The following is a 60,948-nucleotide window of genomic DNA, read 5'->3' as shown; positions in this document are numbered from 1 at the left end:
AAAATAATTACTATTGTCTTCAGTTTGCAAATTATTTAAATAAATGGCAAACAAAAATGTAGAGTAGGGGCGATATAAACTAGGGTACAAAAGTTCATTGGTAATCCCGCACCTGCAAGTGGTGTAAAGCAGAGGTATGGTTCTAGAGGACTGGCTTCCTAAACACCAGGACCCACAAGTAGGAAGCAGCTTCACGGGTGTTATCTCAGGAGTGGGGAGGTCAGGGTTCACCTGTCAGGAAAATCTTTTGTGGATTCTACTCTCGTGTAACACTAGCAAGGTTCCACATCAGTGCATACTTTAAAATATTTACTAATTGGGCCCAGTCCAATGGCTCAGTGGCTAAATCCTCACCTTGCACATGCCAGGATCCCTAATGTATGTGGTTCGTGTCCCAGTTGTTCCACTTTCCACCCAGCTCCTTGATTGTGGTTTGGAATGGCAGTAGAAGATGCCTCAAAGCCTTGGGACCCTGCTACCATGTGGGAGACCTGGAGGAAGCTCTTGGCTCCCGACTTTGGATCAGCAAAGCTCTGGCTATTTTGGTCACTTGGGGAGTGAACCAGAGGATGGAAGATTTTTTTCTCTCTCTCCTTCTCTTTATAACTCTGCCTTTCCAATAAAAATAAACAAAACTTTTAAAGATATTTACCAGTTATTTGGAAGATCAGTAATTGTATTAAATCAGATGGTATTTGTTGTCATTGCTGTTTTTGTTTACAAGTAAACTTCAATTCCAATGTGTGTCCCAGGCACATTTTCTTTTTTGATTTCGAATTTCCATTGGTGCCTTTTTCATCTGTTTTCCTATTTGACTGTGAGCAGGTGTGAAGTCAGAGTGCGCATTTGTTTGCATCACCACTGAATTCCTAAGGCCTTTATCACAAAGTCAAATACTTGTTTAGTGAGCAATGATATACTTTGCCCTTGTGAAAACCAAGTTTGCAGTTCTGAGCAAGTATATTTTAAATAATGCCAAGCCAATTGAAACATGTGAACAAGAACTATGCTATATTTTAAGTAAGTATGGGCTAATTAGAGCTTATTACATCAAATAATAACTGTAGCCAGCCCATTTTTGTTTGTAATAATAAAACTGTTTATATCGGATGAACTGAATGTGGATGTGTGAATGTGTTTGTGCTGTCTCTTGGGATCTCTTACAAATTAAGACAGTAAGGATAGCAAATATGACAACAGGTTTCCACCTAGTGGACATTTTATAAAATGTCTACACACCCAGATTCCTGACTCAAGTTCTAATACTCAGCTTCATAGCACATAGTGCTCAAAGGACCATTATGCATAGGACCTTTATAAACCCATCCTTTTTGCAGGTTAAGAATCCAAGCCATAGGATGATTTAGTCACTCACTCCAAGTCCCTCGGCCCCCAAATGGAGAAGCTAAGGCTTGAATGCAGCCTGCCAGCCTCCAGTCAAAAAAGAACCTTCGCTCGGCTGGCTGTCTGTAGACCATCAGCACTAGACCTCACTTTATCCAAGGCAGTATTCTGTGCAAGAGTGATTTCAGCTCCTTTATTGAATTGTGTGATGCTTGAAAGTCACCCTAGACTTCCAGGAAGGCACTGAGGACCCAGTGCTGTGTCCAGTGGTGGAAGCTCATGCGCTAATGAAAAGTTTAGTCTATTCATTGGCCCCTGATCCCCTCCAGCACCCTCACCACGGCCTCCAAACTTCTACCAGCTGAGGAAAGGGCACTCTGGTGGGACTATCACAACGACAGGCCTGTAGCACTTAGTCAATGAATGTTTATTGGATGACTAAAATAGATTGAGGGTTGTAACAACCCAAAAGCTGAGATATTCAGCTTGACAATATGTTGATCTCCCTAATTGCATTTGTATTTAGCACTTGTGATCTTCACCAGTAATGTATGTCACCAAAAAAAATTCAAAATTTGGACTTTATTAACTGGATCTATTCTAAGCAGGAATAATCACACTGAAAATGCAAATGCTTGTGTCAATAAAATGGAGATGTCATTTAAAAGACAAATGAAAAGCAATACACATTTTTAATCATCATCCTTCTAGAAAGTATGCTTGGAGACTTTGGAAAGATTAGTTTTTCCCCAAAAGCTATAAACTTGGTTCTAGCACTACTTAACATTACTTAATAATGTCCACCAGACTAGTCAACCTTTCCATATCCGAAATGTCATGCTTGGCCTTTCTATAAGCTCAACACGATTTCCTGTCTCAGCCAAGGGCAGCTCCATCCTTCCAACTCTCAGGCCTGAAGTCTTGTAGTCAACTTTGACTGCTTTTCCTTCTGTTCCATTTCCTACCTGTTGGCAAACCCTCTACCAAATACCAAGAATGTGTCCCCTGTGAGAGCACCATGGCCCAGCTGCCAAGTGTCACCTGGATTCCTACAGTAGCCTCCTCACGGGTCCCCACAGGGCTGATGCTCTGCACACAGCACGCAGCTAGTCGGAGTCTGGCTTCCCTCTTGCTAAGCCCCAAAAAAGCTACCAACCTCTAAGCCCAAGGAAAGCCTTACAATGGTCCTCAAGAGGTCAGAAGGTTTTGCCCCAGGTACCCTTCTGGCTTTTCAACTCTTCTTCCAAGTAACCAACAGAGAGAATGGATAATCTCAAAAAGATACACTCTCATGATGCCACAGCTCTGGTGTGTCAGACATAGTAGACTACGGCATTACAACCAGTGCCCCCTGTGTCAGTTTCCAGAACCATTACACCCCATACCACACCAGCTCAATAGCGACCCTTAATTATAGTTAGTTCTTTGGCTCACATGTTTGCAGGGCTCAGTTGCATAGGCTATGCACAAGAATCTCAGATAACTTTACTCACACATTTGGGGTCTTATGTTTACATTGGCCTTGGCTGGGATGATAGCACCATTCAGTTGTATTTCTGTGTCTGCTCACCTCTACAGAGCTCATGCCCACAGCAGAACATCAAGAATAGAACATGAAGAAAAGCGCCAGGCCTCTTGTTATCTGCACTCAGAGTTGGAACACTGTCATTTCCGATGTGTTTTATTGGCTGGAGCAAGTCAGAGGCCAGCCCAAATTCAAGGTGACAAGGAGATAGAATTTGTAGCTTCACTAGAACCACAAATCACACTGCAAAGCCTTTGATTCCAGAACAGATGAATGAGGGGCATGAACATGGCCTACCACACTTCCTGGCCCATAATTTGGCCAAAGCCTAACCAAAAGTTCTACTCAAGCTCTAAGTTCAAGGCCCCCAAGTCATCCTGTCCCAAATGTATACACAAATCAGGTACACCTACCCCTATCTACAAGTTCAAATTTATATTGATTCTACAAAAATAATTTGGAAAGGGCAATATTATGAAGAGAATAATTGGGCAGATGTTTGTCCTAAAAGCTAAGGCATCTTTAAAAATACCCACAGCCTAGATAGGACTTCCTGGGTGTAAATCCAGGCTCCACTCCTAATTTCAGCTTCTTGCTAGGGCAGAACCTGGAGAGACAGCAATGGTGACTCAAAGAATTGACTCCTCCACCTCCGCGGAAGACCTGAATTAAATTTCTAGTTTCTGGCTTGGACCTTAAACGAATCATGATGCCTGGGGCACCTTGGTGGCAGGGATAACAATGAAAAATGACAGATGTTAGCTCTCTCTTTGTCTCTCTGCCTCTCAAAGACAAATACAGACATAAACATATATATGTGTATATATATGTATATATGTAAATATATATGTATATACCAACCCTTAACTTAGGATTACGTAGTAGATGAATCTAGTTACCACAGGGTAGAGAACTCATGCCTTAGTTGGACTAGCGCACATGAATCCACAGTAAACAGGACAAGATAGAGTAGCTGTGGAGCTCAATCCAATGGTGTAGGCAAGGAGCTCTGGGAAGGAAAAGTATAACAATTAAGAAGACACAGTTCCTGCCCTGAAAATTAGCCACTACCCCAATGGATTTTGGAGTTGCATTGTTAATAAATCACATTTAAGCCCAAACCAAAACTACCCCTTCTTGATTCCCCTCTATGCCTCAGAAACCACTGAATTCTTCGAGCACTCAAAATCTGTACCACATAATTGAACACCTAATTGTATATTTTCTAGTAATGCTTGATGTTTTTTTCAGGATGGTTAGTCTTCTACTCCTACCAGATTGCAAAGCCACTAAGGCCTGGGAACATATGTGCCTACATAGAATTGAATGAGACCTTCGAGATCCTTCTGCATAATTTTTTCATTTCTACAGCTGGGGGAACTGAAGACCAACAAATTGTGACTTGTCCAAGCACACACAGCCATCTTGGGTTTAAGAAGTCTTTAGAGCTCTGTGTGCCTTCATCTTTCCCTGATTGCTTTGCAAAGGAGAGAGGACACAGCTTTTTCCAAGGATGTTGTGAAAGGAAGTCATTTGGAATGGTAGAAGCTGCGTCTGTAGTTTTTCTACGAGTTGTCTTGAGAATGTAGATCAGCCATTACTTCAATCAGAGACATGAATACAAATGGCAGGACTTGGAACACTGATTAATTTTCTCTCTCCCTCTGCAGGAACCAATGCCTCATAAGCTCTGGCCCTGAATGAGAACAAAGCAGTTAGGATCTGACCTGGGTTTGACAAAACAGGGAGAAAAATGTAAGCATTAGAAGAGGCTGAGTCTGTTCCTGGAGGGCACTGCACTTTGATTCCTCCTTAGAAATCCAAATACATCTGTTCTTTTTTCTAATTATTCAGCTGTCTCGTGTCTATTTTCATTTTTATATTTAGCAGGTTATAGTATTGAAGCATAATTCTTACTGAACTTGGCATACATCTGTTCTTGAACTGGAGTAAACGTGGACCTTCAGAGCCGTCATCCCTGATAACAGAAGTGAGAAGTAAGACCAGCAAGGTCACTGTGCTTTTGCCCTTTTCTCCACTATTGCCAACAAATAGCCCATTGAAAAAAATTTTTTTTAGATTTAAGAAATACTATAGTTTAACATAAGTAGCTGGGTTGGGAGGGAAGAAAATAGTATCTATGCTGAACCCATTCTTGACACTGTTTCTCTGCATGAAGCTGAGCAAGCCATTCAGTAAGCTTCCCATCCCAAGGGTTACAAAAAGAGTCTGTGATGCTATTTTCTTCAGTATCATAACAGCTATATGGAGGTGTAACATACAACAAACTGTAAATACTTACAGTACACAATTGGATTGGCAAAATTTTAATTCATGAATACAGCTTGACTCACTAGTTTCCCTGCTCCTCTTGGAAATCTTTCCTAACATTTCTGCCCCAAAGGTCTCCAGACAACCAGGAGTCGGCTTCCTGTCACTGGATTGAGCTCCACTCTCTGAATTTTTTACAAAAGGAATCACACAGTATGTGTTCTTACTGTTTGGGTTCTTTCACTCAATCTAATCATTCTAAAATCTGTTTCACGCTCATCGTGAAATTCAATCCTTTTCGTTATGAAATATTATTTCATTATATAGGTACTTCATGGTTTATCTTTTCACCTGTGGACAGATATTTGGGCTGCTTTCAAAATTTGCTTATGACTATTGTCAGCTAAATCTGCTACAAATATGAATGCGTTTCAGCAGGTTTTTGCACTGAAAAAAAGTTATATCTGAATTCCATTTTGCCTGAACACTTTGAAGTCACCTTAAATTCAGCTGTAGTTCATGTTGAAGTCTCTTTAAAGCTTACCAGTTGGAAGCACAGTCCACATCAACCATGAGAGAGGTGTGAATTCAATTGCTTGAGCCATCACTACTGCCTGCCCATTTCTGCATCAGCTGGAAGTCAAAGCTGGAGCCACAATTGCGTGAGTAACTCAATATTTTCTTATGGGCTGTGGGAACCTTAATCAAAACTTTAATGGTTAAGCTAAATGTCTGTCCCAAAATGCAAAGTCTTTGTGCAGATATTTAATTTTGCATGAGTAAATGCCTATGAGTGGAAATGACTAGGTCAGATGGAGATCGAATGTTTTACCTTTTAAAGAAGTGTTAAATTGTATTTACAGATTGTTCATACCATTTTACATTCCCAGCTGCAGTTTAGTTCCAGTTCCTCCTCATTTGTGCCAATACTTGGTATGTGGAAGGATTCTCACTGCACTGATTTTATTAGGTGTGTAGTAGTATCTTATTATAGCTCTAACTTGCACTTATCCAATGACTTACAAGGTTGAACCTCTTCTTTGTGAACTTACTTGTGTATCTTTGGTGAATTATTTATTTTTAGCCCATTCTGAGTTGTTTATTATCTTTGCATTTAAGGTTTCAAAGTTCTTTTAATATTCTAGATTCTTGATAATTTGATAAAATTCTTTATCAAAAATGTGACATGCAAACATTTTCTCACACACTGCAGCTTGAGTTTAATTCTCTTAGCTCTGTCTTTACGAGAATAAAAATTTTTAAGTTTGATGATGAAATTCAATTATCACTTTATTCTTTTATGGATCATGACGTGGACCACAGTCTTCAAAATTTTTGTCTGCCCTGAGATGAAAAAGATTTTATCCATGATTTTTTCTAGTTTTACAATAGTTTTTATGTTTTAAATTTAGTTTTATGAAACAGCGAGAGCTAATTTTTGTGTTTGAAGTAGGTATGCATCAGAGGGGTTTTTTTCACACGGACATTGATAATTGCTCCATCAAGATTTCCTAAAAAGACTTTAGAAATAAATTGCTTCTGTGCTTGTGTTGAGAATTAGTCATGCGTCTACAGGTGTAGATCTATTGCTGCATTTTCTATTTCGGCAAGATTTTAGACGAGTTTGTCTATTTTTATCCCAATATCACTGGTTTGGGTTATTGATGTTTTATAATAAGTCCTGAATCAGATGGTTTCAGTCTTCTAAATCTGTTTTTATTTTTCAAAAATTGTCTTGGGCATTCTCGGTCCTATGCATTTCCATATGGATTCTAAAATCAGCTTGCCAGTTCTTACTAAAATTTCTGCTAGAATTTTGATTGGAATTACAAGAATCTATAATTAAAATTGAAACAGATTTATACCTTAACATTAATAAGTCTTCTAACCAATGAGGAGAATACATTTTTAACTTATTCAAGGCTTTCTGAATTTCCCAAAATAATATTATAACAATTCTATTATCTTTTCAATGTCCTATTGTTCATTGTCAGTATACCAAGGTATAATCAATTTTTATATTGATTTTGTGTTCTGCTACTTTACTAAAATCACTCAGTAGAGCTATATTCTTTGTATTAGTAAAGTTATACAACTTTATAAATGATCATATTGGCAAAAAATAAGCACTTTATTTGGAATCTGTGTGGCTTTCAGCTGCTTTTTCTTATTGCACCATGCTTACTGGAACCTCCAGTAAAAGGTGAAAAACAAATGCAATAGGGAGTACCCTTGCCTTGCTCTTCATCTAGCTTTTCATCAATGGTAGCATTTCTGTAGAAGTTCCTTTTCAACTTGGTTAATTTGCTACTCTCCAATGTTCTTAGAATCATGAAGGGTACCTGGTGGGAACAGAAACCATCCCTGACCCAAGAGGAATTCCCCTGTCAGCCCTAAGCAATACTCTATGAAAAAGTCATTGTTCTTCCCTGAGTTGAAGAAGTTCTCTGTTATGACAGGGAATGTTGTTTGCAAACTTTTTCTGCATCTCTAGATTCTATCTTGGGGTTTTCCTTGTTTAATAGGGTAATCGATTAGAACAGATCGATTGATTTTTAAACATTTTTTTTCAATAAATAACTGGGAATCCCTGTAGGAAAATACTCTGAATCCTCCTTCAACTTCAACAGGCAACAGTGGGGCAAGTGATGCTTGATGACTGACCGCAGAAGTTACGTGAAGGTGAATTTTATTTCACTTAATAATTTATTCATAAGAAAACTTGACCTCTTCCCCTTAGTGGGGAGAGGGAGGGAATCCAATACATAAAGAGCAGCCTGAGGACTGGAGCTACCAGTTTTTCTGGATAAATGTATCATCTGTTGTTCGGTTTGGAACCTGTGTGGTGTGAGTGACCTGAGGAAAGGCACTTCCTCTTGAAGCTGCAGAGTATTAAAAAAAAAATGCCAGCCACAGGGATTATTCACACCACTCCTTCCACCCTAACCACACTGGCGTTCCCACGTGCCCTGCAGAGCAGACCCTGAGGAGGGAGGTAATTCCTGATTTCTGTCCTTGGAATTCAGAAAGAATCCCTATGCTCGGGGCTCAATACTGTTAAAATAGCTTGTCAAGTCCTTGACATTAGTGTAATAAGTTTTACAGTTTTTAAATTCTGTTTTTCTTGGTATCTACCCTTTACGTCTACTACTCTTTCTCTGGGGGAAAGTATAGCAAGTTCCAAATGATGTAACAGGCACGAGGATTTTTAGAGCTTCACCCATTTGTAAGTGGGAGACAGTCCGAATGTTGTATTTGTACATCATGCCAGGGTAGGCATTTGGCACAGCAGGTAAGTCAACACTTGTGATACCTACATCCCATCCTGAAGAACCTAAGTTTCAGTCTCGGCTCTACTTCCATTTCCAGTTTTCTGCTATGCCACACTCGAGGAGGTAATAGCTCAAACACTTGGGTCCCAGCCCAAGTAGGAGACTCAGATTTGGGAAGTGAAATAATAGATGCAATAGTGTTCACGCTCCGTATCCATTTCTGTCTCCCCTCTTTCCCCCATACCTATCTTTCAAAGTAAATTAAATACTGTAAATAATGTGTATTAAATTATAGATGTATGTGCTTACACAATTTAAATACGTAATGCTAACACATATATGAATATACCCTAAATGTATTCAAAAATTCAGCAAAACAACTAAAATGGCAAAGAAAGAAACGACTTATTATGCAGCAAAATAAAAGTTGTGGAAAAAAAAAAGAAAAATGCAGACTGCTACTGAACTCTCTGAGACAGCTAAAGTTGAAATTGATTCTGGCAAGGCCATTACGGGGGTAATTGTCCAAGAGAATGTTTTCTTACACAGGAAATTAGAGACAGGGAAAACATTATTAAAATTAAAAATTTGTAGATTTTTGAGTCTGCCAGAATGTGTAACAGCTATTGTATCTCCTTATGGGATTAGAAAGTAAATTAAATTTTAGTGATTCAGGATTTAAGTTGACTTTCAAATTGAAGAACCTTCGAGGAAAGAGAGAAGCCAGAAACACCCAAGATGTTGTTTGCTACACTGAACATGCACACCCGCTCCCCAGAAAAATCACGTTGTAAGAAGTTACAAAAAAAGGTAAAGTGAAGGGTTTTATTGCTTATATTAAATGAAAGATCAAAATGTTTTGATTGATGCTTTTTAAAAATCTGGCCATGGTTCTGCACCAAAATTTACCATATGTACATGATTCCAGAAGTTTGATATGACAAGACACAAAAAGGATCTGCCACTAAATCTTATGATGAAACTCTGTGGAAAAATGGAAAATTGAGTCAGTAATTCAGGAATACGTACTTGGGAGTGTGTGTGCATGTGTAGTGTATATTATGCTGGTGTGCACATTTTGGAAGTAGAGGGTACAAAAGATTAAAGAATTAACTTGAAATGTTTTAAGATATTAGTTATGGAAATTATAAGCTAATTTTACCACATAATCAACTTATTTTTTCCTTTGGTGGTGTGGTGGGAGGGAGAGGGGTTCTTTCTGTAGTCCCTTAGATTTTTATCTCAAAATGCAGCTTTTCTTAAAGCCAGTCTTTACTTCTCTGCATTGATTTAAAGGAATAATGATCATACTCTGTCATGTGGAGAGACATTTTTGGACAAGACATGATATACATTCATTAACAGTTCATTTATTTACCATCATAAGTTTTGCATAAGTGAATTTTCCAGACAAGCAAATTAAACCCATGAAGTTTTAATTTTAATCATTTTAATGGAAAGGGCTCAACTTTCCTCATTTCTTAAAAGAATTCATTCATGCAAGATTCCAAGTGAGGAGCAGATAAGTGTGAGAAGCAAATCCTGGTGCCTAGCAGGCAGGAATTAGAATATAATGTGCCATATAAATCATGCATAATAGAATGATACTTGTGCATGACACTCAAGATATTGAAAATGGTTACTCTATGACATTGCTGGTAAGTGAAGGATATAAAGTCATGTGCTGTTATCTCAATAATAATCTAGATGGTGTGTATATACCAGAAAATGTATAGGATGTCAAATCAGTGGACTGGATCTCTTTGGATAAGGAGTTGAAGATGATGTTTCTTTTTTCCTTATCCCTTTCCTTATTCTTCATATTTTTAATAACTATCTTTCATAGCAAGGCAGTTTTTCCAAAGGTTTTTTGTTTCCTAGTTATGTCACAGATACTCCATTTATTCCTTATGTAATAGGGCCTGTTATATATTAAGCAATGAATCAATGTTTCATGAATAGTATAGGTCAGAGAATATTCATTTAGCATGAAGGACGTTCTCTCATGGATCCTGAGGGAGTTGCCGTAAACAATCTGTTTTTGACCCATTTTTGAGTAAGAGAAAACTTTTTCTGCAGACTGAGACATTTCTCAACATACACTCATTTATCGCAGGGGTGAGCAGTCCAGGAAAAGACTTATGGTGGGTATCTGCTTCCTCCTCTCCTGCCTTCCAGAAGACAAAGGAAAGTCATCCATTGACAGTTCTCAACCAGAGAACACCCTTGAACATGTGCTAAGCTGGCCCAACATCTCCACACAAGCTAGAAGTTATCCAATTTGTTACCTGCTCTCATCCTGTGGATAAAAAACTAAGCAATTCCTTTACTGCATCCACAGTAATGGTCTTCCCCTCAATTTTCTGTAGATGACCACAAGATGGCAAGAGGCAGCTGAATTTCAGCCTAGCAGTTAAGATGCCCCCATCCCGCATTAGAACACGTGTAAGAGATGCCCAGCTCTGGGTCCTGACTCCAGCTTCCCGTAAAAGCAGACCCTGGGAAGTGGAAGAGATTGCTCAAGTAGTCAATGCCCCACTATCCCACAGCAGACCCGGATAATGCTCCTGCTTCCCGACTCCGGCTCCAGCCTAGCACTGTCTGCTGTGCATGTCTGGGTTCTCTCTCTCTCTCTCTCTCTCTCTCTCTCTCTCTCTCTTTCTCTCTCTCTTTCTCTCTCTCTCCTTGTACAAATAAACATTCATTTTAGAAAAAGAAGATTGCAAGGGATTTACCTTGATTGAAATAATTCACAGTGTGGAGGTGTTTCTGAGGTAGTAGCAGCAGCCTTTTAAGATCACCAAGGACTGAATGATTAACACCAGCAGTGCTGTCAAGTCCTCAGCTAAAGCTGGTTAGAACAAACAAAAAAGGCCACTCAGACTACAGTACTACTGGGCTTACAGCTCTCTGACTTGGATTCGTGTATTCCAGAGTCCAGAGGCAGAACTGGACTGCGGTTTCTTGGGGTGGGTTCTAAGAAGGGCACAAGAATGGTTTTGTGTGTGTATGTGTGTGTGTGACTCAATAGTCACAATAAGATTTGATCATTTATGTATTTATTTATTTGTCCATTCATTTATTAACAGCAAGCAAGACACAGAGAGATTTCTCATTCTCTCGTTCATTCCTAAAACACTGTTGACAGGTAAGTAGGGTCAGGCTGAAGACAGAAGCTACAAACTCAATCCAAGCCTCCCATGTGAGTGACACGGACCCAGCTATTTGAGCATCATATGCTGCTTCCTGGGTGCACATGAAGCAGGAAGTTATCATCAAGACTTATCCAAGGTTCAAGCCCAGGCACTCTGATACGGGACACCAGCATCCTAAGAAGTGTCTTAACCACCATGCCAATAGCCACCCAGGGAGCTTCTTTTAACTTGTGTTCTTGAGCAAATCAAATTTTCTGAGCCTGAGATCAAAGAATCTACCTGCTAATGCCCTTGAGACATTCAGTGAGATAATTCATGGACCATGCATGACACAATTCCTAGATCTAGTGTTTAAGAAGCATTGTTATTAGCTTTTCTTCATGATTAACAATGAACATGACTGCATGGACATATTTATAAACTTCAAATATGCCAAAATTTCATAGGGCAACAGCTAGTCTATCCTGGCAGACAGAGAAGAGTGCAGAACAGGAGCTGGCAAACCATGGCCTGCTCCCACTTTGTGCTGTTGGAACGCAGCAGTGCATTCATTTACCAATTTTCTAAAGCTTCCTTTGTGTTAGAAGAAAGGAATTGAGTAGTTGCATCAGACTGCATGGCAAGCAAAACCTAACCTATTGATTATGTAGCTCTCCACTAACACATGTCACCATCCTCTTGTCCAGACCATAAAGACAATGCAAGGAACCAGCAAAGAATATATGGAAATTAAAATAAATGCAATGCTCAGAGCAATGCTGAAGAAAGAAGAAACTGAGAAATTTTACTGCCCTGACGCATTTATTAGCAATAAAGGAGTACCAACCCTTGAGCAAATGATTGTAAAAACAGAACAACATCAAGGAATAAATACTGGTAGACTTACTTGAGATGAAGCAAAGGAATCCAGTGAAGGGAAAGGGAAAAAGATAAGAAAGAGGAAGTAGACATTAAGTTTCATATTATCAAATAAGGAAAACCAGAAATTCCATGTTCATTCTCTAAAAGCCTATGTTCCAGCACAGTAATAAAATACTTCCAGAAGCTCATAAGTGATGTTATGTACAATTATTTTAAAATGCATATGTATGTGCACAAAAAAAATGTTGACATTAGCTATAAGGTGACTAACAGAGAAATTCGAATGTAGAGAAGTTAATAAAGTCTAGCTTTCTAATTAGCCAAAAATAGACAACAACCTCCTGGGAAATATAAAAGACACACAAAAAAGACCACTCTGCCCAGAGACAATGCGTTGATGATGTTCTGTGCATAATTTTGAGGAATATCATGGACATTAACACTTTCCCCAAACAAACACTTTTCCCCACACACACACACACACACACACACATACATATAAAAACCAGAGCTGCTATGCTGAGGAAGAAATCACTGTTTTCCCAGGATACAATTGTCAAAGCTGTGAAGTCATTTCATTCACAGAGGTGTTGATCAGCTTTGTAGGAAAAGCACCAAATTCTAACATCTTAATAAGCATACAGCACATCATTCTTTCTGTTTGTTTATCACACACACAGTTGAGTTCTTCTGCACGGATGACAGAGACCCAACTAGCAGAGCCATCACTTCCTGTCCCACTGCCCACCTTCCCCCCACCACACACACACTAGACAATAGCTAGAAGCAATAAATGGGGGACAGAGTTGAGAACAGAACCCAGATACTTTAATAAAGGATGCAAGTGTGTTAACTGTCACCATCATCTGGAGGCTGAATGTCTGAGCCCACATGATTTTGCTCAGCCCAAATGTTTAGGTCTAAAAACCATATCAGTCAAAGCAATATGAACTCTTCATTCTCAAATGTAAAACAATGTCATTCACACTTCAGCTGATGATCATAATAGTCGATTGGTGTGTGGACCTGAACGTCTAATGGTTATCCGGCCAATCATGTGGCTGCTACTTCAAGTGGGTGCTCGAGTAGATGCATCCACAGAACTTAAACTTCCCACAGAATAACCAGCTTTTCCCTGCAGTTGAACCCGTTTTTTTTTTTTTAAATCTTTGTTTAAAACAAAGGACAAAGTAATGCAAGCAACAACTAAGCTAGTGTTTTGTGTATATATATATATATATATATATATATATATATATATATATACATACATACATGTATATATACATACATATATATATATATGTGTGTATTTTTAAAAAGACATATTATTAGCTACTATCTCCAGGGAAGACAATTCTTGCCATGTACTATGCTCCAATTTTGGAACAAATGGATACCTGCTGAGACATTCAGCTCCTTGCATTTATCCTGCATTGACACTGGCGTGTGCAGCTTCTTCATTGATGATGCTTTCATGGTTCCATCATCATTACAATGCACTTGGGAGAGAGGCTGGGGAACATGGTACGGGAGCTCTGCTCTGCCGCGCATATGGTTGAATACATCAAATGCAGTGAGGGATGCAAGACTGAAATTAACTCAGTGTAGACTAAATCACCATCTCCTTTGGACTCAGAGCTAAGGGTTCCTGAAACATTTTGTTGCTGCTTCTCAATTGGAGATGGGGGGGACGGATTATACTAATTTTTCTAATGACTGTTGAACTCTGACTACGTTAACAGTTTGCATAAGCGTTACGCTTTAAATCCATACTTCGTGATGGGGTGAGAAGAAGTCCGGAAGAATGAAATTTTTTCAAAATTTTAAGACTTTGTTTTCTTTGGATGATGATGTCTTCTCTATTTTTAAAAGTTTTTCCAAGAAGTATTTGTGTGGAGAAGTATATATAATAAAGTGCATTACATTTGGTTAATTCCTTCTAGCGTATTAAAAAAGAGAAAGAGAAAATTAACTTATTTCCTGCTATGACAGATGGATGTCTGGGAACTACATTTTTTAAATGATTTTAATAAATGAGAGTAGGCAAAATAATAACATTTTTCTGGCATTTAAGCCTAATATAAATGAGTAAAAAAGGCACAGTCCTACCTTAATGAAATATTTCTGCCAAAAAATCACTCATTTTTATTTGTCATGTGGATAAATAAATGCTATTTTCCCCCACTCTCACCATTAATTCTACTTCTGTTTCCTTCCTGTCATGTTACCTTTCTCTCTTTCCTTCTCCTCATCTCTATCTTTATTGTTCAGAACAGACAACAAGGACAATTGCTCAAATACATGAGGTAAAAATGTTTGCCGTTTGAGGTAATATGCTTACCACTTCTTGTGTTTCTCGTTTTGCTCCCTGCCCGTGAATTGCACATGTGAATTGTTCTGTTTCAGTCATGAAAATGAAGCAGGCATTACTCTAATTCTAGAAATAGGTAGCAACTAGGAAATATTTTCAATTAATGGTAATTTTTGATATGTCTACATTACAAGTCAACAATTAAGAACACATTTCTGAGCATTTATACTCTAAAATGTGTATTTTAGTTCATCATAAGAGCTATAAGTACAAAAATTGCTGTGTCTAAAACAATTTGTACTTTTGCATTTGCAATTTTCTTGGTCTGGTATAAACAAACGCACATTTTATAGAGCACATTTAAATGCATTATTTCCACACTTGAAAAATGTTCTCTTTTTAAAAAGAGCATTAAAAGAAGTGTTAATGTAGCCATCTTACTAATTTCACAAGGGCAAAGGGTGAATCAATTGAAAATTGGGAATTCAAACAAAATATCCTGTATGTGTTAACAAGAAATGTGATCTTGTACTTCCGTGCAACTGTGAATCAATCAGGTGCAGCATACTAGAACAGATATTATCAGACAAATGATCATGAACAGTATTACAATATTAGTCCTGTGTCAGAGAAATCCATGGGCCACATCCAGCTTCAGCATTCATTTATGGGATTTTGAAGCATTTCTTTCTGATGCTAAAGTTTCCTCTTCTGCTCAAAATGAAGAACAGTACCCATCTTACAGAATTTCTGCAAATGCGACCTTGTGCATGAACCATTGATGTGATCAAAGACCTAGAGTAAAAGCTCAGCCAAGGGCATCTGCTACAGCTTTTCATGATTGCTCTTCTCCTCCAGTTTGTAACCCATGGCCCCTGGAACATGTTCCAGTCAGTTGATCTACAACTGCAGTTACCTTGACTTTCCTGAAATATCTCCAGGCCAGTAACACAGCATGATACAACCTCCACACTGCACAGTGCTGTGACGGTCAGACTCCCGAAAGGAGTTATTGATGTAAAAATAAACGTAGCATTACCTGTATAACCAACCCATTTTATGTAATGTAAAAGTTTTAGCACATAGCAAGTTCCTGATTTCTGCCTCTCTGTTTCTTATCTTGCTTACAAATTTCCAAATTAATCTTTTTCAATGCAGATATTTAGTTAATTGTGTGACAGTTCAGTCTTAAAATGTGATAACACAATCTTCCAAGCACCAAATATTTGTAAAATATCATTAATTTCATATTTTCAAAATGAACTTCCTAAAAAGAGAGGGACTCATTATAGTTGCATGGATTTAGCACTAGTCCAGCTGGGTGCCTTTCTTCCTGCACTCTTTATTTTTTCTCCTGGATGCATCAACTGATCCCATTTCTAGTGGAGTGAGCAGAGAGAGCCAGAAGCCACGACACACAGAAACCAAGCCTCAACTAGACCCTCAGTACCTGTGCTCCAGCAGCACGGGCCCGTGGCTCTCTGACTCACTGATGGGGACGTAAGTGGTGCTGCTATACCAGGGTTGCTGCTTCAATTACATGCCCTGTGCTCCTTCCCATACAAGGATAATGGCTCATTCCTATCAGCAAAATGAGAATGGCTATATGTCTGGAGCGTCCTCTCGGGAGTGGTTTTCTACACTGTATCACCCAGACATAGGACCCACCTACCTGAACCTACAAGCAGCACCTTTTCCCTCATTCCTAAGACAGCTGCTGCATACTTGTTGACTGCACTGTCCTTCATCCCTTCTATTCACTCTGCGCTCTGGAAGTCAAATTTCCCTCACTGGCTGTATGTTTTTTGTCACCTGGATTGTATGTCAATCTGATCAACATGCCAGGAACATTGCAGTCAATGGACAACCACAGGACTTACGGCTTTCACTTTAAAGATGTCAAATTGTATGGATTTTTTATCCTCCTCCATTAATTTGGTTCTGAATCTGTAAATGCCATCTGGGATTCTTTAAAAGTTTTTGCAATCAGTGTTTGCGGTTTAAAAATATTCAACTTGCTCACTGTTGGCTATTGAGAAAATTGATGCCTTGTTCCTTTTATTGCCACACGCACTGCCTGAGAGTCATGTCTGTGTTCACCAATGCAGAGAGATTGGTATTTGTAACAGTTGAGAGAACTGGAAAAGTAGCTTTGAACCAGACCCAAGAACAACAGGAAAGGGATAATATTAAGATTACTAGAAAGGAGAGATCCTGAAATGTTTATCCTCCTTCAATACAAGTCATATATACACACACTGTACATGTGTATCTGGCAGGACTTGCAAGTGAGCCATCTCCACCTTCCCTAAGAAAAGGAGCTGGGGCCTCAGCAGGGGTAAATGAGCTTCCTGTGGATTTAAGAAGCTGTTTCCTGATCCAAACTGGGGTGCTTGAACAGTTCCGATAATGAAATAAAATGAAATTTCGACTGTTATCGAGATACTGCTCAGTCGACCCAGGCAGGCATCTCCACTGGCGCTCAAACAGAAAAATGAAGGAACCGCAGATGCTTCATATCTTGAAAGTCTTCCTCTCATGTTATTTTGAGCATTTCACTCTCTGACTTGGTTCTTGACAAGATTATCAATGTCTGAGAAGCAGAAAGAGTGCCTGAACTCCTTCCTACCTTTTCTCAAAGTCATGGCGGTGGCAGCAACCAATATCCTGGCTGTCCTTCTAGCTTGTGGTTGGGTGAGGATACGGCAAACACACGGAGGCAGGCACCTGCAACTACATACAAAACACGTGCTCTTCCTGCTCCAGACTGTATCAGGAATTTCCTGGCTAGAAATATTTGTTCAATAAGTTACTTCTCACTAGGGTATTGAAGATTTCTCTGCACACCCCTCCTAAAACTGTTCTGAGCCTCAACTGTTGACATATGCCTTGTTAGAGTTATAAGCCAACATGGACTATCCCAAAATCCACCAAGTTCAGTAAAAATTATGCTTCAACACTATAAATGACTAAATACAAAAATGAAAATAGACACGAGACAGCTGAATAGTACCCTATAGCCATTTTAAGGTGTATAGCAGCCAGTTGTGTACAAACTCAAATTGAAAAGTCAATGAAGTAACCACAGGATGTGGTTAAGAACTTGCATTTTCTAACATATTGGTCACTCAATACCTTGTCATTTAACTCCGTAAGGTTGTAAACAGTTGTTGATGTTATGTTGTGGCTTTTAATTGGGATGATATTCTGCCAGCTCTGCCTTCAGACCAGAGATGGTCTGCCCAAGAAACTGTTGAACTTATCTGGACAATAAGATGCTGGACGATATGCAAAGTATATCCTTGCAATGAAGGAATGAGGATTGGATTTGAACAGTAATACTGCAACTAGATGGAGAAATCCACAATGGGGGAGGGTATAGGGAGGGGTTGGGAATCCCAGAGCCTGTGAAACTCTATTAAATGTAAATGTTAAAATCAAGTGTAATAAAATAAAATTTAAAAAAGATTTTAAAAAAAGAAAGATTTGTTTAACTGACACATTCACGTTTGTAGGGCTTCGCAAGGTCCTGGGATGAAATACACAAGAAATCCACATTGCTTTAAGTACAATAGTCATAATACCAGCTCTCAAGCTGAGGAAAGATACCTGACAGTCTTTGCCAATTGTTAAGAGAATCTTCCATTCTCTCATCCTCCTCCCTACACTCAGATCTACTCATTCACAAAGGATGACATGCAATTGGCCAATAAATACCAAAAAGCCATTGAATCTCCAGGACCCACAGAAAAATTCTTTGTAAATTAAAGTAGCATCCATTTTTATATATTTGAAATATCAAAAATCATTTAGTACTTGTAAGTTTATAAATGATAAATATTCACTAGCAACTCAAATGAAAGTGTATAAACTAGTTGTTTGCTTGTTTTTGAGTCAATTTGTTCATCTGCCTAAGTTGCCTTGTACGTAGGCAAGTATTACACTACCGGGAGAAAAGCAGCCAACAGCTGGCAGGGATTCTGGGCCTGGTTAGTGCCAAATCTCTGTTAAATATTTTAGTGTGCCAGCACAGTGGCTATTCTTTTTTTTTAACATAAGAGGGAAATTCTGCAATCTGCATGCACTGCTACTTGGTGGAAGGTGAGGGACATCAAGCCAGGACACGCCACCCAAAACCCTAGGCAAGGCACATACTAACAAACAGCATGGGGGCTGCAAATTACCCTAGGAAGGGGACCTGGGGATGTTTTGGAGTGGGGTCAGCTGAGTGCATGTTTGGCAGGTGAGGTATGCCATCTTGGGACTTCCACAGACCAAGCCACTACACTTACATGTAGGTGAGGGAGCTGGGACAGGATAATTTAGAAAAGGGAAATTGAAAGGCATGTCTGAGTCAGGCCAGGGCACCCATATAGGAGACCTGGGGTGCAGCTAAGTAGCATGGCTCACCACACACAAGTTCATGTTAAAGCTGGGACTAGGAGCATAACTGGCTGGGCCAGGCCACAGTACCCACCTGTGGCATGTCAGCTAGGTTCTGAAAAAGAAAGAAAAGGCAGGAAGGGAAAGAAAGTGAAGCTAAGACTTCATGGATGTTCAATAATTGTCTGTACTGCAAAACTGGAAAAGATTGAATGAACAAGTCAAATCCCAGTGTAGTGTCACCAGTGATTCAGAACATTCCCTAACCTCTCTGTGCTTCTCTGTCTTTGCAGGGTCTCTGTCTCTCCAGCAAGCTTCTTGAGTTCTTTACACAGTAATGGCTTATCAGACACAAGGCAGAGGCTGATGGAACTTTTAGGATGTCAGTTCAAACTGGGGGACTATCATTTCAGCCACCGCCTACTGAGCAAAGCGGGTTGTAAGGCCAGTCCTGACTCAAAGGGAGGGTGAATATTGTACTTTTTGGCTGGGTAGCAGGACTGCACACACAGATGGTCAGGAAGGATCGCGGGTGGCTTTCCCTGCAGGTAATACATCAAAGATCTCATGCTGGTTGCCTGGAGGAGAAGCATCTCACTGAGCCACCCTGCTGGACATCAACAGTTCACAGGACAGAAACTATGCTCAGGGGACCTTCAAAGACACATAGATGCTGTATCTGGAAGCGGCTGTGTTTTTTGTTCTCAGGCGTGTGTGAAAACTTTAATAAAAGCTTCATCACTGCACTGTCTTTGACAGTGGTGCTTCCAGGCCCACACAGTGGAGGTTAAGGGGAGAGATAAAAAGAAAACAGTCTGCACACTCCTATAGCTGACATGCTTGCCGGTGAGCAGGGACACGTGGGGATAATGGAGATTGCAGCAATGGCTGGAGCAGCATAAGAAAATGAATTATTCTATTTTGCAAGACAGATTTCACCATCCTCTGGTAAAAGACTGGCTTCCCTGCTATCAAGTACACTGGGGTCTGAATTATTATGACTAAAGTGCTAGAAATAAAATTATCCTCGTGGATTATCCAATTATAGCCTGTACTTGACATGCATGTAAAAGCCCTTGTCAGTGCCTGGCTCAGATTAGACACACACAAAAAAATGGGAGAAGTTATGAGTGGGTGTGGACATTAGATTTAAGCATTAGTTTATCTAAGTCTATACTCTTAACTCTTCGTGTTTTACTGTGTTTCGTGGTTATAACTTCAGGTGGCTTTTTGGAATCCGCAGAGAGATGATCCACCATTTCATATACTTCGAGTTCACTCACTGTGCTCATGAAACTCTTTACAAGGATGTCTAAAGATGAAACGCAGGCTCTCTGGGGGGCAAGATTAGAGAGGGAGAGACACAGAAACACATTCCAGGTCAGGAATACAGTGAATTTAAACATCCATGGCTTGAAGTGAGAAAGTCTTTGTCTCATAGGTTGTCTACAAATTATTTTCTGTAGTCAGGCACTAAATTCAGCCAACTGCAACTGGCCTCACTTGTCATAAATTACACTCATCAAATAATTCCCTGCTCTCTCACTCATGGACTCGGAATCTTACACTGAAAGGCAGTGTTCATAAGGCCAGGCCCTCACCTGACTCAGAACAGACTTCTTCTAGTCTGCAGCTGTGGAATTCAAGCAGGAGGGAGGAGAACTAGTCACAAACCCGCGAGGAAGGCCATAGGAATGCAGCTCCTACAGCTCCTCTGGTCCTACATTGGGGACATGCAATTCCCAAGATAACTCATTTCTCAGCGTATTTCTGCTCACAAATCCACCCATCCAGTCTTCCCCACCATCACTCCCAGAGTCTTTCTTGCACTCTTAGAAATCCAAATCAAGGGCCCGGCATGGTAGCCTAGCGGCTAAAGTCCTCACTGCGCACGTGCCAGGATCCCATATAGGCACCAGTTCTAATCCCAGCTGCCTTGCCTCCCATCCAGCTCCCTGCTTGTGACCTGGGAAAGCAATTGAGGACTGTCAGAGGCCTTGGGACCCTGCACCTTTATAGGAGACCCAAAAGAGGTTCCAGGCTCCTGGCTTCAGATCAGCGCAGATCCAGCCATTGCAGCTGCTTGGGGAGTGAATCAATGGATGGAAGAGTTTTTTCTCTGTGTCTCCTCCTCTCTGTATATCTGACTTTACAATAAAAATACATTAACTTAAAAAATCCAAATCAAGTTCACTCACCCCCAAATTAAAGGGATACAAAATACATACACTTAAAAGAAAATATCATTGACATGCCTACATTTTTTAAAATTTATGTACTTGTTTATTTGTAAGACACAGTGCAGGCATTTACAACAAGGAGAAAGTGCAGGTGTATACAGGAGAAAAAGAGATCTTCCATCTGCTGGTCCACTTTCCCAGATGCCTGCAACAGCAAACTTCTCATTGCACCTGTTCCTGGTCTCCCTTGTGAATTCCAGGGCTCCAACAAAATATTTGACCTGCTAGCTCTGAGGATACACATTAGCACGTAGCTGGGTTAGAAGTGAAGCCAGGACTGTATGCCCAGCACAGTGGTATGGGATGTGGCTTGTCCCAAGTGGTGATTAAATTTGCTGTGCCACAAAGCTCACCCAATATGTTTCTTTTCAAATGATACTTTTTTAAAAGATCTATTTTTTAAATATTTATTTATTTTTATTGCAAGGTCAGATATACAGAAAGGAGGAGAGAAAGAGAGGAAGATCTTCCGTCCAAAGATTCGCTCCCCAAGTGACCACAATTGCTGGAGCTGAGCCTAGCTGAAGCCAGTGGACAGGAGTTTCTTTCGGGTCTCCAACACGGGTGCAGGATCCCAAGGCTCTGGGCCATCCTTGACTGCTTTCCCAGGCCACAAACAGGGAGCTGGATGGGAAGCAGGGGCGTTGGCACCTAGATTAGAACTGGCACCCATATGGGATCCCAGTGCAGAGAACTTTAGCCACTAGGCCTCCGCGCCGGACCCAATTTATTTTTATTACAAAGTCAGATATACAGAGAGGAGGAGAGACAGAGAGGAAGACCTTCAATCCAATGATTTACTCCCCAAGCAGCTGCAACAGCCAGAGCTGAGTTGATCCGAAGCCAGGAGCCTCTTTTGGGTCTTCTATATAGCTGCAGGGTCCCAAAGCTTTGGGCCATTCTCAGCTGCTTTCCAAGGCCACAAGCAGGGAGATGGATGGGAAACAGGGTCGCCAGGATTAGAACGAGAGTCCATGTGGGATCCCGGCATGAGCTTCTTCTGCTATCAGATTTTCAAATCAATGAAAGAGAAAAATATGTTGCCATCTAAAAATACTCCAGGTGGTGTTCACTATGGTCATAAGTACCTTTCCCTATTCTTTATTATTCCAATCTTCCAACAGATATTTACTGATCTTCTGTTATCCATGACAGAGTCTTCAGGTACTGGGAAATGGAGATTAACTTGCTAACATCTCTGATATTTAGCTCCTAGAAACTCAAGGTGTGCAAATACGTCTTCTAGATGAGCCTCCTCTGTGCAAGACACACATCCTCATGAAATTTGATTCACAACTAGAGTTGATAAGCCATATTATCATATTTTAAAGGTAGGAAACGACAGTTTGTATTTAGATTTTTGTACTTGGTAGTCAGCCTAGTTTGGTTGATTACTTGCTTGACCAAAATTACTCATTTTGTCCCAAACATCTTTACAACAGTCCCTTGATTCATTTTCACATGCCACCTGTCCGTCAAGGAAGGTCAAAAGTATGGACAGGTAACATGCACTTTTCTCCCCATCTGGAGTCTGTTTCTCTGGCTTATTTACCTTATCCTCATACCTGTTGGGTTTATTTATGCTGTTCTTGGTTGAAATTTAGTTTGTAGAATCTCTTCTCTTTGTCGTTTCTGAAAATTCCTCAAGCTCAATGTCATTCTTTTAGTCTCTGCATCAGCACAGAAATCCCTTTGTTTGCAGGAATTCTAATGTATCTAACCACAGCTGCACAAAACCTATAGAAGAATGTGTCCAACACTTTTGCAAGGAAAGGAATACATGCGTGCTTTCCAAACCACTGAGGCGAAATACAAGTGTAGAAAAAAAAAAAGGTTATGTTAAGATTTTAGTTCCCTGATGCCAAAATAGCAGCAAAGCTGAACCAGAAATAACATCAGGATGAAGAGGAATTCATTTGCTTTGAGTCAAGTGTGGCAGTTCAGTATATGAAAGCAACCTACTGTTCCACATTGATTGACTATTAGCATATTATAATTTAACCTCATATTGCAAAGATTCTTCATGTAAATGGTTGGGGAAAATCTGTAGGTAATTATTGTTAATAACAAGCAATTTGCAGCATCCAGGGATCACAAAACCTGCTACAAATTATTCAACAGTATCATTCAAAGCTCACACCAGGGAAGGGAAACACACAGAGGTTAGGTGGCTTGAGAAAGACTCCACAGCCACTTTACTAGGAACAGCAAGACATCAGAATGCCAGAAATCCAGTGGCCTCATTTGAGAAGCACCAAAATTTCTCATACCATCGCAACCACATGGGTATGGCTGTCATCCCTTAGCCATCCCTTCCAACATTACACATTCATCAGATTCTTCTCTGTGGTCCATTAGCCTTCAAAGAATTGAGCAAATACAGTCAAGGGCATCATGATGGATAAATGCAAATGGTAGAATGTGAACACCTGCATGAAAGTAATGAGTGAAAGGCAGCTAAAGGAAAGCAATTTCCCCCCAAGCAACAGATTATTATGATCCGTATATAGGCAACTAAATGCAATTTGTTTGGGCCAAAACTATTTTTCATGCTCCTTTCTTTCTCTGTCACTATCTCTTCAATAATTAGTCCTAAGTTATAGGAAAAAATAGTGGCAATAAAAAAAATAAGAGTCACTTACAATCCACAGAAACAAAGGAAAGATGTTCCTATTACCCTGAAGACAAAAGGAAAAAAATCCTAAAATACAGATGTATTTGTAGAGGATGTATGTAGAGGAATGGGTTGAGGAAGAGAGAGTGAGACATCCCATTTATGGGTTTATCTCCAATGTCCACAACAGCTTCAGTTGTGCTATGCCAAAGATGGTAGCTAAGGACCCAGTCCAGCTCTCCTCTGTGGGTGGCAAGGACCTACTTTCTTGAGCCATTTTTACTGCCCCTCAGGAGCTGCCTTAGCAGGAATCTGGAATTAGGAGTCAGAGACAGAAATCCACTCCACATTCTCTCATGTGAGACATAGGCATCTCAACCTGAGTCTTAACTTCTAGGTTAAGCAACTGTCCCCAAACAGTTATCATTTGCCACCATGAAAACAAGGTTAAATAGAAATCCGTATACCAGAAGACATCTCAGAGACTTCACTTGGCTACAGCCCATTATGAATTTCATTAATATATGATCTTCAATCCAAATGCACTTGAAATGGGGACTCACGTTCAACATGCTATATATAACTGTAGCAAAATATCCTATCTATCCTTTAAAGAATATGCAGAATGCAACTCAATTTCTCCCCATCTGAGCATCATTAGAAAACATGTGCAAGTTGAAATTTGCAATCATTTTCAGCTTCACTTTCCCTCCTTACCAGCAAATGAGTTACTTTGCTCTTCCATAAGCTCACTCAAAGCCACATCTTTGATCTGAGCACTTAGTTTTGGAGCACCACATGCCTTGTGTCTGTGTTTCCAAGTCTGTAGACACAGTAGACTGTATATAAAATTCCTTAGGATGACAGCCAAGGACTGATTCAATTAATCCCTCTGATATTGGAAAGCACATTGAGACACTAAGGTCTATGCCTTCCGTATCATCCTGAAACACACTGCATTCCAGCATAAACGGGAATGGCCAACACAGAGAACACCGTGGAGACCTCCACCACCCTCCCTAAGGAGAATTCCTTGTTTTTGTGCTTTGTGGTGCTTTTGCAACCACCTTGATCTTCATCATGCCTAACTCCCTATTTTATTGAAGAATTAACATCAAAGCAAAATATCTGACAGGGTTCTTACTTTTAACAACTTTTTAAATTAAACCCAAAGAGTTGCATTTTTTTCCCCAAATTGAAAATATATTTGTTCACCATATGCCCCCAAGTTTCAACATCTTCAGCCACACACCCCAGTGCTTATTGTTTTAAAAGCCAAATATGCCCACACCTGAAATAACTACAAAGGCTCCCTCCCCAGGCCATGCCCAATCAAACACGCCTGTTCTAATCTGTCACTAATTGGTCACACGTGCTGTACACATGGAAACCAGTGCATTGCTGTCCAGAGTTCCCTAATGACTCCCAGAGCTTGTCTCTTCAGAATCACAGTATGCGTATGTTGAGGTTGTAATTGGGGAACTGTGCCTCTTAACTCTTATTTATTTTTAATATGGACTCTTAAGAAAGGAATGTTTTCTAAGATCTTTGCTACTCTAAGCACAATTCTTAGACCAGCAACATCAGCAAACTGTGGGAGCTTGGGAGAAATGCAGAAATGGGGCTCCATTTGAACCTCAAGTTAGAATCTCCAGTCCAGCAACAAGCTCAGCTGACTCCTACACTCATTAACGTGCAACATCCCTGAAACATGGGCAACCATTGGTCACATTTCCCATTCTAGGCCAGAAAACTCCCTGCATTTGGTGTTCCATGAATACTTTTTCATCATTCTATAGGAATACAAACATAGTGAATAGATCAAGCTGTTAGATTGTGTTACTAATACACTGAGGAAAACATGTGATTTTTGAAAAGTTCCTTTAAGAAATGTTTTTATCCAAAAAGATTTACTTTGATGTGGCTAAAAGTTACAGAGGTGCCTGTGGACTTTATATTATACAGCAAATTTTCAGTTAAGTTAGCCATTTCTGCCTCATGAAGCATGATGAAATAATGTCTTCTTTTCAGGCAGTTTCTTTTATATCTCCATGTTTGTCAAATGGCTGGGACTTTGAGGGCAAAGATTCTAAGCCAAAGACGTGAACTGGTGGGAGTAGTTTACAAGATGTTTAACAACAGAAAGGAAAAATGCACCGGTTTCCATGCTTTGGTGGGATGCTTTTGCTTTATTGTTTATTTATAAACGTCATAATTAGGCCTAGCCTAAAGAAGAAAGTCATGTGCTGATGTGATGAAGCAAGGAGCTGAAAGGAACTAGGCATCATGTGAAAGGAGAGCTTGCAATTCTTAACAAACTTCAGACGTTGTACACGCAGTTGTGGTTGATCTCCTTCAAATTAGTCACGGAACCAGGCCCATATACCTTTTTATTCACACACAAAAAAAAGCAAAAACAAATGACAGAAGTTTTTTGTTATTTATTTATTTATTCCAAAAATGTATTGTTTTTTGAAAGGCAGATTTACATAGAGAAGAAGAGATAGATTTTCACTCTGCTAGTGGCCACAATGGCCGGAGCTGGGTCGGTCTAAAGCCAGGAGCTTCTTCCACATCTCCCACGTGGATGCGGGGGCCTGAAACTAGAATCATCTGCTGCTGCCTTCCCAGGCACATTAGAATGAGCTGGATCAGAAGTTGAACAGCCAGGACTTGAACCAGTGCCTACTGCAGGCATAGGCTTAATTTATAACACCTGGTGCCAGACGTAAATCCTATATACGCTTATTCTTGCGCAGTTTACATCACCAGAAGTAAATTTTTTGTAACCCAGCTCCTTCCTGGTCTCCCTCCAAGGTGTCTGGGGCCCAAGAACTTGGCCCATGTTCCAGTGCTTTTCCCAGGCCTATGAGAAACTAAATTGAAAGCAAAGCAATGGGGACACATATCAATGCCCATATGGGATGCCAGCATCTCAGAAGTAGCTTTTCCTGCTATTTCACAACACCAGCCCATTTTACATCTTTTTAAAGTTTTGTTTAGTTGTTTTTATTTATTTGAAAAATACAGAGAGCTCTTTTCCGCTGGCTTACCTCATAAATGCTTATACCAGGGGGACTGGACCAGGCTTGTATCGAGAATTTAATCTTTGTCTCCCAGGTGGATAGCAGGGATGCAGGCACTTGAACTAATTCCATGGCCTCCAAGAGGGTTATTAGCACAAAGCTAGAATACGACACAGAGTTGGAGTTTGAACTCAAGCACTCCAACATGGGATACAGACATCCCACAGCATGTTCCAGCTACCAAACCAAACCTGACCCTGGTTGCTTTAAATATTGAATGTTGTCATCCATCAGATGTCCCACTTAGCTTCCAGTTAGATACTAGTTCAAGAATACTTAGCTGCTAGTGAATTAAAGCAACTTCATTACAAATGAGAAGCCAACTCTAATTTAGAGCTTCAACTATTTGATAAATAATTTGTACCTTAGAAGCTCACATAACATCTCAAAAGTTCATGGAAAAATGAAATTAAAAGATAAGTTTTGGTGCGTACGTTTTTGAAACCCATGTATCATTTTTCCATTTTAAGAATTTTTTCAATGAACTTTCTGAAGACTTCTCATATGCATGGACTTCACAATTCTCTACCAAAATAAAACTAATTTTTAAATTTTATTTTCTACAAACTTCCTTAAGTACCCTGTAGATGACCTGTCAATCACAACAGAACCTCATTCCCATCATCAGGGACATAGAACTCCTAAGAATACGGGATAGATTCTTGTGCACCCTTCAGAGCTCCAGCAATCTGGAGGAGATCAAGGTGGCCATTTACATCATATCTAGATGCAACCCACATGTAAATTCAGGTCCTGCCGTCCCCAGACTGCATCAGGTTTCAAGTACCACACACACTACAGACAGAATGCTAAGCACTTTTGTTAATCACTTATCCAACAAGAATTTAGACCTAGGAGGACAGAAAGATAAAGAGAATCCTTCCTTTGATTGCTTTACTGAAACAATCAAGGTGTTCACTCATTAGTATCTTTCTCCATTGCTGCATCTCAAAAAGTGTTTTGTAAGACCCAGTGCAATGGCTCAGTTGGCTAACCCTCTCTTCAAGTGCCAGGATTCCATATGGAAGCAGCTTCATATTCCAGCTGTTCCACTTCCCATCTAGTTCCCTGATTATGCCCTGGGAAAAGCGGTAGAGGATGGCATAAATCCTTGGGACCCTGCACCCATGTGGGAGACCAAGAGGAGGCTCCTGGCTCTTGGCTTTGGATCGATACAACCATCTGGAGAGTGTAACAGTGGGTGGAAGATCCTTTTCTCTGTCTCTTATCTCCATAAATCTGATCTGCCTTTCCAACAAAAATACGTAAATATATTTTTAAAAAGTGCTTTGCATGCCTGCATCCTCTTAATTCTCATAAAAGTCCTAGGGGAAAAAAGCATTAGTTCTGTCTACACAAGTGTTGAGGAAATTGCAGCTTAGATATTTAAACCACTGAAGTTATGAAATTGTCAAGAGTCACTGATGGAATTTGAACCTGCCTTTTGTGTGTCTGCCTGTGACCTCAAAGCTTGAGTACTTAAAAATTGAGATCAGCCAGCAGTGAAAGGCATAAACCAATCCACAATCACAAAAGCTAAAGGATGCAAATTCAGGCTCCACACAGTAGCCCAGCGGCTAAATCTTTGCCTTGCATGCTGCGGGAATCCCATAAGAGCATTGGTTTATGTCCCAGCTACCCCACGTCCCATCCAACTCCCTGTTTGTAGCCTGGGAAAGCAGTCGAGGATGGTGCAATGTCTTGGAACTCTGAACCTATGTGGGAGACCCAGAAGAAGCTCCTGACTCCTGGCTTCGGATTGGCTCAGCTCTAGCTGTTGTAGCCACTTGTGGAGTGAATCAGCAGATGGAAAATCTTTCTGTCTTTTGTTCTCTCTGTAAATCTGACTTTCCAATAAATATAAATAAATCTTTTTTAAAATTATTTTTTAAAAGATGCAAATGCATCCTGGGATAGTTGGGTACCACGAGTATCAAAGAAAAAAAGAATACTAACATTGGCCAGACAGATTACAGTGAGGTTGTACTGAACAATGGAATGGCTCAGATGGATTGGAAGAGCTCACTAGGCTGAGAAAAACGTGTAAAGATTAAATAAGAAATTGTGTTTACCCTTTCCACAGACTCCAAATAATTGCCCCTGCTTTATCTAATTAGTTGTGTCCCCTATGAGAAAATAAATCGGGTACTAATTTTGGTCCATCAAGTGCAGAGAACAAACACCTGTAGAACTTAAACTTTCAAGATCATTTAGAACACCCCAAAAACAAAAACAAAAACAACCAACTACACGTTTGGATGTGAGACTCCGTTTCAATCCACAAGCTGCTTACAATAGAAGCTAGTACAGCCTCTTGGCTGTGTGTATGTGTGGGTGGGATGGGGGAGGACTAGATTTTCTGGTTTCTCTGAATGGCAGTTAGTGTACAAATTATAGCTAGATCATTTAACTGGCAATTGACTAAGAACCATCTGACATTTTCTACATTTTTATTTTAATCTCATATTTAAGCAGTAATTACAAGTCAACCTGTCATAGATTTTTAAATATTAAATCTTATTTTATAACTTAATTTTACACAACTAATTTGGAGGCTTCTCTCATTGTTGAGTTTCACTCATAAATTCCCCATATTAAAGCCTCAGTGACAAGTCAAGGAGTGACTTAACATTTGTTAAAATTTGAAATGTGCTTTTTTTGGAAAGATTTGGCAAACTTGTGTGCAGAGTGAAAAAACAGCAAGTTAACAGGAGTTTAAGAGCTTGGTTTTAATCAACAACAAAGTAGATGAGTTACTAACCCTTACTATGCCTGTTTCCTCAACTAGAGAATAAAACAATGAATATTTAGTTACTGCGGTTAGTGTCATTTGCAAGCGAAAGGATTGAGTAGAAGAGAAAATAAACGCCTCTTTTTTTTATTTATTTTTATTTTTTTTTTAATTTTTATTACAAAGTCAGATATACTGAGAGGAGGAGAGGTAGAGAGGAAGTGGAGCTGCCGGGATTAGAACCAGCGGCCATATGGGATCAAGGCGAGGACCTTAGCCACTAGGCCACGTTGTGTATAAACTAAAATTGAAGTATAGGTGAGGTGGTCACAGAAGGTGGCTGGGAACTCGCATTTACTTTTAACATATTGGTTACTCATTACTATGTCAATTAATTCCATAATGATGTAAATTTTTGCTGATGGTATGTTGGAGCTTTCAATTGACTGGGATGATACTCTGCTGGCTCTGTCATCAGACCAGAGAGGGTATACCTAAGAAGCCGTTGAACTTGACGGGACAATAAGATGCTGGACTCTATGTTTGGTATACGCTTGCAATGGGGAAATCTCAACTGAACTTGAGCTGTGGTTATGCAACAAGGTGGAGGAATCCACCATGGTGGGAGGGTTTGGGGAGGGGGGGGGGAGAACCCAAGTATCTATGTAATTGTGTCACATAATACAATGTAATTACTGAAGTTAAACAATAAATAATTAAAAAAAAAAAAAAAAAAAAGAAAATAAACGCCTCAGGTCATGGAGTCAGGACGGGTTAGCAGATTCACTTTCTCATAGCCTTTTTTTTTTTTTTTTGAAGTTTACTTATTTTTATTGGAAAGTCAGATTTACAGAAAGAAGGAGAAGCAAAAAGATCTTCTATCTGCTGGTTCACTCCCCAGGTGGTCCACAATGGCTGGAGCTGAGCTGATCCAAAGCTAAGAACCAAGAGCTTTTTCCAGGTATCCCCACCGACGTGGGTACAAGGTCCCAAGGCTTTGGGCTGTCCTCCTTTACCCTCTTAGGCTAAAGGTAGGGTCTGGATGGGACGTGGAGCATCCGGGACATAAACCGGCACCCATACGGGATCCCAGTGTATGCAAGGCAGCCACTAGGCTACGGTGCTGAGCCCCACTTTCTGATATCTTACACCATTAGGAAATACTGCCTATTAATGATCCTCCAATAAAATTACTGCTATTTCTCCCCAATCCAATTTCTCTGAATTTTTCCTTTAATAACTACTATCTCTACTATTTATGTTACCTGGACCATAAACTATTCTAAAATTTTTGTCACCTTTTGAGGATGTACTGCTAAATCTAAAAACATCTTCAGCAAAAAAAAAAAAAAAAAAGATGTGCATAATAGACATTTTTCACTCAAGCACATTTCAATTATTGACAGTGCTAATACAGATGGTGTTCTTTGTTGGAGGACACTGGAAACTATGAATAACAAAGATACATCAATTCTATCCATACTCTGTCATAGAAGTCCAGACCTTCTTATAACAGAGGGTTAGGATGTACGGTAAACCCTACAATCACACAGTGACAGCTTATCATGGGCATTCCAAATATTGAAATGTAGACACTGTATTCATTGTCTATGTTTTTGTTTTAAAAAGTCGTGATTCATTTAGTGGATTCAATAAGTTTCTTATTTTTAGCTTACCTAAATTGGGAATTGTTTAAATTGGATAATAAAGAAGTGAATTCCCAATCTGAGCTATTAGAGATTTCCCTAATAATTATTTTAAAACTCATTAGACATCATAGTTCAGTGACCTTAGGGGGTAATTCATGATTACATATAATCATCATTAAAATGTCAATTCTATAGTTACAGCCTCTAGTAAGATCAACTTAATGGAGGTGAAAATAATATTTGTATAATGTAACTGTTAATATCTATCAGACACATTATGAAAATATGTACAACATACTTTAGTAAATAGTCAATATATTAAAATCCAAATTTAGAGACAAGGGATCATGGAACGCTCACTATTCAAAGATATGTCATAGAATTAGGAAAAAATGTATTTTAAATGCTCATTCATAAATGCTAGCATTCTACATAATGGAAACTGCACTAAAATCAGTTCCATTTCAGTTGACAAGCAGAATAGAATAATCTTAGAGTCTCTTGCAGTTTTTTTGTTAATCACTTGACCTTTACGATTTCCTTTTATACACTTAAGAACCCCAAGGAAACAGATGCTAGAATTCAACTCCATCTTACAAAATAGGGATAAAAACAAATCAGAGAAGTAAAGCATCTTTCCCAAGGCCCAAGAAACAGTAAGTAGCAAACCTATTTGTTCTAATGTGTGTCTCATGATACTCTGGATGTACCATGAGGCAGCATCTCCAAAACGTTATCATAGGTCAATGGCAGAACTTGAGTCCCATCAATCTGACCTGTACTGAACTTTCCAGAGAAGGTCAACTGAGCAAAGCCTAAAGTCCTTATGTTGTCTGCTGTTCTTTCACCGAGAGCAACAGGAGTGCGAAGGACCATGTGCACGGTCAGAGGATGAGCACCAGGTTATCTACACCAGGAGGTACAAAAACAGGCTCAGACCCCTAGATGTCCCATCACCCTACACCCCAACTGAAGGAACGGGACAGAACCGCCCAAATGTTCCTTGGTCACGGATGAAGAGGAGTCAAAGATCTACATTCCCTTTTGTTAACTCTTCCACTAGCTTCTTTCCTAGAATTCAATCCTGAGTTTGGACTATGTGCATAGCCTTGATGGCATATACTGAGAAGTGACCTGTGTCCCTGTGCAGCAGAAACGGATGGTCATCCTACAGTGTTTCCCCTCTAACGATGAAAAGCTTTAACTACCATTTCAGTAAGCGCCGTGCTTGAGTGTGGGTCTCTCCAGCCCAACGCAAACTGCTTCTGCCTGTTAATGATCAACACCCCTAATTTACTAATCACATGCTCATCTTGCTTTGGTGGGTTGATGTTGGCATTCAGCTCACTTTTGAAGACTTTATTGTCAATTTTTCAAATTAGCAGTTGACAGGCATTCAGCATAACTTTTTTTGAGGGGTGGAGTCTTTGTGTACAACTAATTAAATGCAGAATTCATCTGTTCAAAAGTTACAAGAATTAAGACTGAAAAAATAACATTTTTTGCCACAAAATTGCTATACTCATATGTACAAAGTTTCTATATAATGTGATGAAATAATTATTGTAATTAGCATCTTAATTTGAATTTAGATGCAATTTAGGTTTTTTTTTTCTTTTTAGAAATCTAAATTAATTCCCTGGGAAACTGATGAGAATTTTTCAAAGTAGAAATAAATGCCTGTAATAAATCAAGAGATAAGGGAACAGGCAGAGATTATTCTGCAATTAAAGTTTACTAAATTAATTCCACTTAAACTCCTTGGAGTTTAATGTGAAAAAAACAAGGAAGCCTGTATCATCTTGTATTAAAAAAAATCCACATACTGAAAATTTAAAGCAAAGAAGGAAAAAAAACATATAATCAATATTTCCCTAAACACTAATCAAAAATAAATTTAATATCCCTCTCACAGTTTGTTATTAAAATATAAATAAAAGGCTCCAAACTTTAGTAAATTAAATAGAAGCTTGGACAGGTGATTGGAAGTTGAATGTGAATATTTGTTTTACCCAAATGAATGTGAATTTCATTAGTTGATAATTAAAAGGAAATTATATAGACATTACAATTACTGCCAATGGCATAAATTATGAAGCTGTATGGCAAAACAATTTAGGAACTCACATTGCTGCTACTATTGTCAAGCTGGTTACCAGAGAAACTTAGGAAAAATAATATACTTTGTGACTATGGAAATAAGGCCTTGATGTGTTGCTAGGCTGTTAAAGCTAATGTCATTGTATAAAACAATAACGTTAAACATTATTAGTTTTTTAATTATGTCAGTTAATTAGAATTGTTCCTGTTAATTGCCTATGATTCATCTTCAGATGAAAAATGTTCAAGTAAGAGCTTTGGCTTTTTCTCTCCAAATGTAACATCCAGAACAAGGTCTGAATTTTGTACAACTGAATTTCCTAAGTGTAATTAGCCCAGGAAACAATAGGAATCATGAACAAACCCATCCATAATGGGCAACACTCTAATAAGAATATATACATTATTGAAAGAAGGTAATCAAAAATAGCGAGTGTCACTTTGCCGCTGTAGTCTCAAAAACTGACCTTCTATTCCAAACACTGGTTTTATAGCAAATATTTCCACCAGCAAATCAAAAACAAATGTGATGAGAATGCACTCTTTGATATGTGCCTAAAATAAAAAGACCAAAACATCAAATTTCTATGAAACCTAAGCTTCTCTTGCATTTCTTGACCTTTAAAAATATTTACAGCTTCAAATAGTTACTTATAGTATTGTACACCTTAATATGCATAATGAGAATGCCTGCTAATTAAATACTGTGTGTACCATTTGGGGGAAAATATAAATTTATGCTTTCATTAAAGTATCAGCAAGTTAACTATAATCTTGCAAAATTATCAAAATGTTAAACCATTTCATAGCCTCATGTCCAAAATACCAGCCAACTAACGTTAACCTTGTCAGGTTCTCCCTTCTAGAATACACAGTCCCATCCAGTAGTGTATCCCCAGTACTTGAGCAATTGCCCTGAATGGCTTCACACTTTCATATTTGCTGTATGAATTAGTTGACCATGACTGGAGAAAGAAACAGTATCAGATAAACTTCTCAGACAGCTTGTGCTCCACTGATATCAAAGATTTACAATGTAACATCAAAATAGATTATTATGAAGGAAAACCATTTTGGGACAAATAAGCCCATAAATCAGTGCCCTCCCCATCATAAATAGGACTATGAAAAAGGGAAACTTCTGCCTAACAGGTGAGAAGAGAGGCCATGGAGTTGCAAGCAGAGAGGGTCAACAGGATTTTTCTTCCCAATCCCTGTCTGGTGATCCTTATACAGAAGACTGTACCTCTGCTCTGCACTCACCATGAACCAACGGGACCCAGGGGGCATTGAAAGGGAAACATCCCTTCAGATTTGCACAAATATTTGGGAGAGAAATCACCAGCACCACCACCCCTTTATACCCAAAAAATAATAATCAGTAGTTTCTGGAGGTCAAAACCTGGAGCTGAGAGAGTTCAAAGCATTAAGATGTGTTGAATTCCTTTAAACATGACTCAAGCCTGAAACGTGTGGATGTGCTTTGTTCTCTTCATTGCTGTGTGGCTCCACATTCCCCACTACATGATTCTATTCTGAAGCCGCATCTTCCTCTCTACTTCTCAAAGCTTAAATACAGTGTTGAACTCACGGATTTCTCCCTTATTAATGTTCAGGTATAGAAAAGAGCCCAAACACCACATGAGATTTCTAAGAGCTTTAAGTTAATCTCAATAACACACAGGTATTTCAAAAAGTGCTTGAAAAAAAAGGAATTAGAAGATATTTATTTTTGTGCAAAAGGAATTGAAGTCCATGTACAATTTTTCATGCTGCACATTTTCTATGAATTTTAGAAGGCACCTTGCACACTCCACTCAGAGCATAATTTATGATTCAGACTGTTTTATGCGCAGCATACTCTGTATCACTTCCTTGGAAATGACTAGCTTTTGCAGACTTGTTTCTGGGGAATTTCACAAAAATATTTCAACAAGCTTATACATGTTGATTAATTGATGCCGAGTGTTGATAATGTTGACCTACTTGTTTAATGCAAATTCATACTTGCTCTTTATATGATCTTCTAGAGATGATCATATGATTTTGATGTTTCATCCTTTCCCATATTTGATTTATCTTTCTGCTTTGATTTTTAAGGTCCCTTCACATCCGTTATAGTTAGCTCACCAATCTCTAATGTGAATATGCAATTTACCATCAGGCTCTGGCTTAGAAGTGAATCTCTAACTTCTCTGTGTCTACCTGCACCATCCACAAGGCAAGGTTTACAGGTTGTAAATATTAAATTAGGAAATCTGTAGAATAGTTCTAGGAAAACCTTTGACACAAGCGAGTGTTCCATCTGCAATCACTGCTGACATTAGGATTATTTTAGTATTCTGGTCTGACAAAAAAATGATACAAATTCTAACTTCAGTTCCTTACAACCTTCCAATCACTGTTAGTAATCTCTTATTTCCAATAGTTTTGATTAAAGATTTTGGGCACTCACATGCATGGTTCTCCTTTGTCTGGAAACCTCCTTCCCTTTCATCTCCTCCATTCAGTTCAGTCACATGTTAAACCATTCCATAAATAACTACTGGTCATGTTTGGCATAGGGCTTGATTCAACAGATTCAGTGGAAACAAAATAACCCACGTGGATTCCCTCTTTCAAGCAGCTTTTAGAGAAATGTCATAGGTGGAGCTGAAGTCCTACAGGTAAATGTGTCATGAGGTGTGCCAAGTATGCCATGCGTTATAATGGACTAACCCACAGAGTGTGGTGATGATTTCTTATAAGAAACAAAGTACAGATAAGATTCAAACTGTGAATAAATCATGCTATGTAAAGCCAGGAAGGAGGAGCACACAAAACAAGCATGTGCAAGGATCTTATAGCTCTAATCTATGACTCTTGTCTCTAGTCATTGCCCTACGAGATCTCCCTTCAACAGATTGGATCAGGAATCCTGCCTGCCTTTCAATGCCAAAGAACACTGTATGTTTTCTTCATAACTCCTCACAACAATGTGCCACCATGTGTGTATTTTTTTATATCCCATATTTTCAATGCAACCCATGCCTGGCCCCTACCTCACTTGTGCCCTCTGAATATTTCTTACATTGGTTATGAAATAATTTCACTGCAGCTTCCTTTGAGGGATTGCTCTTTCTGGTAACTCAGAATCTTCTAGAACCACTTCCTTTTGGAAAAATCTTCAGTTTTTCAGGATATAGAAATTTTTGAAGTGCCTTAATACAGGTGCAGAAAAGTTGTGAGTCCTGGCATCAAATCTATTACAACCTGACGGGTGTGATGAGGAAAGCAGATTCATAGATGGCGTACTAGAAAAGACTTGGAAGTTCATTTAGATCAAAACATTCGTTTTAAAGATGAGTAAAAGAGCAGGAGAGGATCTACCTGTCACCTGCAAGGAACAACAGTCTTTAGAGAAGCTTCCAGTGATGTTCGCCACACACTTGTGGGGTAGCTTGATTAACAGAAGATCCTGTTTTAGAGATTTTTTTTGTCCTGGTTCAGAACAAAGCTGTTTTCCTGATCATCTTTATTCCATGTGGATCTCAAAAAGAAGCTATTTCTCTGAAACAGCTTCCGTGATTTGGCTACGATGGTTTCAATTCAGTGACAGGAGAGACTAAGACAATGAAAAGATGCTTAACACCTGCAAAATTTGGGAAATCTTCATTTGTCAAATTGTGTTTCTGGAATCTGAACTTATAGGTTGGGACAGATGTGTCATAGAAGCTCAATAACTCTGCATAACAGAGAAAGCATTAAGACTTCTTATTCAAGGAGAAAGGACTAAATATTAACACATAGAATAATGAACTCTGTACGCATGTGAACCTTCTGAACAATTTCCTAGCTTGCTACACATGCTATTCAGTAGTCAAACCGCCAAACAGACTTTCTGTCCTTCCAAAGATGGTCTCATTCCTTGAAGTTTCACTTTTTGTAATTTGGCTGATTGGAGAAGTTGGCTGAGCAAAGCCTCATCAGAGATGATTTCTCTTGTTGCAAATTCAAAAGGCTTCAGCACAGCACAAATGATCCATTAGTGTCCATTGTCTAGAGTTCAGGAAAACACCTTCTGCAGCATTGTGAGCTAATGTGTGTGGCTTTTTCTTTCTCTTTCTTCTTCTATGGGGGAAACACGCCTCCCAACATATAGAAACACTTGTTTTCAGTGTGTGAGCACTTTATATCTCACCAACTGAAGTTGGGGGAAATTATTGCTTTTCAGAATTTCTCACAGAATTCTGACAGAATAGCAGGAACAAGTCACCAGAGGGATTGGAAAAGTTGCAACATTTCTGAGTCTATTAGATAAATATAAATCAGATAAAAGCACTAAAGGAAAAAAACACTGACATCTGTATTGCTCATGGCAAAATATTTTCAGGTGGGCTAGATCAAACAAAAGATTGCAATTTCCAGTTCCGTTAAAAATAGAAGATTTATTTATTTATTTTTGGGAAAGGCAGATTGACAGAGAGAAGGACAGAGAGAAAGATCTTCTGTCTACAGGCTCACTCTCCAAATGGCCGCAACAGCTGGAGCCAAGCCAATCTAAAGCCAGAAGCCAGGATCCAGGATCCAGGAGTCAGATTCCAGGAGCCCCTTTCAGATCTCCCAATTAGGTGCAGGGTCCCAAGGCTTTGGGCCATTCTCCATTGCTTTTCCAGGCTATAAGCATGGAGCTGATAGGAATAAAACAGTAAAGGCACAAACCAGCACCCATATGGAATCCTAGTCCTTTCAAGGGGAGGATTGGTCAATTGAGCCATTACACAGGGCCCAATTTGTAAGTTTACTGTAAAAACTGAAATTAAAATACATTTATAGACCAACATCATGGCATAGTAAGTCAATCCTCCGCTGTGGCACTGGTATCCCATACGAGCATGGGTTCAAGCCCCAGCTATTCCACTTTCAATCCAGTTCCTTATGACCTGAGAACGAGGTGGACAATAGTTCAAGTCTTTGGGCTCCTGCACCCCTGTGGGAGACCCAGGAGAAGCTCCTGGTTCTTGGATTTCGATCAACTCAGCTGTAATATTGTGGCCATTTGGGCTGTGAACTAATGGATAGGTGTCTCTCTCTCTCTCTCTCTCTCTCTCTCTCTCCCTTTCTCTCTCTCTCTCTTCTCTATAACTATTTCAAGTAAAAATAAAAATAAATCTTTAAAAATATATTCAGAAAACAGCAAAGCAAAAACAGTTTTGACAAAGAAAACAACTGAATGAGTAACACTATCCGATTTTTAGTCTTATTTCAAAGCTATAATAATAAGATAGTGTGACAGCTGGTGGAAATACAGGCAAATATAATGATGGATGAGCATAGAAAATCCAGATATGGCACATAAATTGTGGAAAAGTGATTTTTGACAAAAATACAAAAACAATTTCTGGACAAAGAATAGAGCAAGTGGATTTTCAGAAGAAAAAAAATTTACCAAAACTGCACAATTTTTAAAAGTTACTTTAAAAGCACCATAGAACAAAAATAAGAAATAATGCTATAAAATGCCTACAAAGTGGGAAGAAATCAAAGCTAAAAACCTTGTGTCCTTCCAAAGTCACTGTTAAGGCTACAAAAAGATAAATCCTAAAGTGGAAGAAAAGATTTACAAATCCCATATCTGCTGAAGAACCTGCAGACAGACTACACAACGAATGTCAAAACACAGCACCAGCAAAACAACCAAGCTATTTTTAAAATGGACAAAGCATTTTTGCAACTTCATGAAATATATACAAACAGTGAATAATGGCAAGAACAGATACCTGTCTCCATTTTACACTTAAAAAAATGGAAATTCTGATACTGCCATTGGGAATGTCCAATTGTAAAATTATTTTGGAAAAGCTTGGCTGTAAATAAGTTATGCTTATTTAAGAATTAAGCACACATTCACCACAAATCAACTATTCTGTTCTCAATCATGTACTTAAGACATCAAAGTTTCTATCCTTATTAAGAAGTGAACATAAACATTCATAGTAGCTTTATTTGTAACATTAAAAATTTGGCAATACCATATGTTCACCAACAGGTGAATTAATGAATCAGCAGTGGCATAACCACACAGTAAAATATTTCCCAGCAATAAAAATGAATGAGCCTCCAATAATTATGCTTAGTGAAATGAGGCAAGCAAAAAGAATACATACTTTTTTACTCCATTCATATAAATTTTCCCATTCATACAGATTCTTGTAACTTCAACATAATTTGCAATGACAAAAAATTCAACTAAGTGGTTGCTTGGGCAGCAGAGTGTAAGTAAAAGCAAAACAAAAACAGATAAACAAAAAAACCTCACAAGGACCTGCGTAGGAGTAATGGATAAAATATTCATTGCCTTAATTGTGGTGAGGGTTTCAACAATACATAGGTAAGTCAAAACGTCAAATTGCAGACTTTAAATATGTGCACTTTCCTGTATGTCAATTATGCTCCCTCAAATCAATTACACACACACACACACACACACACACTCAAAACAAGAAAGTTGGAAATCAGTGATTTGGAGAATTGAACTGTGGGAACTTTAACAGAGTCACAGCAGTTGCAAGTGTTTCTCACAAGAAGTGCAATCTTGTACAAATCAAGTGAATAAGAAAGCATAATACAAATTGAATCATCAAAGAGTATTTGAATAACTACCATGGGGAAAACTAGGTGCTAGACATGTTCTCAAGAAGTTCACTGCTTAATAGAGTAGGCAAATGCTACCCTTGAAGATAATTTGGAACAAAAGCTAAATAGAAGTTTTCAAAGAATGTTCTGGAAGCACAGTGGAAAATAGGGTATCCTTAAAAGGAGGCTTAGGCAGGGTCTTCATAAAAGGTGCCATCTAAACTCATTCTAATAGAATGAGAATGAGTTAGAGCAGAAAGACAAAGTCAGCATTCCCAGTAGAAAGAACATCAGGATTCAAGGTATAAAGAGGTGGATGTAACACATCATGCGCATGTACAATACTGTATTGTTAACAGATAACAAAAATGAAACGGTGAGTGATACTTACTAAATCAACACTTACCAAGCCCTTTCTGGGAACCAAACTCTATCAGATTATAAAACACAGTAGAGCTAACCTCATGCGCATCCGTGTTAGAATGAAAGCTCATTCTGGAGGAGGTCGCTGAAAAAGACTGATGGAGACCAAATTCAGAGGAACCTATCTCAAGGTGGCAAAAGTGACCCCTTGAGGCCCCGACTTGCTAGCATTGGGATGCCACATGGGTGCCAGTTTGTATCCCATATGCTCTACTTCCCATCCAGCTCCCTGCTTGTGGCCTGGGAAAGCAATAAAGGACGGCCCAAAGCCTTGGGACTCTGCACCCATGAGAGAGACCCAGAAGAAGCTCCTGGCTCCTGACTGCGGATTGCCTCAGTTCTAGCCATTGTGGCCACTTGGGGAGTGAATCAGTGGATGGAAGATCTTTCTGTATCTCCTTCTCTCTGTATATCTGCCTTTCCAATAAAGATAAATAAATAAATCTCTTAGAACCCTCCATATTGACTTGCATGGTGGTTGTACTAGCCTACACTCCCACCAACAGTGAAGAAAGATACCTTTCTCCCCAAATCCATGCCAGCAGGTATTGTTTAATATTTATGAATGTAGACCAATCTCACTGGAGTTAGGTGGAATCACAATGTGGCTTTCATTTGTATTTCCCTGACAACTAGAAAGCCTGAGCATCTTTTCATATGTCTATTTGCTATTTGAATTTGTTCTTTAAAAAATGTCTACTCATTTACTTTGCCCATTTCTTCACAGGGTTGTTTATTTGCTGTCGCTGATTTTCCGAAGCACTCTGTAAATCCTAGATGTTAGTCCACCATCACTTGTGTAGTGTGCAAAGATTTTTTTTCCCATTCTGTTGGTTGCTTCTTCATTTTGTTGATCAGTTCCTTTTCTGTGTAGAAGCTTGTTAGATTGATCTTATCCCATCTGTTTATTTTGGCTTTGTCTGCCTGTGTTTTGGGTGACTTTCTAAGTCTTTCCCGATTCCTATATCCTGGAGAGTGCTTCCTATATTTTCCTCCAATAGTTTCATGTTTTCTGGATGCAGTCTTGGGTTTTTGATCCATTTAGACCTGATTTTTGTAGAAGATGACAGGTGGGGTCTTGCTTCTTATTTTGCAGGCTACTGTCCAACTGTCCCCACAGCATTTGCTGAAGAGACTAGACTATATTCACCTGGATTATTCTCAGCTCTCTTGTTGGAGATTGATTGGCTATACATGTGTGGACTCTTTTCAGCTATCCACTTCTGGGAATATATAAAAAACAAAATGAAATCTGCATGTAAGAAAGGATCTGCAATTCCACATTGACAGCAGCACAATCTACAATAGCAAAGACATGGAAACAGCTCATATAGCATGTTGTTCTAGCAAAGTAGAGGATTAGCCACCACACTGGCCTCTAGTTTCTTTCCTACTTCTAAATTGTAAGTCATAACATTTAGACTCATGTGATCATATACTACCTTAAAGTTCGATAAGGTGATCTGAAATGTAAGCAGTTTTCCAAGCTCCCATCAATCTCAGACTTGAACTCTCCAACAAGACCTTATACTGCACAGGCTTTCCCACTGCTGACATGTCTGGGCTTGAAGAATGAGAACTGTGATGAGCAATCTTAGTCCTTGATATATTGAGAGGCCAGCCCAAATGTCCCAGCTGGTGCGATGAATAGAGAGAAGTTTCTATTCATGTGGATAGTGTGTAAAAACATATCAGAACGCAAGAGAAGACAGATCACAACAACACCAAATCTCTATTTTGAATGTAAGTCCAACATTCCTGGTACAAAAAAAACGTGGGTGTTTCAGCAACAGGAACAAAGCAAAGCTGATGAATTTGAATTTGTTATGGCTGGTGTTTTGGTGGCGATGGTGGCATGATCGTGGCTCTTCCCTTCCTCCTTCTCCTCCTTTACTGAGTTCTGTGCACCGTAAGTCTCTCTCACATCAGGGATATGTGATCCAACCTATGACATTATAGAACCCTACGAAAATGAGATAACAATGCAACTGTCGTGTCACCAATTACACTTTTCTGAAAATGTTTTAATCTGCCCGGTGACACTTGTCGGTTTTGTATAATCTTCCGAGGAGCAAAGAGTTGGAATGCTTTGTGAGATAACCACACAGCAGCTGGTCCACAAAAGTCTGATTGATCTGAAAAGGCTGTGAGATAGAAGGTTGTTGCCTAAAGTTACTATTTTTGCTAGGACTAAGGCCTTCACTCTGCCCCGAGAAAGCATAGAACTAAAAGGTTTATTTTGAATCAGGAAAATATCTGATGCCTTGTTTTCATACTATGCACTGTTCATGAATTTTTCGAAGACCCGTGGTAGACAAGAATTATCTCTCCAGTCTTTATTCTAGCACTAATGAAAAAAACCTCATCCTCTGCTTTATGCTTCAAAGGGGCTTTCATATTTAGCTGTAGAAATGTTTCTGTTTTTGTTGAATATTTTAAAAGCACAATTTATTTCAAGTTTGATGAGCTAACATATGTCTGAATTTTACAAAGTCTTTCGCTGAACAACCATCATTCCTTTCTTAGCCCAGGGCTTCATAGCAGAGAATGCTTCTATGTGCTCAATAGTGGTTTGGAACTGTTTTTGCATGAAGGGCTTGGGAAATAGCTATACTAATCAATCCAGAAATTGGGTGGAACAGTTCTTCTCCAAGCATGTATTATTTTTTAGTCATCTTAAAAAAGGAGAGAGAGAAAGAAACAAAAATGTTATTTCTCTTGGTTTCTACACAGATTCCATTACTACTTTGGAAAGGGACTCCACAAATTTCACTACTCAAGAGTGTGAATGTGTTTCTCAGAATTACAGAGCCAAAGGCATTAACTCCAGCAAGTGTAGATGCTATTTTTAGTTCAACATGGCTGGAGGAAACACACAGCGCCTCTCCTGCAAGCTTATTCAGTCATCCAAGTGTGGGGTCTGAATCGTACAGTCATTGCAAGGGAAGAAGCTGTACATCCCTACCATCTTCTAAACCAGGCATTGTTTCTCACTCATAGTCCACCAAATACAACCCAGGCGTTTTGGACGAAAATGAAAGCCTACATAACTAAACACCAAATTACAATTTCCATACTTCGATGCTCACGTGCCAGTGCCACATTGGGATCTTTAATATTCTACAACGCCTGTGACAACTACTTCTCCAAATGTTGGGTACGCAATTTCAATCTCTTTTTCTCTGAGTCTTTGTACCTTTTAGACTAACAACAAAGAAGAACAAAGATCCTAATTATACCCATAATCATTATTATCTGAAGAAGTTCCCAGTAATTAAATTTTAAAGAAAATTTATTTAATGAGCTTTCCACAGTCACATCCAAGCAATACACATTCAAGCACATAGTGATTAGTATGAAATAGCACTAATTTGAATGACTTGATAAAAGCTCCTACTTCACTACTATGTTTTTAATAATTGTGTAATTACATAGAGAATTATTCCTGTAAATATCGCTTGTTTTATATAGAATGGAAGACATGAAGATGTGTTCTATGTGGAGCAAATTCCCAATATTTTGAAGCTGTATCTTCTTGTGTCAGCTAAAAAGTTAATATGCATGTCTTAATTACACAAACACACACACTCTCTTGCATGGAATACACACCTTTCATTTGCCTGAGTTGAGCATAAGTGCTTTACTTTGAAGAAGCAGAGGTGGAGGGAAAATAGATCTTCTCTGGAGAAGTGCATGGCCATTACCAGTGGATGAAAGCAGAAGGCAGCTTTCAGTGAACACCCACTAATTATCCCATAAGAGAAGCAAGCTCATTGGCATAGACCATACCTACACTGTTGAGTCTATTTCATTTCCGGTGATTCATACAACTTTAGAAATACTATCATGTAATATTTTCATTTGTTCTTCTTATTTCAGAGTAAAATCAATGCTGATCTTAAATACAACTGTCGAAAAATGAAGTACAGCTCAAAAGAAACCTCGTTTTGTTTCACACCACATGATAAAGAGTCTAAAGCGTGCTGTATATTCTCAAAATTATTGTACGACTAAAGAACACAGAGAAGGGAAGTACTGGGTCAAGGAAATCTAGATTCAAATCCCTGTTCTACCAAATCATGTGACCTGAAATCACTTGCCTCGGTTTATCAATCTACACAATGGGTAGATTAAACACAGCTGATTTTTAAGGACAGTTCCAACTTTTCAACTACAACTTTCTTAATGCCATAAGACCTGTAATTTCCATTTATGAATAGGAACAATGTCCCGGATATATTCCTCACTTTCTAAAATAAAAAAAATATATATATATATATAAAGAGACGTTGTTTTCAGAATCATTTGAGAACTATCCAATACAGCTCAAGATACCAAATATTTATTTTTGACAGTGTACAGAATACAACAATGTCACCATGGTATAGTACCCTTTCATTTTTATTTTTTAAATACAGTTCCATAGGATCTGGGATTTCCCCACTAGTATTACAATGGGTTTCCTTCATGAACAGTCCTAAGTCCATCATGCTGTTATTGAAGCGTTTCCTGACATTGTAGGTATGGACAATGTCAGAGTCCAGAATCTTACTGTCAAGATACTTTTAACTGTTTCACTGGAAGTCTATTTTTAGTCTGTATCAGAAAGACTTACTGCATTCTGTCTCCATATCTGAACATGTCAGTCTTTGCTACACTTCTATTATACATCCCCTTAAATACAGAGCCCATAAACACAGTCCACAATAGGAAGAAAAACAGAAAATGCTCATCAACATGAAGTTAAAGAACATGACACAAAAATAACAAACACATTGGTATATTACCTTTTTAGACAGGTAATAAAGACCATAAGGTGCGAAGGAAAAAGTAACTAAGGCTGCATATGAGGTTTTGATATCATGGGACTAAAATGTGAATGTTTCTGCTTCCCTAGCTTCTCATCAAAGCCCTCTTTTCACTCTTCCACTACTGTACCCTCTTATGGAAAAGGTGATAGGTTAACAGGAAGAAAAACAAAGCCTCCAAAATTACTGGAAGCAAGCTTTTCACTTGCTGATATTTCATCAATAAAAAATAATTGGCCATGTTAGTGTTGTCTTTAGCCTACGAGATGTAATGGCTCAGCACTACTAGTGTGGAATAAAGAGAAACCAAAAATCTCTGATGATAATTCTGTAGGACTCAATTCCAGAAGGAAAGTTTCAGTTTGTCTGACCAGTCACAGGGTTCTCTGAACTGCAGAAAGAGTACAGCTGACAATAGTCTCACCATGTATAGATAGGCTTTGATAAAATTTCATCTGGGTCAAAAAATCAACATTATTCTATCTATGCCAACATGATAGCACGGAAATACTCATCGCTCCTGACAGGACAGATTTTCCTTAACTCAAATGAAGGCTTAGAGAGAGGCCTTGTCATCATCCACCTCCAAAAGAACATTATGGGGCAGAACACAGTGACTGCAGTTGGGCCATTTACTTAGAAATTTCAGGAATCTAAGACTTAATCATTCAAACAGGAAATAATTCCAAATTAAACTACTGGCAGCACAAATCCAAGTTCATGTTGGACATTTAAGCTTAAAAAAATTTAGGAATTCATCTTGGGCAATGCTTACTTGTCCTCTCTACAACTGAGACTGAACTGCATTTTAAAATTTTTTTTAATTTACATAAGGCGAACCAGTTTCATAATGCAGATTTAGGAGCATAATGATACTCCCTGTCCTATCTCCCCCCACCCCACACACACCCCCTTCCACCCCCCTTCTTTCTTCTTCCTCTTTATTTTTTTTAATTTTTACAATGGCATACTTTCAGTTTCCTTGCACAATTTTAAAGATTTATTTGTTTTCTTGCCTTTGTTTGTTTGTTTGTTTGTTTGTAAGGTCACTTTATAAAGAGGAGAGACAGCGAAAGACTCTTCCCTCCGCTGGTTCATTCCCCAAGTGGACACGGCCAGACCTGAGCCCACATGAATTCAGGAGCCAGGAACCTCTTCCTGGTTTCCCACATGGGGGGTCCCCAAGGCTTTGGACCAACCTCCACTGCTTTCTCAGGTCACAAGGAGGGAGCTCAGTGGGAAGTAGAGCAGAGGGGACACAAACCAGCGCCCATATGGGATGCCAGCATGTGTATGACAAGGATATAGCTGCTAAACCATCATACCCAAGCCCTCCTTGCACAATTTTTAAAAACAATTCAGCAGACTTCAAGGGCTAGCATCATTGAAGCTGGCCTCCTTAATCCAAGTAGGGTCAAGGACCATGTGATCAAGAAAACATGCCCAGACCCCACATCTATGTGCCTGTGTGTCCCAATACTGAGCTGTGCTCCTGAGTTGGCTCCTGCTGGTGTAGAGCTGAGTGGACGAGTGAGGGGTGATGACTGACGTGATTGCATCACTGCCATTCACAGAGGGAGACCTAGATTCTCTGTAGCTGGAAACCCAGTCAGACATTCGAGGAGTAAAGCAACAGGGCAGGGCGTTCTTGCTGTCTCAAAGACAACTTTTGGTTTTTTCTTTTTAAATTTGTTTTCAATTTTCTCTTCAATATGGTTTACACGGTTTAGAGGGATGCATCCCATGTAGGCCTCTGTTTAGGGTGGGGAGAGCCAGCCGTGGAGGAAGGCGGGTGGGACAACTGTTCTGTTGGAATTTCACCGTGGGAAAATTTTCTCAACCCTGGTGCTATGACATGAACCATCTCTTAGAACTATGAAGACACTCAGATAACACCGTTGGAATAGTTTTCCCCACATGGTGGTCTCCAAAGTTTCATCAAATGACAGTTCTCCAGCCCTTCTTTCCCTGTGCTTTTGTAGTTTGACAGCAAAGAATGGCTCTATCCCCCTCCCCCTTTGGACACAGGAAAAGAAAAAAAGGGAGTTGGGAAAAATTAAGACAAAAATCAAACTTTAAGCAAACAAACATTATATCTATACATGTATATATAAAGATTTCATGAGCTACCTAATACTTACATTTTTCTACTTAGGTTCATTTTCAAATTTATAATACTTACATTTTTCTACTTAGGTTCATTTTCAAATTTATAGGTTCATTTTCAAATTTATGTTACATCCTTTCAATCTAAAACCGTATTTACATTTGCTTTAAGTTTCATAACTACCACAGCTCATGTAATTGTATTCCAGTCAGTACACTATATTCATTTTTGAAGTGTTTAGTGAAGTCCAAAGATGCGAAAGAATTAGCATATCATGAAAAGGGCAATTCATTTGGGGTTGAAATTTGTATCAGAGAATTCTGTTTAGTAAAATGCATTATTTGATCAGGCTAGCTTCAGTATGAATCATCTTCAGGTTTTCCTGTTTAATCTCAAACATAAAAAAGCAAATTTAAAAAGAAGAAGGATCTGAAAATAAAATTAGATTGCTAGCGCTTCGTTATGAACATTGAGGAACTGCCACTTTCCTGGATGATTTTATTTTCTATGCTGGTGATTTGTTTGAAAAATGCCAGCGCACAAAAAAATAAAAGCTGAAGAAAATGGATTCTGATTAGTAAGGAAATGGTACTGATTGTAAATTTCCAGTTCATCTCATTCTTCTGGTTTTCTTTTCAAACACTGTTTCTTTCATGTTTTTCACTCCCTGAGCTCTTAATATACCCTAATTTGTGGGCTCTACTTTATACTCAAGCATTCACTACCTATACCTGTACTTCTTCATTTCTTTCATCCCTCCACAATCTTTTGAGGCTGGCAATTATTTAGATACGCTTTTTATCAAGTCCCCAAGCTTCCCTGAAAAGATGTCTTTCTGACAGCTCATCAGAACTTCTAATTTCAATTTCATTCAATACAGTTCAGCAAGCATCCACTGAGCAGCCTACTATGTGTGAGGCAGTTGGTCAGCAACACCATGGCAATTAACACCTCAATTTAAATACAAATTTTTCTCAAAGCAATTTTCTGTAGGGTATTCTTCCTCTGAATACCTCATTTTTCATCAAAGACTTCATATTTTGGATAAGCCATAGCTTAGATCACTTAGCAACAAATTATATTCCAAAGTTATATAGAGGTTGAACTTCACACTGTAAGGTATACACAATGATCAGAACTGCACACCATCAATATTTCAGTGTTTAAATTCAGCGATTCAGTCAGTTGGCATTTAATTAGTTAATAAACAGACCGTTTCATTGAGAGCATGCATTAGCATCTAACAGCGGCTGGCAGAGCCTTCTTGATTGATTAAAATATACATTTAAATATATTCCCTTAATTTATATCAGTTGCAAAGTGAGGTAGTTATCTTTATAACTGAGAGCATTAGCGTAAATTATTTAGTATCTTCATTCTAATTTGCACCATATTTTAATATCTATCTTGATCTCATAACTAAATAACTCATCTGTCCCAAATTATAAGCACACTATAAGTCCTGAGATATTTATAATTCTTTCCCATCTTTACCTCCCAATTAATCAAAAGAGGACTAGAACACAAAGCTGTAGATGTAAACTACCTAATAGGACAAACAAAAAGCTTAAAAAGTGCTGTGGCCAGTCTCGTACAAACAAGCGTTTAAGGTCTAATTCTCTGTTCGCTTAGATGTTTTCATGAATTGGAAATACAGAACAGAGCTCTCTCAAGATGGAAGCGACTTTCTGATCATTCTTGCCACTTTTTCACTTCTAATCACTCTAGAAAATTCTTTTGTCATCTATCACTTATGAGAGTCGATTACATGACCGGTTTTGCAATAGGACCTCAGATGGGATTATACAAAAGGAAATACAAGAGTAAATTGCAGCCATTTTTTAAAATGAACCATAAATGAGTTTTTACCAAAAAAAAAAAATATATATATATATATATCACATAGTGGTATTTGTACAAGCATATGTAAAAGGAATACATTTTAAATAATTTTCATTCATATATATATGTATGTATATCCAGTTTTGCTAATGCCAGTTATTGAAGAGATAATCTTTTCTCCACTATTTATTCTGGGTACTTTTCTCAGAAAGCAGGTAGCTGTATATATATAGATGTATTTCTAGGTCTGTATTCTGAAATTATATTCCTACCTCTCACCTCTACAAAAATCAACTCATCAGAGACCTATAAAGACCCACAACTAGGCAGTTACTAGTCTTAAAGATACTGAGGTAAGTGGTGCCTTGTTGGAGAAGACCCTCAGAGAACAGGCAGCAAAGCCAAATTGGACACATGGGGTCATATCAAGCTCAGAGGTCTGCACATGAAAGGAAGCAATCAGGAGAGTGAAGAGAAAGACAACGGAATGGGGCAAGTATCTGTGTGCCCCTTATCCAGCGAAGGATTCATATCCAGAACACAGCAGCAACTATAAAGACTTAACAACCTAAAAACTCAATCCAGTTATGAAATGGGCAAAGTGTTTCAATAGACAACTCTCAAAATTCACTTAACTAACCAGGCATTCATTTTTAAAATGCTCAACACCACTTAACTACCAGGGAAATTCAAATTAAACACAATGAGATATCACTTCAATTCTGTTGGAATGGCTATTTTCCAAAAGACAAAAAGCAACAATGAAATTAAGTAGCAAATGTTACAGAAGATAGGAATTTTCATTCTCTGTTGTTGGGACATAAATTAGTTCAGTATAAATACAGAAACAATGCAAAAAAAGATAAACTAACTTTGTAATGTTATACTAGGTCAGTACATCAGCAAAAACATAATCCATTGGGCTAAATTCAGTTTGCCACCTATTTCTGAAATAAAAGTTTTATTCCAACATAGCCAAAATAAAATACAAAACTAGAAACAGACTTCCCATATGATCCAGTAATCCATCTACTTTGTACATACCCAGAAGAGTGAACATAAGTGTCAGAGGTACCAGCGCCACTATAATCATAGCATTACCATTTACAATTTATTTACAAGTAGTTAAAACATGCGATCAGCCGAGGCATCCACCATCAAATGAATAGATGAGGAAAATGCAATATATATATAATGAAATATTATCCATCTCTTTAAAAAATGAAGTCCTATCATTTGCATTAAATGGGGTCAATCAGAGGACATCAGGTTAAATGAAACAAACTAGACACAGAAAGACAAATACCAAATGTTCTCCCTTTATATGTGGGAGCTAAAATTTTTTAAAGGTTTATTTTATTTTATCTTCAGAAAGGCAGACATACAGATAGACATACAAATACAACATTTAAATCTATATCGATATCAAGATATAGATATAGATATAGATATAGATATAGATATAGATATAGATATAGATAGATCTTCTGTCTGCTGGTGGTCTCCCTAAGTGGTCACAATGGCTGGAGCTGAACCCATCCAAAGTGAAGGTACAAAAGCTTCTTCCATTTTTGTGGGAGCTAAAATTTAAAAAGAAGCAGAAGCAAAAATTAAGAGTGAAAGAAATGTCTGTATCAGTGTCGCTGCATATATAGTTTTGCCAAATTCGGTCTTATGTCTTTGCCAAACAAATGGCTAAGAATGATGCACTAGATTCAAATATCTGTCATTACTGTAAATTTATTGTATATGAATGAAATGATCATCTTTTCCTGTTGTTATCTGGTTATAGTCCTTGCCTATACTGCTGAACTGGGCCTTCTCACATTTTACTTGTTGGACTCTTCATTTAGTGGATCATTAAGCTTTTGCATATATTGAAAATTAAAAATGGTCTCTCAAAAATAAAAAGGAAGCAATGAAGGAAGGAAAGAAGGAAAGAAGAAAGGAAAGGAAAGGAACAAGGAAAAGGTGTGATGGAGGGAGACAGGGAGGAGAGAAGGAAGGAAGGAAGGAGGGAAGGAGGAAGGAAGGAAGGAAGGAGGGAGGAAGGAAGGAAGGAGGGAGGGAGGAAGGAGGGAGGAATGGAGGGAGGGAGGAATGGAGGGAGGGAGGGAAGAAGGTTGAAGGGATGGAGGGAGAGACAGAGCAAGGGAAGTATCATTCTATTCCTGAAATTATATCTATAAAGTACTTTGAATCAAATCTTTTGACATTAACAAGTAAATAACTAATGCAAAGAAAAAAGTAACTTTTGTTCATAACAAAATACATGTTAACTGCAGAAAATAAAGTATGATGAAAAGTTCAATCACAATGTCCTACCTCAAAAATAGCTCTTACTGAAATTTTGGCATTTAACTCTCTAGACTTGTATGAACATGAAATTTTTCCAAATTGAAATAATACTAATCTTTACCCACTCAATACTATAACATGAACATACTAATATGTTGTTAAATATTATTGTAGAACATTTTGTTGGAGGAATGTCATTCCATCATATGAATGCAATGTCATTTAGTTAAGCAATTATCATAGCTGCATATTTTCATCATTCATTCTTTGCAAGTGTTTAAAATGATGTTTTAATAGTCTAAGTAAATATCTGAACACATTCTTAATTAGGGAAATGTGTTAGACCTCACTTCTCCTCTACTGCCTGGGGAATTGCAAGAGGGTACTTAGAATCCCTGTTTAGGAAGTTCCATGTAACTCATCTGAGTCAACACCATGAAATGCTCTGTAGGCAGTCCATGATGTATCTGACTAGCATAGTAATCGCTGAAGATTCCTATTCCAAATGCAGCTATCTCGTGGAGGAGGCTTCTCTTCCTGGATCCCTGAGGATCAAAGCTTTCCTCATTTTGAACCTGTGTTAATATAAAGGGACCAGATTTCTTCTATTTCATACATAAAATTCTAAGAAAACAGTCACAGTTCCCTCTCTCTGTCTCCTTCCCTCATTCCCACCCTTCCCTTCCTTTCTTTTCTTTCCTTCAACTTTTGCAAAAACATAAATTTAGCGTTCTCTATGAACACAGAGCCCCTAAATTACTCTTGTGGGACTGACAGTGGAAGTAGGAGATAAACTCTTGCATCAGATCACTGAGGCTTTAGATTTGCATTTTCTGAAACATCACTTAGCATAATTTAACCATATGTGCATTTTTTAATTTAATTATTAACATATATAATATAACACTTTGAGATTGCATGATGTTTGACTGCTTGACAACAATCATTCCATTGGCCATAAGATTTCAATTTTCCTTATCATTTGCTATTATCTCCAAAGGTTACATGGTAACAGCATTAATTGACCACATACTATAGTGGTAGATATTCTGTAAATACACGGCATATATTAACAACATAAAAGTTATGTGAAAAAATGTTATGCCAACAAGAGATTTATTTTTTCTTTCAACAAATGATTTGGTGGCCAAGGGCAAAGCACTCAGTTGTGTGTCATGCAGCTTCAAAATTTAGAAAATACTCAAATCCTAAAATATTTCCCATATCAATAAAATATTACCTTATACAGATGATCACAAAGGTAAAAAGAACCGCAATTGAATTGTGGAAGAGAAAGACCAGGCACAGTTTCTAACTGATGGCATCTTAGATGGTCTCAAATAATACACAGGATTTAACAAATAAAGTAATGAAGACTAATGAAATAACAAAGACCAGTGAGCGAATGAGTACATTAAAGCTAGTAAAAAGATGAAACGTGAATTCTCAGACTATTTGAGTAGCTGATATTAAGAGGTGATCCCAAGTTGGAAATCTCCTAGGAAACCTTTAAAATCCCCGATTCCATAACCCATCCTGCAGAGATCCTGACATAAGTGTCCTGGGCATGACCCAGTCATTGGAATTGTCTTAAAACTCCCCAAGCAGTACTTACACAGCCAGAGCCAACTGTTGAGCCTCTAGAAGGTGACTGAAATATTTCAGTTGTATCGGAGGTGAGACGCGAAGAAGTACAGTGATGCAAGCAGAAAGGAAGGAGAGAAGCAGGGAACGGTGCTTTTAAGATTGTGATTCTCAGAGCCCAGGAGAAAGACATAATCCTCACAAATACAGGACAGCCAGAAACAGGAGCTGACGCCAGACAGAAGACAGCAACTCGAGTTTTGGACAACATAGGTAGACAGACATATGGAAGATAAAGCAGGCACGACATATTGCCATGCTTCCCCCCCGCCCCACTTGAGGGAAACCAAGCACAGAATCCTTCACAATTCCTTACAGCAAACTGTTCTGTTGGGTTTGCAAAGGAAGGTTCTTCCAGATCCCTTTGGTTTCACATCATTTTATACAAGGGGGCAAGATTTGGGATGAATGAAAAAGAAAGTAGGAAAGATGAAACATCAGGCAGATAAACTGTAATAATGGTGGTGGTTGTTTGTCATGACTAGAGCAATTGTTTCAGAGCTATCCATGCCTCTGTGCCCCCTGGAAACATTTGGTATGATCCCAAATGGAGGATTCGTGTTTAGAGAGGGCACTGAGCTGTAGCTTGCTTTTGTAAATGAAGTTGTATTGGAATAGAGCCATGTTCATTCATGGACATACAGCTGCATTTGCACTCACATCAAAGTTGAGCAGTTATAACAAAAACTGTATGTACTCAAAACCTAAAATGCTTGCTTTGTGGGCCTTTACAGAAAAACTTGCTGACCCCTATTATACATTTATCAGAGAGAGACAGGGAAAGAGAGAGATTGAGAGAGAGAGAGAGAGAGAACTTCAGATTGAAGTAGTGATTCTAAAATGTCCTGGTTAGCTGGAAAAGTTTTGGAAAGGCTAAAAGAATTAAAATTGGGGGACCCAGCACAGTAGCTCAGTGGCTGAAGTCCTTGATTTGGATTGCCAGGATCCCATATGGACACCAGTTCTAATCCCAACGCCCCGCTTCCCATCCAGCTCCCTGCTTGTAGCCTGGAAAAGCAGTCAAGGATGGTCCAAAGCCTTGGGACCCTGCACTCACGTGGGATACCTAGAGGAGGTTCTGGGCTCCTGGCTTCGGATCAGCTCAGTTCTGGCCATTGTGGCCACTTGGGGTTTGAATCAACAGACAGAAGATCTTCCTCTCTGTAGATCTGACTTTGCAATAGAAAGAAATAAATCTTAAGAAAAAAAGAATTAAAATTGGCAAACAAGAATTATGTTATCACTGATTCTAACATAGAAATGAGTAATCCATATAATAAACAGTTTAGCTCATGATCATATATGAAGGAGCTAGGTCCACACATTATGCTTTTGTCAAACAGAATGAGCCACTGGAAACACACACTGCCATCCAACCAATAAAAGGGTCAACTATTTCCAATCACATAGCTTTTCTCCTGGAAGCCTAAAATTAGCAGCTGGCAGTGAAGGAGTACCTTTAGCAGACTTTAATAATTGTGGATGTCTCCACTAATGCAACTAATTGATTCAGATAGGAAATGTAAGCTCAGTGATGCAATCTAAGTGGTGTTTAGCTTTCTAATGGGGATCTGATTTCTCAGAAGGTGCTGGAGTATATAGATAAGCACCACTAAGGCTTTCATAGCAGAATTGATAGTCACTCCTTTAATGCTGTCTTTCCACTGCCGTTTCAGCCCACTTACCATGCCCTCTTACCAGCCCTTTTTCCATGTTTCCCACATGGGTTCAGGATTCCAAACATCTGAGCCTCCAACCTTCACTGCTTTCCCAGGCCCCAAGCAGGGAGCCAGATGGGAAACAGAGCAGCTAGGACATGAAGAAGTGTCCATATGGAATGCAGGCACAGAATGTAGGGGATTTGCCAGCTGAGCCATTGTGTCAGCTCCAAGACCCATTATATTGTACCAGCACATCTTAGAAAATCTCCTTTAGTTCATTGAAGAGATAATTGAACTTAGCACTTATAGCATTATCACCATTGATGAAGTACTGTTGACTATATTGAGTATATTGTGTTACTCCTGATACTTTATCATTGAATATATGTTTATGCTGCTTATTTGTATAAAGTACAAATTATTGGTAAGAAAATTTTTGATTCAGACACCAACTGGATTTTGAAACTTTTAAATATCTAAATTCATATTTTCTCTCTGATGCCTGTATCCTGGCAGAAGCATAAGAGTCTATTTACAAATTTAATATTTAAAATTTAGAATAATTAACATTAAATGCCTTCTATAAAAACAGATAATTCCAAAGATTTTTCTATATTCTGACATTGATTTTAATTTTTTTAAATGAAATACACTAATTCACTTTATTTCCTTAGCATTTGATGTATCAGTCTAGGTCCAATCGGGAGACAAAAACTACACAACAATTTGAATCAGGACTACCAGTGGTTGGCCTTGTTTCATGGCTTCTCAATTATGGAAATGTGTAATGACAGAGTACTGGCATCTACCATATCCAGATGTGGTGGTGTAATGCAACATGCATCCCTGCTTCCAGACAAAAGATGGATTCCCAATGAAACTATTGGACAAGTGTAGACAATGGGATGCTTGACTGTCTGACTTTGTCTGCACCAGAAATATTGGGGTACACTTAAATAAGAGACTGATGGAATTATAATTCCTTATGAAGGATTATACCACTGTAGTAAAATGGTGAAAATCTGTCAGGGGGTGGGAGTTTGGGGGGAAATCCCAGTCTATATGAAATTGTAACACAGCATTCAAAAACTCAAACTAAAAAATATACATTAAAGAAAGGACAATGTCATATAAAAGTTTTTTCCTGGAGAGTTGGAGTAACAGGGACTCGGCTAAAGAAATTAAGAAACAATGCAGAGGTATCTGGTATCGGGAGAAGTTACTGCAGCTACGCCTAAGATAGTGTGCTCAAGGAAGAACTCTCCAGATCTGTGGTTGTGGCTCACGTACAGAAAGAAGTGGCAAAGGTACTAGGCAAGCAGGATTTTCTGAAAGTCTGTCCTCTGAAGTGCTGGGGATGCCATTACAGACAAGTGCCAGGCTTCAGAAATTACCACAAAAGTAATGAGAGATGGTATGAGTAGGTCTGTACCTGGAAGGCAACAACATACTCTATAATCATCAGAGGACATTCCAGACAAACTTACTTGCTCCAGATGCTGGGTTCTATCACCTTGCTCCACTACAGACGCAAGTTCTGGATAATTTGTACTCTGAACAGGAATTTGACAAGCAGCATACAGCAGAATACTAAAGAGAATTATCTTTTTCATCCAGTCCTTTGAGGACAAAAATCTACAGGACACTGGCTATCACTTGGCCAGGTGACAAAGGAGAAATATTTAGAAAGTCACTTCCATTGTTAAGAGAGTTGCAGGCAAAACAGGACCACTGAAAGAGGTAACCATTCATCAATAACTGCCACACTCTTCATGAGTGGTCATCAGTGAACCATGGGTCTGTATTATAGCTGCATGGGAATTTTACAACTACCTACTTCTCCATGTGGCACCTCAGATATGCCAAGGAGACTCTTGATGCCCCTTTACTCAATAAGCATCTATCAGGTGCCTTTGCAGTGATATTAAATGCCTTCACAAATGAGCTGGTTTTGTTCTCAGCAGTCAGAAGTGGAAAAAAAAAAAGAAATTGTAATCAAGGCCTTGAAGTTAAGGGGATCAAAGGCTGAGGACTCTAGCAGAAGTGGGTGCACCCTGGGCCTACTAAACCAGAGGATCTGGTGTCTCTCTTGCATCCTGGAAGTTCCTGGCAGTCCAGGAAGGCAAGAATGAAAGGTTCCCCCGTTCTCTGAGAGAGCTATCCATGCACATGGTCAGGGTCAGAAAGATAAGGAATTATTGGCTAAAGAGCTAGAAACTTCCCGAAGCTGCCAAGGAAACCTCAAGCCAGATTGGAAAGAACTTGTTTGGACAGAAAAACTATGAAATGATTTTAAATTTTATCCTTTCTTTATTTTCTGGAACCATTTTTTAGAGAAATATGCTCTTCATATTCATCTTGAGGATCTGAGGACAATAAAATAAATGGTTGGATCTATACTTGTTTGAGGAATCAGAGTACAACAGAAAATAATCACTGTAAAAGGAATGGCTTGCTCTCTCATTCTCTCTCCTGTTTTCTTCTCTTCTCTATTCTCTTCTCCCCTTCCCTCCCATTCTCTCCCCTCCCCTCCCCTCTCCTTCCCTTTCCTCTCCTCTCCTCTCCTCCCCTCTCGTCTCCTCCCTTCCCCCCCCCCCCGTCTTCCCCTCTCCCCTTCTCTCCTCTCCTCTCCTCTCCTCTCCTCTCCTCTCCTCTCCTCTCCTCTCCTCTCCTCTCCTCTCCTCTCCTCTCCTCTCCTCTCCTCTCCTCTCCTCTCCTCTCCTCTTTCTTTTTAATTCAAATATGACTCTGGAGTGCAACCAACATAATATATTGGGGAATCTGAACATCTGAGCCACATCACTGATGAGTTTGCTTTTCATCCAAAGCAAAGGGAAAAATTACTGGTGAATTAGATGAATGAGGCTTACAAAATGACTGCGTGAGTAACATTTGGGTAAATGTGGCATGGCCACTGTACTGAACTATAATTCAATTTTGAAACACAGTGAAAGCCAACACAGTTCTTTGGTTTTATAGTTCAGAATTACAGGAGAGCTTACAAAAGTTTAAGATTATATTAGGGACTTCTGAGGAGCTGAAGGAACCTTCGAAAGATGGATTTTGATTGTCAGAGAAGTTTCCGTTCCCTTGTTCCCTTGGCTTGAGGCAAATACTGTGTTCTGAGTACTCAGAGACCAGGGAGAAATCTCTTTCACCCAAAACTCTAGTTAGAATCTGTGTGTCATGTCCCAATAGGAAGTCCTTTCCTATCATTGGCAGGTGTTGACTCCAGCGCCTTTGCATGGTTCTGGGAAGGCCAATCTAACCAGCCATAATGTAGGTAGGATTGAAGGTTAATTTTGAGCTATCAATAGAGCAGGCAATCATTTACATGGCACAGTTTGAAAAATAACCATTTTTAATAGCTTACCAAAATGCATGTCCTAATCCATTTTCTGGCATTTCCCCCATCACACATGTCTGTAATATTTGTATAAAGTTAGAATACATAATTAGGTTAAATTGCCACCATCTAAATAGATCCTATATCCCAAATTGTTATAATCCACATATCTCTAAGAGAGCTAGAAATAGCTTATTGGGCATGAATTAATTCACCCCATGTCTAAATTTTTTTTAATGCTCCTTTAATTCTCACTATAGGGCCCGGCGGCGTGGCCTAGCGGCTAAAGTCCTCGCCTTGAACGCCCTGGGATCCCATATGACCGCCGGTTCTAATCCCGGCAGCTCCACTTCCCATCCAGCTCCCTGCTGTGGCCTGGGAAAGCAGTTGAGGACGGCCCAATGCATTGGGACACTGCACCCACGTTGGAGACCTGGAAGAGGTTCCTGGTTCCCGGCTTAGGATCGGCGCGCACCGGCCCGTTGCAGCTCACTTGGGGAGTGAAACATCGGATGGAAGATCTTCCTCTCTGTCTCTCCTCCTCTCTGTATATCCGGCTTTCCAATAATAATAAAATCTTTAAAAAAAAAAATTCTCACTATAAAATGACTCTTTTTAATGATCCATTTGCAAATGAGAGAACTAATGCACAGAGATCTCAATCAATTGTCCCAATATCATCAATCTGTGTGGAAGGTGATACTTAAAGGTAACCTGGCTTCAAGAAAGTAAGTTCTTTTGATTATTTTTCACTTGCTACTAGGATCTTCATTAGGGTTGTATTATAAACAGGACCTTAGATCAGTGCTTACCTTATGTAAGCATTTGATACATATTATATTATGACTTCTTCAAATCTACTACCTTCTAAGATAGAAACAAAATTCCATATATTTTATGACAGAGAAAACCAAAGTGTAAAAATGTGAAGACATGTTCCCAAGAAGACTCAGTTATTAAGGGCTGCAACCCATTTAGGGCCTTGATCTGTCTAATTGCCATCCCACAGCTGAAGCATTTTCTCAATTCTTCCAATCAATGCTCACTCACTCCCACATACTGTACACATTTTTTGCCATATGTATTCTTATGTCTGAGCATTTTAGTGGAATTTTCAGATATAGAGAAAGCAACACAGTTGAAAACACAAAGCAAAGCAACGAAAGGTGTGTTTGTGTAACAAGCCCACTGTGTTTGATGGGGTTGGTGGTAATTCTGAAAGGGTTGTTAAACCGCCACTACTGAAGCAGTCATTATTAGCTTTGTACATTCAGAATGCTCGCTTACATCTCTGTCTTTATTTTTGCTTCTCAGTTAAGGGCAATTTCCCATCTCCCAGGAAGCAATTTTGACCAGTGAATGCTATAAATGCATTATGTTTATTGATAAGCCAAATCAAATTAATACCTACTATGGATGTGAAAAAAGAGAATAATTTTTAAATGTCTATGAAATATTAGGTAAAATGGTATACCATAGATATACACCTCATGGATTCCACTATATGCAAGGTTTTTCATATTAGCATCTCTCATCTGCACCGCTCCTCATAGCCCACTTTGTCTGACAATTTTCATTACTCAAGTAGTGCTCATGATGCAATTGTCATGATTCAGTAGTTATGCTCCATGCTGGAAGGACAAAACAATTCTAATCTCTAGACACAGCACAGTCAACAAAGCACTAAGGGCCTGTGAAGCATGAATGGAAGTTCTGATTGGTGTTGGTTAAAGCTCTTTTAGACACCTCTGTGTCACAACTTGAATTTCAGTAAGAGCATCATGGGTGAAAGTTCACACATAAGAGTAGAATATTCTTTCAGGAATGCTGTGTCATCATCGTCCCAGCAGGCTCAGGGGATTATGTTGTGGAAAAGCATAGATGTCAAAGTCTCTGAGAGAAAATAACAGTGAACGGTCTGATGTGAGTCAGGAAGTCCAGGAAAGCTTAATCCACTTACATTTCTGTGTTTTCTTTCTCTGTATGCCAAGAATCATATTTCTCCCTAAGTGAAACATAGAACAAAAAAGCCACTTTCCATGAGTGAGATGCTAGAGTTAGGGTCATGACTTAGTCAGCTGATGCCACATAACAAATTACCATAGTGTGGGTGACTCAAAGAACAAGCAGTTACTCCCCACACTTCAAGAGGGGGAGAATCCCAATTACAGCAGATCTGACGCCTGCACAAGTCCTGTTTCCTGGTTTGTGAGTGGCCATCGTCTTGCTGTGTCCCTAGATGGCAAAAAGCAGAGTGAGAACAAGCTCTGTGCCTCCTCCAAAAGGGACATTAATTTCCCTCATGGCCTTATTATCTCCCAAAAAAATCCCACTTCTCAATACCATCACCTCAGGAATTCAAATTTCAGCATGTGGATTGCGATGGACAGATTCAGTTCATGGGAGGACAACATGCAATAGTCCACTTAATCCTCATGATGATGTTAACAAATAGGGACCGTTGGTCTTAGGGAGAGGAGCTTGCTCTGGTCCTTAATTAGTTCCAACTTTGGATCCCCACCCTCTCTTGCAATGACCATCTGGGTGTCTCCGGAGCCCCCCACCGCCCCCCAAAAAAGCAAACAAAAAATTTAGAATAGATAGAGAACAACAAGGAAAGCTTAGAACCAAACAGGAGACGGTCAGTGTGGATTCACAT

The 60,948-nt window shown here is 38.9% G+C and overlaps 1 long non-coding RNA gene across 2 annotated transcripts; it reads left to right on the top strand.

Annotated features, from left to right (window-relative positions):
• The first annotated feature begins 5,660 nt into the window (after positions 1-5,660).
• On the top strand, positions 5,661-12,372 carry LOC131482536 (uncharacterized). Of its 2 annotated transcripts, none has more exons than XR_009247074.1 (3): positions 5,661-5,802; positions 9,114-9,222; positions 11,502-12,372. It is a non-coding gene; the product is annotated as an uncharacterized LOC131482536 (long non-coding RNA). The 2 variants fall into 2 exon arrangements; XR_009247073.1 differs by having other exon boundaries at positions 9,061-9,222.
• Positions 12,373-60,948: the final 48,576 nt, after the last annotated feature.

This window comes from Ochotona princeps, chromosome 18 (genome assembly GCF_030435755.1).
Source record: "Ochotona princeps isolate mOchPri1 chromosome 18, mOchPri1.hap1, whole genome shotgun sequence".
Taxonomy (NCBI): Eukaryota; Metazoa; Chordata; class Mammalia; order Lagomorpha; family Ochotonidae; genus Ochotona; species Ochotona princeps.
This window is presented reverse-complemented; position numbering and strand designations above follow the sequence as displayed.